The sequence below is a fragment of the Nuphar pumila genome, chromosome 1, assembly GCF_984573655.1.
Source record: "Nuphar pumila chromosome 1, dmNupPumi1.hap1.1, whole genome shotgun sequence".
Taxonomy (NCBI): Eukaryota; Viridiplantae; Streptophyta; class Magnoliopsida; order Nymphaeales; family Nymphaeaceae; genus Nuphar; species Nuphar pumila.
Window position 1 is genome coordinate 170743203 of NC_143249.1, and position 72089 is coordinate 170815291.

Below are 72089 nucleotides of genomic sequence, written 5' to 3' on the forward strand. Positions count from 1 at the left end.
AAAGAGAGACCCCAAGGGTCTTATTTATAGCTTGAAATGGGGGCATTTTGGGAAAAAATTATAAAAAATATCTCCTCTCATGTTGGCGCCAACCCCATGTGGGTATTTCTTCTTTTTGCAAATGGGCAAAAGAGTGATTTTGGCAAAAAATGTACATGTGGCACCCCTTTTGCAAGTGGGTGCCCATGTGGGCCTTTTCGAAGTTTTATAAATGGGTAGAAGGGGGATTTGAGGGGAATTTTTACACATGGCATCACTTGGCAAGTGATGCCCATGTGTGTTTTTAAAAGCAAAAAGGATTTTTAAAAGTGGATTTTGAAAACAACTTTGGTTTGTTTTTTAAAATGCCAAGTGGCGCCCCTTCTTTGAAAATATATTTTTTATTTTTTATTTTAAAATTAAGATGAAAAGTTAAATAAAATATGAGAAATAAAAAAGAGAATTTGGAAATAATTGGATTCAAAAATCCAATTTCGATTTTTGAAATCCAAATTGGGTTAAAATCGGATCCAGATTGAATTTTTTGCAAAAATATTGAATTTGGTTTGAAATTCAAAGATAATTTTTGAAATTGGGATAAAAATTGGATTTTGATTTTGAATTTGAAATCCCCAAATTGATTTTGAATAAAAATTGGATTTTGAATTTGAATTTGAATTTGAAATCCCCAAATTGATTTTGAATAATAATTGTATTTTTATTTTGAATTTAAAATCCCCAAATTGATTTTAAATAAAAATTGGAATTTGATTTTGAATTTGAAATCCCCAAATTGATTTTGAATAAAAATTGGATTTTAAAACTGAATTTGGATCCATTTTGATATTTCAAAATCCAAATTGAATTATGAATTGAATCTAGGGTATTTTTCAAAGGTTTTTTTGCAAAAATGATGGATTTGAATTTGAAATTAGAGAATTGATTTTGAAATTAGAATAAAAATTGAATTTTGATAAAGGATCTGGATCCGAGGTTTTGAAAAAGATTGGATCTGGATCTTGATTTGAAGAAAATTGGTTCAAAAATGGGAATCGAATCCTGAATATGGATTTCTGAAAGATTGAAAATGAAAAACCCCAAATTCACAATAAAAATTGGGATTTTGGATTTGGATCTTGGATCCAGCTTAGAGAATGGAATTGGATCTTGGATCAGAATCTAAGAAGTGAAATTAAATCTCAGATGTTAGATTAATCTGAGTTTAGAAATTGATTCAATTAACCTTCTGAATGGATCGGAAGGTGGATCTAGACTGAAATGGTTAATTGGATCCTAGATATTTTATGGGATATTCCAGATTGAATGAATAAACTAGACTCTGGATATGAATTATAGAATGAATCAGATAAAAAATCCAGGCCCGGGATGGAAATTGGACACCAGATCTAGCATTGGATCCACTATCTGAATTGAAATAGATTGGATCTTGGGTATTGGTGAAATATTAGATGAAGGAATTTATCTAAGTTTGAATTTGGGGCTTGTCCCAATTCAAAAATTGTTGGAAACGATGTTCTAAAGAAATTTTTATTTTTTGGTTTTTGCCCTGCAGAGGTAGAAACATGGTACTAGACTAATTTGAACTAATTTGAACTAGACAAATTTGGAATGAACTGAATCAGGAGCCAGTTATACTAAGGTGAACTAAATTCAGAGCTAGAACACTAGCTCAACCAGTTGGAGCTAGCTCAACTTGGACTGAATTGAGCTCAAATGAGCTAAAATGAAGGTTTGAGTATGAAACAGTGACTTTGAACTAAAACTGGATCATTCAAACTTTTGATAAACTCAGATTAGACTCCTAGAGATAGGATCTAATGGATTTGGCTGACTCAAGGACAGACTGGCTAAAATTCGAGCTAAAAATGAGCTTATTTCGTCTGAAATAAACTGAATTTAGCCAGAATGGACTGACATTGTTCATCATGAGTTTCAAGGAGCTAGAAATGTCAAACATTCTAACTTTTATAAACTTAAGCTAAGCTTGGCTAAGTCTGACAGATGAAGGGCTAAGGGTGACTCGAGGGCAAAATAGTAATTTTATTGACAAAATTGGATAGAACCGACCTTTAGACTGGGATGAACCTAAGGTTGGGACTCTACACTGTCTTGTCGGGGTTTGGTACATGGGGAAAATTACTTCGGTATCAGACGAAGCATCTAGGTATCTTTTATGCTATGTATTTTTGTGCCTCGATACCTAAATGACCCTGGCCATAGCAGGGCAAAAAAATTTGCCGAAAGAACCCATGTTAGGTTGTTCCCGATACATCCTGCTACTGTAATAGTTAGGGTCTATCGCCTAGGACAAAAGGATAGTTCGGTCTCCTAACCTCTGAGTGACGGAAGACCGTTGAACACTTTAATCCATAATAATATATGTCACTTGAGTGGTTCCACCATCATCTCCATGATAAGCGTAAGTTCTGAAGGGGTTCAACGACATAATTTTGATTATAGGAACGTCAAGTGCCTCATAGGAAACCAATGCATCACTCACGATGGGAAATATGAACCCAACGCATCACGCCCGATGGGAAATATGAACCCAAACCCACTCATTCAATTCTGAAGCACAAGCCTTATCTCGTGTGGATACCGACCCTCGTTATGTTTGTTTATATACATATAGACATCGCTCTTAGCACCTTTGATCTTCATGAGTGCTTCACCTATTCGGGTGGATAACCAACTCTGGCACAACGGTACTTGCAAGTATCATTCTTAAAATGATGGATCACAGAAGCATGCATATGATGCAGTCATCTTTGATCGACTGCTCAGGTGTTATTAGCCTTTACAAGCAGCAGCTTGAAGTGGCACAACAACCACTCTATTACAGTGGCGCTTATGAGTACTTCACCTAATTTAGGTGGATCCTACCTTGGCACAACTTCACTTACGAGTATTTTGCATGCTTGAGGCAGATTAACCATTTTGGCACTGCGGTGCTTATGAGTATCATGCCTATTTGAGGCAGATTAGATCAAGACTTCCAGAGCGGGGTCTCAAACATCATACATTTGTACGACACCATAGTTATGCCATCTTTTCTAGAGCATCCTTAGCTCGTGCAAGCACTTCACTGATTAAGGTGAAAAATTTGGCATCATAACACCTTAACAAAACGGAAATCCTTTTATTAGAGAGATGTGCACCATTTTTCTTACGTTGCATCTTCTATGGTTTATCGAAAACCTTGGCCTTAATTAAGCCCTGAACTGGTGACTTAGTGATTACATGAAAATTTAAAGCCCTTCAGTGGTTTGCGCAAATCCAAAACCCTTCACTTAGGGGTTTCTTTATCAAACATTATTTTGCATGCGATGAGGGTATTTGAAGTGCTTGAGCACTTTAGAATCAATCACCATACGTATATCTTATACATATATGCTATTATTGCACACTTATATTTAATAAGCAGAGCAGGTACGCTAACCGCATGTGCCAAATAAATGCGCATAGTAATATATATTATCTTTATGCATATAATGCAAAAGTATTACGTAAAAGCATGCAATGCACAAAAATGTGTACACACCCAAATAGATGCTCACATAATTGTAAAATACCATGGCAGTATAAGGTTAATGCTTACACGCCTAAATAAATGCACACGTAAATGTAAAATAAGCATGGTAATGTATGAAGATGCATACACACCAAAATAAATGCATAAATGCATGGCCTAGGTGTGGAACAATGCACCAGTCTAAATAAATTATGAATAAACATATATAATATATATGTATCATATATGTGGAGACGTAGTCTCAAGGATACATGAGTGGACACCAACGCAAGCACTCACAATGGCCTAGATAGCGTAAATCAAGCACTAAGACCTAAGTGAGCGTACGTGTGCACACGTGAAGTTAGAAAGGTGTACGAGAGAAACCACACCGTACACGAAACATAAATTTTAACAGATTAAGATTGGTGTCATCAGCTTACAAACCTACCATTTTATCCATAGACAAGCATAAGATCACTTTTGGGTCGTGGTCAGCATGTACTTTCGTCTGATATGGTCACGATAAGGCCGATTTGCATGAGAACAAGGATAGAAAAGGAAAGAGAGTGATGGAGGTGGCACTGTCTCACAACATATACCTTTACGCGCTTGGCTCATGAAAAGAGCGAGAAATGAGAGATATTTGCCAAGAACGGGATAGACCTAGCTTAGGTTAAAGTAGATTTGACCCACTAAGCTAAGCCTAGTACTAATTAGAGAGACCTGAACCTAGGTTCAGTCCGATCTAACTAGGTAAGAAAAAGAGAGAGAACTAACCTGCCAAGGTCAAGTGGTTTTGATCCAAGTAGTCTCGGTTTAGGTCAAGTGAGTTCGAGCTCATCCCAAGTGGGTTCGGTCTAGGTCAAGTGGGTTTGACCTAAGTAGGCTAGTCAAGAAGGAAAGAAGAAGCAAAGAAGAGAGCAAGTGGGCTTGACCCAAGTAGGCTCAATCTAGGCCAAGCAGGTTCAAGCTCACCTCAAGTGGGGTTGACCCAAGCAAGGAAGCAAGAGAGAGGAACCCAAAGGCAAATATTATTTTCCATAGGGGTTCATCTCTATTTATAGAAAAAAATATTGGTCTTGGATCTGGATATAGGTCAAATCCAATCCAGATTCGAATTTAAGAGCAACAGTGTTATTCCTTAAGGAAGAAGTAATAGAATGACATTTATGTTCCTATGAGACCCACCAGTTACTTTTATGGGATGTTTATGTGGGACCCACAAAATATTTTTCCTGCATATTTTAAGGGTCCTCCAAAATTGGTCACACACTTCATCTCGTCGAGACTAAGTAGTTTGGTTCGTTAAAAACTTCTTGTTTCATTTAAGGAACCTGGTATGGCTCTCTGATTTTTTTTGGTGAAAATTGTTAAGGAGATACCTATATGTACCCTATGCATAGTTGGCTCATAGAAATTTCTTTATTTCATATCCTTAGGTCAATACAATAAATATACATAAAATACCTCATATATTTAACTTAAAATATTATAAAAATTCATGAATCTTACACAGCGTGAACAACCACTCCACATGATTCATCTATCATTCCTCAATCAATTCCACCACCTACACACATGGTTGGGAGGTTCGGACACCCCTATGCACAATGGATGTCCCGTTAGAAGCACCAAACATGACCCTGCATCACCTAATCCTGCAAGTACATTTTTTATCTTAATGTGGAGAGTATGGTCACACCATGTACTCTTCTAGCAAAACATGAAAGGGCCACACACAATTGACATATGGACACCATGTTTTTGTACTTTTTATTTAATGCATAAGTCAGAGGATAATTAACTCATGATGTTTTGAACTGCAACTGTCATCCTGGTTATCCCCTTGTTCCAGATTGCAGTGTCATGCCATCATTTGTCCTTGATGTCAATGTCCTTGGCCATCCTGGTTGTCCTCTTATCCCAAATGGCAGTGTCCTATAGCATGTTGCCTGTCCTCCTTGTCTTAGATGACTATGTCATTAGTCATCCTGATTGTCCTCCTTGTCCCGTATAGCAATGCCCTTAGCCATCCCGATTGTCCTTGGCCTGGACGACAATGATCTTGGTTATCTCATTTATCCTCCTTGTACCAGATGACAACAACCTTGGTCATCATGTTTGTCCTTCTTGTCTTGGATTACAATGTCCTTGGCCATCCTGGTTGTCCTCTTTATCCCGAACGACAATGACGTTGGCCATCTTGTTTGTACTGGTTGTCTCATATGGCAAAAGTCCACCATCGCCCTTGTCCTGAATGACAAGTCCTTTATTGTCTCCTTATTCGTGTGTCCTAGATGACAATGTCCTTTGTCATCCCGGTTATCCTGGATGACAATATCTTTGTCGTACCAATCTTGTGGTAAGGCAAAAGTCGTTTTTCTTCTGTACAACAAAATGTTTTATTGTTCATCGGACTAGCTTTTCCATCCTCTTCGAGCTTTAAGAACTCGGTTTCATTTTCTATCTAGAATCTTAGCCACTTGTTGCTTTCATCACCAATCATCCAGTTTTTTTTTCAAACTGGCCTAACCTCTTTCGGCAAAACTCAAATGGTCTCGACAATCGAGTTGCCTCTTAATTGGCTCATCCTCGTTCGATGAGACCCAAACGGTCTTGGTAACCCAATTATTTTTAAAATTGGCCTGACCTCATTCAACAAGATACAAACGGTATCGGAAACCCAGTTGTGTTTAAATTGGCCTGACCTTGTTGGGTGAGACCCAAAATGGTCTTGTCAACCTAGTTGTTTTCAAAACTGACTCAACCTCATTTAGCGAGACCCAAACAATCTCACAAACTAAGTTGTTTCCAAAAACTGAACCAACCTCGTTCAGCGAGACCCAAATAGTCTCAGCAATCCAGTTTAGGTTTTCAAATTGGCCTGACCTTATTCGTTAAGACCCAAATGGTCTCAACAACCCAATTCATGTTTTCAAACTGGCCCGACCTTGTTCGGTGAGACTCAAATAGTCTCGACAACCCAATTTGTTTGGTCTGGTCTCATTTTGCAAGAACTGAGGGTGTTTATTTCTTTGCCACAAATCGGATCACATTCGATTAATGACAAAAATGGGCATCTATAAACACCTAATTTTTCATGATGCCCAAATGCTAACATCCTTGAAAAAATACTTTTCTAGGTTCTAAGGCAAAAAATTTCAAAACCTAGTCATTTAATACTCTAGTTTAGAAAAAATCCTAAAAAGTTAGGTATTATCTTTAAAAATCCACCAAAATGTCAAAAAATACCCAAAAATAAAACAAATTTTCTAATTTTTTAGGCTTTGCCATCTTGTAGAGGTTTGTCATCCAACAAAGATTATCGTCCAATGAAAGGTTGTCCAGTGTTTGGGGTGGCAAATTAGGTTTGTCATCTATTGTGGGGATGACAAACTTGGATTGTCGTCTAGTATTGGAATGACAAACTTGGATTGTTTAGTATTGGGATGACAATCAGCTTTGTTATCCAACTTGTTGAGGATAAAGATAAGCCTCAGAAGAGGCATATTATATCTTATCCCAATTATCCTAGACGTATTTTCCTAGTAGGACTCTTCATGAGCCTTATCTTACTTTTAGGATAAGCATAGATCTATTTGGATTGTATTTGAATCAAGAAAATCATCGATCTATATTCCATCCATGATTCTTATAAATAGGAGTTGGCCCTTAGAGACTGAAGGATCTGGAAATCCCTTGTCTAAGTGTTAGCCCTTGAGAGAATGCCTACCCTAGCCTTGCCTTCACTCTGACCCTCTTTCGGCTTGATTTCTAAATTGTCGTACTGTGAACACCACACGTACCCATGCGAAGGTGTTGCTGGACTGAAGATGAGCCAAAAAAACCAGCAAACCCCAAAGTCCAAAAAAAGTGAATTTTCAAGATCTTTTTGATATTTTTGTGCTTTTATTTTAGTTTTCATTTTTTCTGACATTATTTTTTGCATTAATACTCGTAGAGAATGAGTATTAATGCAAAAAACTAGATTTGAGTTGCGAAGATAAAAAACTAGATTATGCTTTACCTTCTCATAGAGAAGGACAATTAAAGCTTGAAATGGGTGTCCTGCATCTTTTAAATGAATTTGTAAAGATTTTTGCAAAATCTAGGGGAGTCCTATCTCTTTTACCATAAAACTTTTGTTGACACTACCTCACATCAAATGATCCTACCCATCATGCTCTTCTTGTTGGTCATCCTTCATAATCAAACCTTTGGCATATTCGTCTTGGACACCTATCCAAAGATCGACTCTCTCAGTTAACTAGTCTAGATTTCAATATTTTTGCTTGTTCTGAACAATTTTGTGATGTTTGTCATCAGTCCAAACAAACCCATCTTTCATTTCCTTTTAGTAGTAGTTAAAGTACATCTCCTTTTGCCTTGATCCATTGTGACATTTGGGGTGGATATGTTACACCATCACGCACTAGTGCATGATTTTTCTTCACCATTGTAGATGATTTTTCTAGGTGCACATGGACTTTCTTGATGAGGCATAAAACATATCATTTTTTACTAAATTTTATGTCTTAGTTCAAAAACAATATGATTGTCAGCAAAATGGCAGGGTGAAATTTAAGCATTGACACTTGCTTGGAGTGGCTTGAGCTTTATGTTTTCAAGCAAATTTGCCTATTGACTTCTAAGATGAATGCATTTTCACTGTGATATATCTCATAAATTGTTTGCCTACTCCGGTGTTAAAGCAAAACATCCTATAAAATGCTTTTAAAAAATAAACACAAGTTCATCTTAGAGTTATTATGTGTTTGGCTTATGATCACAACCCTGATGCCGTTTGGGATAAAAAAAAAAATCAAGAGCTAAACATTGTATATTAGTTGGTTACCCATTTGGTCAAGGGGGATTTAGGTTGTCTGATCTTGATAACAAGAAAATTTTTGTTAGTAGAGATGTTTTCTATGAAAACATGTCATTTCAAAATCCTACTCTCATTGAGTCGTGTAACCTATTCTTAATGAAACTCATGAACTTGGAAGCGAGCCCATAGATGGTCAGCCTGAATTCGACCTTCAAGCAAAACCTGCTCAACCCACTCTAGATCAACATGGGGCCGATCAGTGAACAACCTGAGCCTATTGAACCTAATTTGGACAATCACGTTCTTACTCCTGAACGAGCCTCAATGTGCTACTCGTCTTCATAATAGACCAACTTATCTCATTGATTACATTTGTTCATCTTCTTCTAGCATGCCCATGTGTCTTATCTAGCTCTACCAATTAGCCAATTCTAACCTCAGTTAAAATGTATCCCATTTGTTAATTAATGCCTACCCAAAAATTTTCTGCACCACATTTGGCCTTCCTTTCAACTGTATTATCTAATAAAGAACCTTGCAATTTTAGATAGGCAATAAAACATCTACATTGGTGTGACGCTATGACTACAAAAATTCATGCACTTTATGCTAACTGAACTTGGACCATTGTTCCTACATCACAGGATAAAAAAACCCATTGGGGTCTAAATTAAACACTACAAAGTGTGTCTTGCAGTGAAAGGATACACTCAAATTGAGGGTTACCATGACACATTTGCATTGGTCACTAAGTTAGTTACAGTGTGTTGTCTACTTTATCTTGGTTCTATTCATGGTTGGCATCTTCACCAAATAGACATTTATACGAGACTTACACCAAGATTTCACAGTAAGGGGGAGCAAGGACACATCTGCCACCTCAATAAGTCTTTACACAACTTAAAATAGTCATCCCATAATTGGTTTCATAAGTTGACTTTTGTTTTCAAAGATGTTGGCTTCAAGCAATCTTCTACATACTATACTGTAGAGGAATTAAGATAACAAAAATATGCGGAAGCAATATAGGATCTAACAAAGGCACAATCAAATCACAACACAAGGGTTTACGTGGTTCGGTCAACACGACTTACATCCACGGGGCATAGAGAGAATAATCCACTATAATGAAAGTAGAGAGTACAATGTAGAGAGTACAACGTCCAATAGCTTGCCAAAGCTAAAGATAATAACAATAAAGAAATCACAGGAAGAAATGAATACAAGATTACCTCTCGGGTGCACAACTCGAGTCAAAGCCCACACCACAACCAACACCTCTCTCTGAGGATCAATGCGTAGTGACGAACCTTCTTCCTTCATTTTCTTCTTTCTACTCTCTCTCTTACTTCTTCTCTCTCTGCACACTGCACACAGCCACTCTACCCTTTTTTCCACCTAGCACAGAGCCTCTACACCCCTATTTATAGATGGCATAGAGTCTTCTAGATATGAACCTCCTAGAAGTGAGCCTTCTAGACTCATTCCAGAAACCGAAGGAGTTTTAACCCTTCAACTTCCTGCATTAATGGGAGTTAGGTGGCTATTCTACTTCCCCACATCATTAAATGAGGGGATAGGGCTAACCCTTCAACTTCTTCTGCATTAATGACAAGTGGGTGGCTAATCCACTTCCCCATACCATTAATGAGGGATAGGGCTGGACCCAACAATCTCCCCCTCCAGCCCTAGGGGATACTTCAATTCAACTAATCAATTGAAGTTCATGTCGGCCAGTTGCCGACATGTATTTTGTTTCTCCATCGGTAAGGCCTTTGTCAGCATATCTGCACCATTATCATTTGTGGAGATCTTTGCAAGATGAAGCAAATTTTTCTCAAACACATCTCGGATCCAATGGTACCTGATATCTATATGCTTTGACTTTGAGTGAAAACTCGGATTCTTGGCGAGATGAATGACACTCTGACTGTCGCAGTACACCAAGTACTTGTCTTGCTCAAAACCCAAGTCTATCAAGAATCTTTTCATCCACAACATCTCTTTGCAAGCTTCCGTAAGAGCAATGTACTCTGCCTCAGTAGTAGACAAAGCAATACACCTTTGCAATTTTGACTGCCATGACACAGCTCCCCCTGCAAAAGTGAGTACAAAACCAGATGTGGACTTCCTCGTATCAATATCTCCAGCCATATCTGCATCTGTGTAACCTGTCAAGACAGGTGATCCACCACCAAAGCTTAAACAAACTTTGGAGCTTCCTTTGAGATATCTAAAGATCCACTTTACTGCTGCCCAATGCTTTTTTCCTGGATTTGCAAGGAATCTACTAGCAACACCTACTGCATATGTGATGTCTGGTCTCGTACATACCATCGCGTACATCAAGCTTCCGACTGCTGAAGTATACTGAACTTTCTTCATTTTCTCCTTCTCCTCATCACTTGATGGACTCTGCTTCGAGTTCAGCTTAAAGTGACTTGCAAAAGGAGAACCAACTGGCTTTGCATTGTTCATACTGAACCTGTCTAACACCTTTTCGATGTATTTCTCCTGTGATAACCATATCTTCTTGGTTTTTCTATCACGAGAGATCTGCATGCCCAATATTTCCTTTGTTGGCCCCATGTTTTTCATTGCAAAGGTCTTACTCAGTTCCTTCTTAAGCCTGTCAATTATAGACATATCTTTTCCAAGGATAAGCATATCATCAACATATAACAAGAGAATAATAAAATTCTCACCGAACCATTTTATGTAGACACAATGATCTGCAGTCGATCTATTGTATCCATTTTCAGCCATAAATGAATCAAATTTCTTGTACCACTGTCTTGGAGCTTGCTTCAGCCCATACAAGCTCTTTTTCAACCTGCATACAAGATTTTCTTTACCTTTGACTTTAAAGCCTTCTGGTTGCTCCATGTATATCTCCTCCTCCAAATCACCATGGAGGAAAGCAGTCTTCACATCTAGCTGCTCAATCTCCAAGTCCAGGCTAGCATCAATACCTAGAGCAACACGAATAGAAGACATTTTAACAACAGGAGAGAAAATCTCATCAAAGTCAATACCTTGCTTTTGACCAAAGCCTTTCACAACCAATCTAGCTTTGTACTTTGATTGAGAGCATTGTTCTTGAGTCTTCAACCTGAAAACCCACTTGTTCTTCAAGGCCTTTCTGCCTTCTGGTAGTTCCACCAAATCATAAGTGTGGTTCTTCTGCAATGCATCCATCTCATCGTGCATAGCTATTAGCCATTGCTCTTTCTGCTCACACTCTTGTGCTTCCTGGTAACTCTCTGGTTCACCTGTATCAGTAAGCATCACATACTCATGTGGAGAATACCTTCTTGAAGGTTGTGACTCTCTGGAAGATCTTCTCAATTGGGGTTCTGGAAGAGGTTGTTCTCTAACTTCTTCCTGCTCAATATGGTCTGCGGGTAAATCAACATCCGCCTATGCATCATCTTCCTGCACTGTTCTTCCTTCAACTTGTGCCACTGGAGGAGTAACTGGATCTAAGTGGATAGATCCACCTGCAGAAGTCTGAATTGACACCTCTTTCTTGATATCTTCAAGTGTCTGGTCTTCAAAGAATACCACGTCTTTGGATCTGAATATCTTCTGCTTCTCTGGATCCCATAGCCTGTAGCTGAATTCGGCATCACCATATCCCAGAAAAATGCATTGCCTCGTCTTATCATCAAGCTTGGACCTCTCCTCCTTGGGGATATGTGCAAATGCCCTGCATCCAAATACCCTCAGGTGCTTGTAAGACACATCCTTTTCTGACCATACCCTATCTGCAACATCATTTGCTAAGGCATGAGCAGGAGACAAGTTGATCACATCAACTGTTGTCCTTAAGGCCTCACCCCAGAATTTCTTTGGCAACTTGGATTGTGCAAGCATACACCTGATTCTTTTTGCAATTGTACGATTCATCCTTTCTGCAATTGCATTGTGTTGTGGGGTACCTGGAACTGTCAACTCATGGCGAATTCCATGAATTTTACAATATTCATGGAATGAACCTGTGTACTCGCCACCATTATCTGACCTGATGCATTTCAGTTGTTTTCCTGTTTCTCGCTCAACCATGGCATGGAATTGCTTGAATACATCAAGAACCTGATCCTTGGTTTTCAGAGGGTATGCCCAAACCTTCCTGGAGAAGTCATCTATAAAAGTAACAAAATAGAGTGCACCACTGAAAGTTTTCACATCAGTAAAACCATTAACAGTTTTTGTTCTCAGAGGACCACAAACATCAGTATAAACTTGCTCCAGAATGTGAGATTTTCTATGAAAGGCATTTCTAACAAAGGATACTCTATGTTGCTTATCAGCTAAGCAATGAACACACGGGTTTAGACGTGTACCTTTTAACTCTGAGAGTTGCTCCCTCTTAGCAAGAATCTGCAAGCCCTTCTCACTCATGTGGCCTAATCGACTATGCCACAAATCAATAGAAGAGTCCTCAGTTGTATTTAACTGTCCCTTGCATACCTTGCCTTGCATCTTGTAGAGAGTACAACATCTCTTTCCTCTGGCCTGAACCAATGACCCGCTGCTGAGTTTCCACTGTCATTGGCTAAAAACACTGTTTCTGCCATCTTCATCAAGCTTTCCTACTGAAAGCAAATTCAACCTCAAGTCTGGAACATGTCTGACATCCTTGAGCACCAACATGTACCCAAGACTGGTCTAGAGATGAATATCTCCAATACCTACAATTTCTGACGTTCCTGTGTTTCCCATTCGGCCAACACCAAAATTATCGGTCCTGTATGTACTAAAATATTCTCTCTGTGGTGTGGCATGGTATGAGGCTCCTGTGTCTATGACCCAATCTATATCCTGACATACACAGATACATGGATCATTAGTAGTAGACAAAATCACAAGCTCACCTTCAACTGTGGCTGTGGTATCTTCTTTGGTTTCTGATGATTCTGTCTCTTTCCCTTTTTTCTGATTTTTCTTTGGCTCTTTGCACTGATTCTGGAAGTGCCCTTTCTTTCCACAATTATAGCAAGTGATGTCCTTCCTTGACCTGGACTTGCTCTTATATCTGCGGTCATTTTTCCTGTCCTTTGATCGACCTCTGACTTTGGATGAACTCACCATCAATCCTTCATCAGAATCCTCATTCGGTGATGGTCTTCTCCTAATTTCATTGGAAATGAGCGTACCTGTGACCTCTTCCATATCCAATGTTTCTTTTCTATAAATTATGGTTGTCACAAGATGCTCATAAGATGGTGACAATGAGGTTAGTAACAACAAAGTTTTATCCTCATCTTCAAGTTTAACATCAAGACTAAACAAACCAGCAATAATCTTATTAAACACACTAAGATGGTCAAGAATGAGAGTACCTTCCTTCATACAAAGACTATAAAGTTGTTTCTTGAGGTGTAACTTTTTGGACAAGTTCTTGGTCATGTAGAGGCTCTCTAGCCGCAACCACAATCTCGTTGTTGTCCTCTCTTCCATCACGTTACACATGACTTCATCTAATAGACACAACTCAATCACACCAGCAGCCCTCAAGTCAAGATCATCCCATTCATCATCGGTCATGCTTTCTGGCTTATTCGCCTTCCCGACAAGAGCCTTGTGCAACCCTTGTTGTGCAAGTAGAGCTTTCACCCTTCTTTGCCATAAAGAAAAGTTTCCTTTGCCACCAAACCTCTCCACCTCAAACTTAGACCTAACTGACTTAGAAGACATGATTTTCCATGAACCAGCTCTGATACCACTTGTAGAGGAATTAAGATAACAAAAATATGCGGAAGCAATATAGGATCTAACAAAGGCATAATCAAATCACAACACAAGGGTTTACATGGTTCGGTCAACACGACCTACATCCACGGGGCACAGAGAGAATAATTCACTATAATAAAAGTAGAGAGTACAATGTAGAGAGTACAACGTCCAATAGCTTGCCTAAAGCTAAAGATAATAACAACAAAGAAATCACAGGAAGAAATGAATACAAGATTACCTCTCGGGTGCACAACCCAAGTCAAAGCCCACACCACAACCAACACCTCTCTCTGAGGATCAATGCGTAGTGACGAACCTTCTTCCTTCCTTTTCTTCTTTCTACTCTCTCTCTCTTCTTCTCTCTCTGTACACCCCTATTTATAGATGGCATAGAGTCTTCTAAATATGAACCTCCTAGAAGTGAGCCTTCTAGACTCATTCCAGAAACCGAAGGGGTTTTAACCCTTCAACTTCCTGCATTAATGGGAGTTAGGTGGCTATTCTACTTCCCCACATCATTAAATGAGGGGATAGGGCTAACCCTTCAACTTCTTCTGCATTAATGACAAGTGGGTGGCTAATCCACTTCCCAATACCATTAATGAGGGATAGGGCTGGACCCAACATATACACTCTTTACTCTCCAATTTGGAACAAAATTATAATCATTTTGGTTTATGTAGTGGTTTAAGTAGATGATATTATCCTTGCTAGAAATGATGCCAAAAATATTTTTTCCTTGAATAATTTTTTAAAACTCCAAATTCAATCTCAAGGATCTTGGATGGCAAAAGTATTTTTTAGGCATCGAGGTAGCTCGAGCTCCACCAAGCATATTTTTAAGAACACAATGTACCCTTGATATACTCTTCAATATTGATCTTACTGGAGCATGTCCAGTAGGTTTTTCCATAGATAAAAAAGTTTAGCTTACTGCAGATGAAGGAGATCCACTTGAAGTCCCTACTGATACAGGAGATTTATTGGTTGTCTCATTTACCTTGTCACTCGGTCTAATATTGTTTATTAGGTTCAAATTTTTAATCAATTTATGCAGCAACCCCGGCAACCACACTCTGAAGCAGGTCTTGGAGTGATCAAGTATCTTAAATCTTCTTCCCTGCAAAGAGATTTTGTTATCTGCCAATAGTGAACTTATAGCATATAGCGACTCTAATTGGAGAATATGTCCTGTGACACGTTACTTTGTTACCGGCTATATCACCATGATTGGGAGTAGCCCCTTATCGTGGAAATCCAAAAAATAGACCACAGTTTTTCGCAGTTCATGGCGAGTAACTTTTGGGATAATTTGGATAAGATCTCTTTTGTGAGATCTTGGAATACATCATAAACAACCTGTGACATCATTTAGCGATAATCAAGCAGCACCGTGGGTGGTCTTTGGTTGCATCGCCGGTCACCAGTGGCCTCGCCCGGCCTGCACAGGGGTGAGAGAGAGAGAGAGAGAGAGAGAGAGAGAGAGAGAGAGAGAGAGAGAGAGAGAGAAGAGAGAGAGAGAGAGAGAGAGAGAGAGAGAGAGAGAGAGAGAGAGGTTAGGGGTACACCCCTCTCCTGTGTTTTTTTTTTTTATCCAAAACCGCTGCCCCGTGTCCCTGTTCTCACCGTAAGAGGGGATGGAGCAAAAATTACACAGAAATTAGCACAAGGCGGACACGTTCTTCACGTCTGCCACATCCAATGTTTGATGGCATCAACGTCCTTAGGAACACGAGTACATGGTAAACTTTCCTTTTCCTTTTTTCTGTAAAATTTCCTTAGTGATGTAAGTTTTGCCTAGCAGCGGAGAGGGTGGTGTGTGTTCTCCCCCGAAGAGGCACTGAATGCCACAATATGTGTTCGGGGTCCGAATGAGCATCACGTATGTAAGCACATGGAGCTCGTATTTCCGTGTGTGTCGGCATCACTTAGCATCAGAGTCCGATGCGGTTGCAAAGACTTAAGTACCCTTTCTTGCTATTTTTGTCATGAAGCGATGGTTCGAGAAAATGACTAAAATGTCCTTCATTCAAAAAAAGGAAACAACGGTTAAAAATATCCTCCATCCAGAAAGTCGAGGATGATGTTGACTCTTCAAAGTCTAAACAACGAAACGAACCTGAAGCGCTCTCTCTTTCTTTTATGTTTGAACTTTTCGTCGTCATCTTCTTCTTCTTCCTTCTCCGTGAAACACTGTAAAACCCTCTCTCTCTCTCTAGAGAAGAAATTAAGGGAGGCAAAGAGTCGACGATCTGATGGTGACCGTCATTCTCTTTTTGCTAGCAGTGGTCGGAATGCTGCCCTCGGCCAGCGGGCAACCGACTTCGACGGCCCCTCCTCCGCCTTTGAGGGACACCTACAACGAAATTTTCCTCAAGTACACCTACAACAAAGTCTTTTAAAGTACAATATGTCTACCCCCTATGCCGGCAATACTTCCGATCAGGGCTATGCCTTCTAGACCACCCTGACATTGCTCAACACGGGCGTCGGGAATGGCATGTTCCTCTCCTGCTTCCTTATCACAGACCTCAAGACTGCCATCGGGACGACTGGCGACTACAACCTGATCACAACGAAGATCATGCTCAAGGGGGTGGTGTTCGACATCACGATTTACGAAAATCATGTAGCGCAAAACAATGGCAAATTGCAAAATCGAGTAGTGATTTATGAAAATCGCGTAGCGAAAAAAAAAATGACAAATCGCTATGCGATTTTCGTAAATTGCTATATCGAGTAGCAATTTATGAAAATTGCGTAGCAAAAAAAATGGCAAATCGCTAAATGGAGTAGTGATTTACGAAAATCACGTAGCGAAAAAAAATAAAAATTGCTAAATCGAGTAGAGATTTACAAAAATCGCGTAGCAAAAAAAAATAGAAAATCACGGAAAAGGGTGTTACAAAAACCTCGAGTAAGAAACAACCGAAGGAAACATATGAGCGCCACAATCAAACAAAACACTTTATTAATCTTTTTCGACAATTACAAGAGGGAAAGAAAAGAAAGAATTTATACAAGGCCCAAAAAAAATTTGTTCTGAATCAACGGGGGGAGCCCCCGAACCCCCTCCTGTAAGGGCAAAAAGTCTGAATCAGACTCCACAACTCATCAAGTTGAACCATGCTACAGTCTCTGCACAGGTCAGTCGGTGCTTGATAGAGCAGTGTAAGATCGCCTGCTGGATGTGCACAGAGGCAGAAAGAGAAGGGAGAGAGAGAGAGAGAGGGTTGATGAGTTAAAAGACACAACTTCTTGAACTCAACAAGTAAAAGACACAACTTCTTGAACTCAACAAGTAAAAGTTTGGAGTTCATAAACTTGGTCACATTTCATGTGATGCTTAAACTTGCCCCTGTTTTTTTGTTTTTTTTTAATGAAAGAGACATGGTGGTTGTGAGGCCCCACCCGAAGTTTGCCTCACTTAGATGAGGGTTCCTCGTCATAAAAAAAAAGAAAAGATTTGTTTGCTTAATGGCATTTTAATGTGTAAAACATTGGATAGGTGACAAACAATTACCCTTAAAGACAGAAAAAATGAAGGCTTAAGGCCAATGTTATGAAAAGTGTTGAGGCGTAGCGAGGTGTTCCACTAAAAACCGAGGCGAGGCATAAAGCATAAGCCTCAATTTTTTTTAAACTTTAAAAAAATTATAAACAAATATCTAAAAATACAAATAAACAAAGAAATGCTTTATTGATGAAATAACAACCAATAAGAAATAGAAAATCTCAAATAAATGCTAAAAAATATGAGATTAACATATAAAAGTAACTAAAAATTGATTACATAACTGAAAAATATATGAGATTAACAAAAAAAAGTTAACATATACTAAGAAACTGATTACACAACTAAAATAACTGAAAAATATATGAGGTTAACCTACACAAGTTAAAATATATGAGATTATTCTAAAAAATATGAGATTAACATATAAAAGTAACTAAAAAAATGATAACATAATTGGAAAATAATTAACCAACAAAAGATAAAATTTACTAAGAAACTGATTACATAACTGAAATAACTGAAAAATATATGAGATTAACCTACAAAAGTTAAAATATATGAGATTATTCTAAAAAATATGAGATTAACATATAAAAGTAACTAAAAAACTGATTATATAACTGAAAAATATATGAGATTAACCAACAAAAGTTAAAATATATGAGATTATTCTAACAAATATGAGATTAACATATAAAAGTAACAAAAAAACTGTTTACATAACTGAAAATTATATGAGATTAACCAACAAAAGTTAAAATATACTAAGAAATTGATTACATAACTGAAATAACTGAAAAATATATGAGATTAACCTACAAAAGTTAAAATATATGAGATTATTCTAAAAAATATGAGATTAACATATAAAAGTAACAAAAAAACTTATTATATAACTGAAAAATATATGAGATTAACCAACAAAAGTTAAAATATACTAAGAAACTGATTACATAACTGAAATAACTGAAAAATATATGAGAATAACCTACAAAAGTTAAAATATATGAGATTATTCTAAAAAATATGAGATTAACATATAAAAGTAATTAAAAATGATTATATAACTGGAAAATATATGAGATTAACCAACAAAAGATAAAATATACTAAGAAACTGATTACATAACTGAAATAACTGAAAAATATACGAGATTAACCAACAAAAGTTAAAATATAGTAATATACTAAGAAACTGATTACATAACTGAAATAACTAGAAAATATATGAGATTAACCTACAAAAATCTTGTTGATTATGTCCCAGCAATCTTGTTGTAAATTTTTTTCTTTTTGCGCCTCGTTTGTGCCTTGAGGCACAAAGGGCCGCGCCTCAAGGCGAGGCATGCCTTTTGCGCCTCAAGGTGCATTTTTGATAACACTGCTTAAGGCTAAATTCCTCATAAAAAGTCCATGCCTAACATCTCATTTTCTAGTTATAATTGTGTATTGGCATAGGAGGCATCTCTTATATTTTTTGGAATGTTTCCTGATATGTAATCAAGTTTCTTTTCAAGAAAAAGCTCGCAGGGACATGTTATATGCAAACTGTGTGACAACTAACTTGCCTTTGTCATTGTTCTTTTACTTCAATGTAATTTTTTTCTTAAATGAACACAAAAAGACTTAAAGGTCCTGAGCACATTCTATCAACATGGATGGTCTTTATTAAGGTGAACACTTAGTTGTGATATATTCACTTATTTTGTAGGATTGGATGTCGTGACCAGACTAGATCGTTGTTCTTACGTATAAGCTAGTCATGCAGATAGAACAATTGGGAGCCATCCACTTTAAACAATTTAATGGTTTTGCAAAGTTCCTTGGCGACAAAAGGGCATAGATTGCTTTAAACATTTGGAGCCATCCATTTGACAAAAGAGCATACTGGGGAGTTTAAAAAAAAAAAAAACTAGACATCACCGAACCTGCGATAGCACCTGGCACTCTTTTTATTGTACTCTAGAACCTATGTCACACAGACTCTTCTAATAGGGCACCGCACCCGTGTCTCACCCGCATCCAGGCGGGTGCGACACTTGGACACAACTTCTTTTGTGTTAGGTGAAGTCAACCATACAGAGGTTCATTTCTATGCAAAAGTAGATTTAGTTAATCTTAATCAAGTCCATTTTTATCTATATTATACATATATAAATACATAAATGCACACAAATACATGTAGTGTTAACTTAAAACTGTTAAAATTTATATATATATATATATATATATATATATATATATATATATATATATATATATATATATATATATATATATATATATATATATATATATATATATATATATATATATATATATATACTACCCGCACCCCACCCAAGTTTTTTTAAAGTGCCGGTACCCACACCTATGTGACAGTCCAAAACTAGAATTATGATGTTTAATTTTTTGTTAATGATATGTTGTTAAGTTGAGTAAGTTGTTGAATGAGTGCACATGTATATGAGGGCTTAACATGTCTACCAGAAAGAGGTAAATCATCCACTCCATCATTATAACTCCATAATCAAAACCATGAAGTGATACACTAAAAAGAATGAAATATGTACCTTTGAACCTTAAAACACAAAATATTGGCTGCAGAATCCCATCTTCTACTTACACGAACACAAAAAAACATATGTATGCAGATTGAAATATGATAAACAATAAAAAAATTCAATAATATTCCGGCACCAATATTTCCAACTAAGATAAGTTGATCCAAGCAAACAAAGGCAATGCCATTCTGCAAAAGAAAGTAGATGAAATCCTTTATAGTGTTAACAGCTTGACCAAAGGAGAAATGTTGAGAGAGTTAAATAAGTGGTGACTAACTTTCTCCTTTTATAAACAACCAAAAGATTCAACAAACCGGTGATGCAGCAGGCTATCACTCCTCTCCTTTATATGGTGAAAGAGAAACAGAAGCATTATCATGAATGAATTTTTAGAGGGTTACTGAGAAATGTGGTTGGGATTGGGGAAAAATAAGGGGGGATAGAGGGAATGGGGTTAGAGAGAGAGAGAGAGTTGATCGACTTTCCCTTCTCATTTTTTTTTGTTCATTTTGAATCTCACACAGTAACGAAGTAACGCCGTTCAGTTTTTTTAGGATAGGAACTGAGAGTTACGTGTTACAATCTTGGCATCAGGATTCAACGGCCAGGATCTCCAGATGAGAGTGGTACTCATTTGTCAAATGACCTGATCCTGCACCCCTCCGTCCTTTTTAAATCACCGACCGAAACCAAAAGATGCCATTGGGGAACAAAAAAGAGCCCGAATTGTGCGTGCGTGCGGGTGAAAAACAAAGAGAAGGGAAAGTAAAGGGTTGTCTTTGTCTCTCTCTGTGTGTGTGTGAAATGAGGATGGGTGAAAAAGAAGAGGAAAGTAACAGGCGTGTTAGAGCGAGGGTAACCATATCCTCCTCCTCCTTCCTTTAACTCCTATCCTCAAATGCCCCCAATTTCGTTACCACCACATATTACGTTTTACTCTCCTCCTCGTCCTTCCCTGATAAAATGGTGCCTGGGGAAGGGGCCACGGGCCAACCGATGACTGAGAAGGGGGGAAGGGGATGCCGGAGAACGCGCCGGAGTTCGATCTGCCGGAGGACATCATGGCGGTGCTCCCGGCCGACCCTTACGAGCAACTGGACGTCGCCCGCAAGATCACCTCCATAGCTCTGGCGACCCGCGTCTCCAAGTTGGAGGCTGAGGCAGCCGGGCTCAGGCAGAAGCTCGTGGAGAAGGACGACGCCATAGCCGAGCTCCAGGAGACGCTACAGATGCTCGAGTACTCGTTCGGTGAGGCTGAGGAGAAACTCTCCATCGCTACCCATGAGAAGGTTTGCTCCTTCCCCGAAAACCAACCTGAATCCCTCCTCCTCTTCCTCTTTGTTTCTCTAATTCTGATCCTGCTTTATTTTTCGCTTCTCTTTGTTGATTGCTATTGAAACAGGAAACCCTTTTGAATGAGAACGCCTCCCTCTCCAACACGGTCCAGAAGCTCAACCGAGATGTTGCCAAGGTAGGCTTGCCCACTTTCTCGGCTTTAAATTATATTCCATTTGTTTGGTTTTAGGAATTCCAATGTTAGATAATTGTAATTGCCATCACAATTCTCAAACCATATCATTTGCAACTGTCTTTCTGACTAAACTTTGCTTAAATGTGTGTTTCTTTTTCCTTTAATTCTTCATCCCGATTATCCAAATGAGTACGAAACCAATCCTATTCTTCGTAAAATGAGTATAGACATGGTAAATCAACTGATCACTGGATGCAAGTATTACTCGCAATTTTAGCACAATCCTTTGTCATGCCATTCTCTGCTCAAGTCAGCCTCCTAATGGGAGATACCAAGTTGGTTAGACTCGAGATGTCATAGCTTAATTGTGTGTTTCCATGGTTAAATTACCACAACAGCTGAATGCATCTCATGTGTTATCATTGCAAAATTTTACTTTTGCAAGTCAAACTGATATTTCAAAAAAGTTTTGAAAATAACTCGCCTTCGTTTTAAAATGCAGAAAAATTCTGATGACCCATTCTTGGCGTCGTAACCAGGGGTAATCGAATCAAGGATCAATCTAGTGCTTTGCTTTGCTCAACTTGTCTAAATCGTTATTCTATTTCCTAAGTGCACAAAGAATCAGGCATGTGCTATGAACTTTGGAAAATGCATATTGAAAACATGGTGTATGCTTCGAATATTTGAAATACTTGAAAAAAGAAAACACTTTGAAAATCGTGAATTACATTTGAAAAACATTTTCTGAAGAAAAGAAAACATGAAAAATCGAGAATTGAACTTAGAAAAACTTTCAAAGTTTCTTGAAAAACAAAGGGATTTTTGTGAAAATCGATTTTGAGAAAAAGGACTTACAGAAAATCGATTTTTCTGAGATTGAATATGAAAAATATCAAAAGGGATGGGCATGTGGCCCTGTGAAAAAAAAAACTATTCATGATGCAATCTAACCTAGATGATGCACGAATGCAGTTTGTGAAAATATTTTTCTGAAGGATTTATGGAAAATCATTGAAAAAAAAGATTTTTCGTTCCTTATAGAATTTAGATGAAATAGATTTGCCATATATTCTTCACTATGACCACGAATATGTATTGAATATAGTTCATTTGATTCTAAAAGGGGGAAATGCTTAGAAAACTTTTGATAATATGCAATGATTTCTAAAAATAGCTTAAGAGTGTAGGTCGTTTATAGCTTAAAAGAAGATGATAAATCTGAATATTGTTCGTATTCTGACTATGACCACAAATACGAACTCAATTGAGTTTATTAACTTCTTAAAAGTGAGTGCATGTGTCATTCGTGTAGACCATTGTGGATTTGAAATATGCATGAATGATCAAACAATAACAGTTATATCAGAATTAAACTATATGCAAATGCGTCCTAAGTTAAGCAGAAAAGTAAATTCTTATTCCAAATTTACAAATTGATTTACATCAGTAATTGAATTGAAATACAACAACAATAACAACTATGTCTTCATCCCAAAACAATTAGGGTTGGCGATATGAACCAAAAAAGAAAATCATTCTAGGTCTTCCACATGAATCCTTTTCCTCCAATCATTCCTATCAATGCCATGTCCTTGGTGAGGTTCAAAGCATTCATATCCTTTCCTATCATCTCCATCCAAGTCTTCCTAGGCCTACCCTGACCTCTTTTAACTAATATATTTTCTCATTTCTCCATCCTTCTAACTAGAGCATCATTAGGCCTTCGTCGAATATGTCCAAACCACCGTAAACGATTATCTCTCATCTTATTTTTAATGGGTGCAATACCTACCTTCTTACGTATCTCCTCGTTCTGAATCTTATCTTTTATTGTATTTCCACACATCCATCTAAGCATACGCATCTCAGCTACACTCATTTTTTGAATATGATGTCTCTTGGCAGCCCAACATTCTGTACCATATAGTAAAGCGGGCCTAATAGTTGTCCTATAAAACTTTTTCTTCAACCACAATGGCATTCTACGATCGCACAACACTCCAGTTGCAGTTTTCCATTTCATCCACCCAACCTTTATCCTATGATTTACATCTCCATCAATTTCTCCATACTTTTGAATGATAGATCCTAAATATTTGAAACAATCATCCACCGGTATTTCTTGCTCACCAAGCTTCACTACACTCCCATCACTACTTCGTTGCTTACTAAACCGACATTCCATATATCCTGTCTTACTCTTACTCAACTTAAAACCTCTTGCATCCAATGTCTGTCTTCATAATTCTAACTTAGCATTAACCCCAACTCTAGACTCATCAATCAAAGCAATATCATCAGCAAACAACATACACCACGACACATTTTCTTGAATTGATCTCGTAAGCTCATCCATCACTATAGCAAATAGGAAAGGGCTTAAAGCAAATCCTTGTTGTAACCCAACCGTTATAGGAAAATTGGTTGTCACCCCTCCACAAGTATGGACATTGGTTACTGCTCCTTCATATATATCCTTAATTATACTAATGTACTTGAGAGAAACACCTTTCTTCATCATTGTCCACCAGAGAACGTCCCTAGGTACTCTATCATATGCCTTCTCCAAATCAATAAAAACCATATGCAAATCTTTGTTCCTCTCTCTATATCTCTCAATAAGTTGTCTAATAAGATGTATAGCTTCCATAGTTGATCTTCCAGGCATAAAACCAAATTGATTCTCCGATATCATGACAACCTTCCTCAACCTATACTCAATCACCCTCTCCCAAAGTTTCATAGTATGACTCATGAGTTTTATATCACGATAGTTTGTGCAATCTTGTATATCACCCTTATTCTTATATAGAGGCACCAAAGTACTCTTCCTCCACTCATTAGGCATCTTATTTGTCCGCCAAATCTTGTTAAAATGATTTGTCAACCATTCTAAACCTTTCTCTCCCAAGCATTTTCAAGCCTCGATAGGTATACCATCTGGGCCAACTGCCTTTCTTGATTTTATTTTCTTCAAAGCCTCTGTAATTTCTTTCTTTTGAATCTTGCGCATGAAGTCACGATTCATCTCATGAAAAGGAATGGAGAAGTCTCCAAGATCTTGAGCATGACTTTCACGATTCATCTCATAATTCAATTGAAATAAAGAAAAGAAAATGAAGATCTAATCTTGATTGTCCCTGCAAAACTATCTAACTTGTTAGTGGACAAATGTCAGCTTTTCGGGATTTATTCCATAATATGTGAAATTAAGGGATTTATCCAAATATAAGCCTTTTCCCATACTTTTTTGAAATAAACATAATAAAGGATGATGCTGATTTGAATAAATAATAAAAATAAACAACTTTGAAATTTAGAATTTTGGGAAAAATAGCCAAAATACTCTTAAAAAATGACCTTTATTGCAAAACAGGTTTTTTCAGAAAATATTTTTGTAAAACGCTTAATCTGGGGATCAAACGAATTCAAAACAACACCAAATCGGGTGGAGGGCACCCTAATATGATTATGAACATGATCAAACCCTAAAAATATAAAATTTTTCATGAAAAAATTGAAATATCATAAAAAAATTAAATTTTGCCCGTGTTTCAGTTGAATCAGGACTCCACAGTCATCCTGTTTTTATGAAATAACTAAATAATGCATCAAATGAATTCCAAAATTCACAAAAATTGACATGGACACTTCTAATAACCCTAAAATTAAAATGCAATCGAAAAAATATGTTTTAGGTATTATTTAAATATGAAAATTAAATAAAGAAAGAAAAATATGCGATTTTGCCTGCGGTCACGTACCTGTCGCAGTGTCATACCCGAATAAGATATCAAACAACAATAAAAGTTTATGAATTTTTACAGGGAGAAAATAGACAGACGAAAAAAATAACCCTTTTTATAGATTGGAAAAAACATCTCCGGTTAAGGAGATATGATTCCGGCAATACGTACCTGATTTCGGCTTATGTATAACGATGTGAAACAGACAGATCTGGTTTCGGGTGTAGGGAAATATAGCAAACAGTCTTCAGAATTTATTAAATTTATAGAGATATACTGGAGATTCTGATGGAAACAACCCCTTTTACGAATCATCGATTGGATCTCTGGTTAGGGAGAAATCGTTCTGGCAAGTTGGTTTTAAATCTAAGTAACAATTGACAGTTGCAGAAATACAGATCTGATTCTTAACTGAAATAAAATAGCAACCCACCATAGAAATTTATAAAAATTTTACAGAATAAACTAGAGACTCAGACGGAAACAACCTTTTTTATGGATCATCGATCAGATCTCAGACGAGGGAGATATGACCTCAAAAAGGTACTCTTGAATTTTCATAGTGTTTTCCTGACTCAGAAAACAGGTTCTGACTTTGATTTTTGAACACAGGGTTACAAACCTCTAAAAATCCCAATTTTTTATTGAAAATCGTAGACACATGCATGATTTCACCATAAAAAAATTAGATTTTATTGAAAAATATAAACTGGCGAAATAAATACATTAACAGACAACCAAAATCGCAAATAACGAATCTAAAACCCTAGAATGAAATAACATGGATTATTCATGTTAAAAATATAAAAAAAAATGTGCAAATAATGCAATGAATCATGATTTGATGCTTGAACAATTAAAATAAACATAAATATGATGAAATAAACAAAAAAAATTAGGGAAGCACGGTTGGAAATTTGATTTAGGCATTAAAAGAGGGATTCGACCTATAAAAAAAGTTGAATCTCAATCTTTTTCGGGCATTTAAAAAAATAATCGTATTTCCAATGATTCTAATGGATCAAAAATGTAAAAAGAATCATGTATGATCAATGGATCATCATCTTGAATTGTGGAGCATGGGGCTTGAACGAAAAAAACGAAAAGAACTCAGGCATAGGGGGGCGACAATGGTGAAAATAATAAAAAAAATTAGAACAAAATAAAGAAGAAGAAGAAGCGCTTACCTTGCTTGCACCAATGGAGGAGGGTTGAGAGAGAGGAGAGAGAGGGAGCCACGAATTTGAGAGAGAGAGAGGATGAGAGAGCATGCTGGTCGACCCCCCTATGGCCTCTTTATATAGATTTTTTTAGAACTCCTAACTGAAAATTGGATTTACTTAAAAGAGTTCTAAAAAAATAAAACAAGGGGGGGGGGGGGGTTGCTTGGGGAGTTTCAATCTCACTAAAACACTAATTAGTCAACCCTAATTAGTCTAATTAATTAATACTCTTAGTTAGCTTAAAACAATCCCAAATGTGGTGCCACCTACTATGGGCCCACATTTGGTTTTTAAAGCCCTAATTTGAAGATTTAAAAATGAAGTTTTAAAATGTTAAAATAAAGGTTGAGTTTTAAAATCAATTTTGGTTTTTTCAAACTCTTAATCTAACTTGAACACTACTAAACCCTAAACTAACCTAAATACCCTCAAATGTGGCGCCACCTATTGTGGGCCCCATTTGATTTTTCAAAAACAATTTTAAAACTTGAAAATAAATGAGTTAAAAATGAGGTTTTCAAAAGAGTTTGGAACAGAAGGTAAAACTCAAAGTTCTAAATCAACTAGAGTCCTAAATGAATTAAAAATCCCTCTGATGTGGCGCTACCTATGTGGGCCCCACATTCGGGTTTTGAAAAGATCACAATAAAGATTAAAAAGGGTTTTTGAAACAAGGTTAAAATCACTGGATAAAAATTGAAAATTCAAACAGAGTCCTAAACTAACTAAAACTCCAGACTCGAGTCCTAAACAGAATGAAACTCTGTGACAGAATCCTAAAACTTTAAAATTTGATTTTTTGAAAAACAAATGATGAGGTTTTGAAACATTTTCTCAGAAATGAAGTCAGGTTAGAGTCCTAATCCAACTGAAACTCTGGAACAGAATCCTGATCCGACTAAAACTCTAAAATTTTGATTTCTTTTGAAGGATTTTAAAAGGTTTTCTTGAAAACAAATAAAAGTAAAAGATAGAGTACTAACCCGACTGAAACTCCGGGATAGAGTCCTAATCCGACTAAAACTCTAAAATTTTGGTCAAATGAAAGAAATGAGCAAGGGGTAAGGCCACCTTGATTTAAAACCAATAAAATAAAAGTTTGAAAATATTTAAAAGGTAAAAAGACAAAGTCTTAAATAAACTAAAATCTAAATGAAAGAAGTGATCCAGAAGTGACACCACCTAGATGGGTCTGATCCGAGGATTGAGATCAGTTAAAATGAATCCAAATTGCTTTCTAAAGAAAATATTTTGAAATAAAGAAATATAAAATCCTGGAGGTTGACAAATATCGATCAGGTATTTGAAATTAACTTTGAAATAAAGGTTTTAAAAATCGAATCTGGATTTGAGATTTTGAAAAACAAGAGTGTTGGATCTCGAGAATGACATGCAATGTGATGCGATGAAATGACATGAAATGATATGAAATGATATGAAATGGCATGAAATGATACAAAATGGTATGAAATGAGATGCAAAATGCAAACCCTGGATGAGGGATTTGAAGTCCCAGACCTCTGAGAGAAATAAAGAATTGAACATTCCTGTTTGGAGATGAAAATTGATAATTGAATATCAGATCCGACACTGAATCTGATCCAAATGTGAAATGGGTCTCGGATATATCTGAAATTTTCAGGAAAATAACTGATCTGAGCTCCAATTATTGATTGTATCAGTTGGGGGAATGATAAAAATGGAGTTTGGGACAAAATGACCGAGAAATGATTTTGCCCTGTAGGACATAGAGTGACATTGTTCTTGATTGGTTTAAATTGAATCCTAGGGTTTCTAAACACAGAGGGACTAAAATGACATTGACTCAAACAAACTCCCGATTGAATGATTGAGAAATAGTGCAATTCTTAGAGAAATGGTGAGAAATGCACACTGAAGTGAAATGGGTAACGAGACCACATTGGGTTTGAGCTGAAATAAAGATAAGTAATACTGAGATGAACTAATTCTGAAGCTCAAACACTAGCTCAACTGACCGGATTCAGCTCAATTTTAGCTGAAATGGACTCTTAGACTGCGAGAAATGGATTTGAACTGAATCTGGGCCACTTGAACTCTTGGTGAGCTCAGGCTAGACTCAGGGAAATAGGGTCGACTGGGATTAACTGAATCGGGGATAATCGACTAAAATTCGAGCTGAAATTGAGCTCATTTATGAGGAAATGAACCAATTTTAGCTGAAATGGTCAGAAATGAATAGGGTTCGCTCATCGTGAGCTTAAGTGAGCTAGAAATGACTGACATTCTAATTGTTCTGAGCTTTAAAATGTGCTTGGTCGACTCTGACTGACAGGAATCTAAGGTGACTTAGGAGAAAAATTGTAAATTTTTTGACAAAATGGGGAAATGACACCAAAATTGGACAGACTTAGGGTTAGACTCCTATACTGAACTACAGGGGTTGGCATCTGTGAGAGGAGGGGTGTCTGAGAATGGATGAGTAAAATTTGAAATGTTTACAGCATGCTACGCCGAAAGGTATTGGCAGATTTTGTTCATGCAACATGCTATGACATTCTCCCACCTACTTAAGACATTGACTATTTGTATGAAATTGAGCTAGGGCTGCCAATTGGACATGACCCCTGATTTAATTTGTCAGTGCTGTTTAGTATGATGACTTCATCTGGTTACCCTTGTGTGATACGGGATTCACAAGTTATTTGCAGCTAGAGTAGCTATTTGTGGATGCTTCCTCTTTTTCCAATAAACGTGCTGGGGGGGACAAGGCTCAATTTTTTTATAAGCTGAAATCAAGGATGACAAAGGGTTCAGATGTTACAAATCATTCAGGGGGGTTCATCTTCCAGGATGAGTGCTCCCCATCACAAGATGTGCAATCAAGTAAGAGACATAATAATAGACAAGGATTATACACTTTAAAGTAACACTGAGCTAACACAGTCAACAGCCTAAGGTAGATCAAAATCCATATGATCCCGTCCTGCTGTGGGATTCATCCATGGCATCCACCAACCTTCGTTGCAATGGATGGATACCTGATGAGAACCCAGATCCACGTAAGCCAAGATATTCTCCACAAGTCTGGTCTTCTTGCCAAGAATTTTGCACCATTTCGGACATTGACTGCCCATGTCTTCATGGTTTAGCCTAGACCATATCTTGATTTATGATCTGCTCTGGTAACACAAACATTTTTTAAGTTTTTAACATATAGAATCTGCTCTCTTTTTGGGTTTTTCTCAAGTTTTTCATTATAAGAGGCTCTTGCATTCTTATTTCCAATATTTTCCTTGAACATTTCAATGTCTTCACTTGTTACCTTACACTGATGTAGCTTTTCTTAGAGGCATACCAGTTGTAGTGATTTGAGTTTTAGCCAGCCTGTAAATTATTAGCTGCAATCATCTATGAACATGTGGTAGATCAAAGTGGTACTCATATTTTGCTCCTAAAAGTTTGTTTGAAGAGGGAAATTCATTTACTTGACTTTCTTGAATCTGCAAAAAAAAAAGGAAACTTGTGAGCTTGTGAGTACATTGATAATAGTTATGACTTGATCTCTAACCAAATACTCACCGTATGACTGAAAAGACTCTAATTAGTCATATTTGTGACACAAATAAAGGCTTGAAAGAACCAAAAACAGATTTTGACCAATAATTTTATTATCCTTTTTGTTGGGCCTTGGGTGCAACTTTAACTGCATCGGCTACAGGATAATTTAAAAAAAAATATGGAAGGTGATGCATATGTTTCAATAGAGTATTTTTGAGATATGTTTTCAGTAAAAATGTTGTGCAAAACATGCATCAAATCATAAAAATCGGTTTACACTAGTGGTGAAGTTCGGGTCGAACTTAGGGAACGGGATAAGTACTTTTATACTCCACACGAAACTACTTTTGTTGCCTTGAAAATAAAAATTAATTAACTAAGTAAAAGAATGAGTGCTGCCATCTGCGGAGGACTTACAAAGAATAATTAAATGGTTTTATTACATACCCAATGAATTAAATAAATAAGACCTAAGCTAAAAAGAAAGAAAAAGGTCTTCAGTACTCGGAGCTTCTAGTCCCTTTTTATCTTCTGCTTCCCTTCTTTGTTTCTTTATCATTGGTTTTTAGTCTTGAAGGGCTCCCTGAGGGGCCTGAAGGGGCTCTCTGAAGGGCTTGAAGGGCCTTTTGAGGGGACCTCAGAGGGCTCTTTGAGGATACTTTTGAGGGCTCACCGTACGTTTGAACACTTTCTTGCAAAACACAAACAAAACTCGAGCAGAACCACAAAAATAAACACTACTAAAATCTAATAATTTAATCAAGAAAAATCACGAAACTACTCTAACAAAATATAACAAACCACTAATATGTGAACCTAAGAACTAACATTTAATGAACTAAAGTACTAAATGACAAAATAGCAAAACAAACTAACTAACAAACAACTATGAATTAATTGAAAACAAACTACTTATAAAGAAACAAGAAAGACGTGAACTACATTAACTAACTAACTATGTTAACACAAGAAACTAAAAGAAAAACGTGAATTCCAACTACTAAAGATTGGCTTGGCTAATAAAAAAATTGAAATATAACTAGATCCAGTCTAACGAATCAATTGAATACACTAACTTTAACACCTAAACTACTACTAAAGAAAGAAAAGAAGATGCAACTACGGGAGGAAACAAACAACTGATTTACTAGCCTAGTTGAATTACTTGTAACAAAAAATAAGGCAATCTAAAACCAGACGTGAACTTTAAAGAGACGATTTTTCTTTTTTTTTAGCTGAACTACTAATCAATTGATGCACTAACAAAAGTTCTACAATGGTTAACAACCTAACTACTTTCTGATAATTCTAACATAAACCTAATCAATCTATTCATGCTAGACAAGAAACTATCAATTAATTAGTTGAAATATAAACAACTGCAGGCTGCAGACGTGCATGCAGATCCAAGATGTGATTTTGGAGATCCCAGTGAACCGAACAACCTGAATAATGATCACGCATGCATCTGGTCTGTGTTAGAATACAGTTTGCATATGCGTATGGATCTGGATCCAGATCCATACGCATATTATATGAAACACATGATAAATAGGCTCATTAATGGCATACTTGTAATATGTATACCTCTTTACTTTTATAAGGTTTAGGGTTTTGGAGGTCGAGCATCGTGTGCCGCCCCAGCCTTTGCGTATCTCTCTCTCTCTCTCAATCTCTCTCCCTGTTTCCTGTGAAGGCTGTACCAGAAATCAAATCTGATATGGTATCAAAGCTTAGGTTAATTGCGTGAAGAAGTTCTGAACAACGTGAACACCCCCTCAGCGTGACTCTTCAGCGTGGATCGTGATTCTCCAGCGTGAACCCCCCCCTCAGCGTGATTCTTCACCGTGGACTGTGATTCTTCAGCGTGAATAGCAAACCCAGATCGTGATTCTTCAGCGTGAACAACTCCCAGCGTGATTCTTCAGCGTGAACAACTCCCAGCGTAAACAGGTCTTCAGCGTGATTCTTCAGCGTGATCAGTTTCTCTTTATCTCAAATTTCATTCTTCTGAAATCTGAAATCTCATCTCTATTCTGAAAGGTGGTACCTTTTCCTTCTCTTTTCTTTCAGCGTGCTCATTTTTTTTTGTTACCCATTTTTTTATTATTCTTGTTCATTGGTATTAGTTTATCCTCTTCATTCCATCGTCTGTGTTGATTTCATCTTCTCTTCAACACCAACGACTGGTTTTCAGACCTGTGTTGGTTCCATCTGCACTCAACACAAATTGACTGCAGTTCCCTTTTTATTACAAACCAGTTTTCTCTGATTCCACAAGTTTTCTTTCCTTTATTGTTGTTTCAGTGTTCTTTGTGCAACACTTTTGGTAGTACAGACCTTATTCACTGCTATGAATTTCTCTTCGTCATCCGGTCCCTCCGCCAATTTCTTGAGTCAGCTCGTTACAGAAAAACTTTCTCATTCTAATTTTTTGACCTGGAAGAGGCAAATCCTTCCTTTTATACGGAGTCAGGATCTCGATGAACATTTGGATGGTTTAGTTTCTATACCACCGCGGCTTATTTTGCAGGAAACCAAGGATGAGAAGGGTGACACAATTACCATTTCCATTAAGAATCCAGAGTATACAGCTTGGAGGAAGCGGGATCAGTCTTTGGTTGCTTATATTACGTCAACACTCTCTCAAGAAGTGTTGGTTACTCTTTCCGATGATTGCACTGCGGCAGATCTGTGGAGTAAGCTGTCTCAGACATACTCTCAGATATCAGAAGCTCGAGTTATGTACTTAAAAAATGAATTTCAAAGTTTGAAGAAAGGCTCCATGACCGTCATGGAATACATAGGCCGCTTGAAGAGCATTACTGATCAATTGGCTGTTGTTGGAAATGCTATTGCAGATAAAGATAAAGTTCAGCAACTTCTCAATGGATTGGGTCCTGATTTTGACATGTTTACCACAACTTTATCATGCCTTCCTCACTTGCCCACTTTTGACGACCTCCAGGCGAAACTTCTCCAGCATGAGATGATTATGAAGCAAAGGACAGAAGGAAATGAGTCAGCTCGTCCTCATTCTGTTTTGGCCATGGACACTTCTGTAGGTTTTGGACGAGGGAATGAAGGGTATCAAGGAGGCAGAGGCCGCGTACGTTTCGGGCAGGGAGGACGTGGTATCTTACCTACACCTAATATTTCAGGAGCTTTTAATACAGGGAATCAGAGGAGAGTGCCCACTTGTTTCTTATGTAACAAAAGAGGACATGTGAAAGCTGATTGTTGGTTCAATCCACAGAATAGAGGAAAACTAAACAAAATTGAAAATAAATCAACTACTGCTGGGGACACAAAAGTGCCATCCACAGATGTGCAACAACTTTTGTTATCAACATTGTCACAGATGACGATCAAGCAAAATGAACAAAGCGAATGGTATGTTGATTCAGGTGCCGCCACACATGTTACGGGTAATGCGGGTAAGTTATCTCACTTATTGCCTTATTTTGAAAAAGGTAGTATAGTTACGGGAGATGGAACTTATAACTCCATAAGTCATACTGGCAATGCACATATCCCTATGTCAAAGTCCTCACTTCATTTGTCAAATGTCCTTCTTGCTCCTAATATTAAAAAGAACATTGTTTCTGTAGGTAAACTTGTTGACGATATGAATTCTTCCGTCGAATTTACTCCCTCTTCTGTTTATGTTAAGGATCTACGAACGAAGGAGACGTTCGCTAAGGGGGAGCGACAAGGAAACATGTACGTCTTCAAGGAGATTCCTCCAGTGTCTTCGCCCTCAGTCCCAGTCCTTCAGTTGAAGTCGTCCAAGCATTCTTCAGTGTCTTCGCCTTCAAAGTCTTTGTTTTTTCCTTCATTAGAAGTTTTTAATTCATCTCATTGTAATAAGCCAGATATTTGGCATAGTCGTTTAGGACATTGTAGTCGAGGTTTCGTTGAAAATCTTGTATCTGATGGTCTCCTTCCAGAGTCTAGTTTAAGTTCATTTTTTGATAATAATAATAAATGTTCTTCATGTGAACTCTGCAAAAGCCATGTTCTTCCCTTTCATATTATTAATAAAAGAGCTTCAAAGCCATTTGAGATTATTTGTTCCGATGTTTGGGGACCCGCACCTATTCTTTGTCTTTCTGGCAGTCGTTACTATGTTGTCTTTATTGATTCCTATTCCCGTTATACTTGGATATATTTCTTAAAACACAAGCATGAAGTTTTTCAAATATTTCGGGAATTTCATTCGATGGTCAAAACAAAGTTTGCTTGTGATATTGTGCATTTACAATGTGATGGTGGAGGAGAGTATTCGTCGAACGAGTTTATTGCCTTTCTTCGAGATAAAGGAATAAGCCGACAGGTTTCTTGCCCTCATACTCCTCAACAAAATGGGGTTGCGAAGAGGAAACACAAGCATATTGTCGAGAGTGCGATGAGCATGTTACATGATAGCAATGTGCCCGTTAATCTCTGGACAGAAGTTTTTCACACATCTGTTCATATCATCAATCGTCTTCCTATGGCACTCTTGGATCGGAAATCTCCCTATTATACTTTATTTGGGCAACATCCCTCTTACGATGAACTGCGTGTTTTTGGTTGTGTATGTTATGTACATATTGATTCATCTCTGCGAAATAAGTTTCAGGACAAGGCTCTCAAGTGCAGATTTGTTGGGTATGCAGATGAATACAAAGGTTATCGATGCTATGACCCTACTACAAAACGTGTTAGGACCTCCAGAAATGTTGTTTTTTATGAACAAAATTTTCAGGTCAATGACTCTGCAGTGTTGCCACCTCGAGAATTAGAAGTATATGATCCATGGATGAGCGCAGATCTTTTTGCTAATACAGGAGAAACATGTCACACAAATTGTCCTTCCTTCGGCTTGAGTAGGGAGTTGAATGACTCACAAATGCATGGTGAATTATCTCCAGTTGAGCCACCCCCAGTAGAACGTTTCTCTGGACATATATACACTAGACCGGACAAAAATACAGAGCCAAGGAATGTGGAGGAAAGCATCGCCAATGATTCGGCTCAAAGGCCATCACGCATTAAGCATCCTATTCAACGATGGGTGAGTTATGAGACCTTCTCCCTTGATTTCCAGTTGTTTATGTCTCAACTCACAAAACAGGATGAACCCACTTGTTTTAATCAAGCTCTTCAATCCTGTCATTGGACTGAAGCTATGAATGAAGAAATGGAAGCTCTCCATGAATGCCAGACTTGGGAAATAGTCCCTCGGCCAGAAGAAAAGAATGTAGTTGGCTCAAAATGGGTTTATAAAATAAAATATAAGCATGAAGGAAGTATTGACAGATATAAGGCACGACTTGTTGCTCGCGGATTCACACAACAATATGGTGAAGACTACGACGAAACTTTTAGTCCCGTAGTCAAAATGGGTACTATTCGTATAATCATATCCCTAGCAGTCGATCAAGGTTGGAGCCTTAGCCAGATGGATGTTAAAAATGCATTCTTGCATGCAACTTTAAAGGAAGAAGTGTATATGGAGCAACCACCTGGTTATGCCGAGAAGGATCCTATTGCCTGGGTGTGCAAACTAAGGAAATCTCTGTATGGGTTGAAACAGGCGTCCCGTTCCTGGTTTGAAAGTTTCTCTATGCAGATTCAAAGTTATGGTTTTAGAAAATGCTCTCTGGATCACTCACTCTTTATTTACCAAAAGGCGGACATTGTTATACTTCTTCTTATATATGTTGATGACATTGTGATCACTGGAAGCTCAGATAGTCATGTGCAAGACGTGAAACAGTTTTTAATGAAAACTTTCAAGATGAAAGATTTAGGGGAGTTGCGGTACTTTCTTGGTGTGGAAGTTGACAGACAACAAGACACATTGACACTCATGCAACAAAAATACACTCTTGACCTTCTTGAAAGAGCCGGGATGACGAATTGCAAACCAGTCAGCACTCCTAGTGTATTACATCAAAGGTTGAGCTCTGAAGATGGTCATCTTTGTGTCAACCCTACAATGTATAGAAGTCTCGTGGGGATGTTACAGTACTTGACCTTTACCAGACCTGATATAGTTTATGCTGTCAATCAGGTATCCCAGTTTATGCATGCTCCAACAAAGGGTCATATGGAAGCTGTGAAGCGCATTCTACGCTATTTAAAAGGAACTATAGGAGATGGACTTGTTTATCGCAAGAACGATAATTTGCATAGAGGCCATGCACTCATTACTTATACAGACGCAGATTGGGCAGAGGATCCAGATGAGAGACGATCTGTCTCTGGATATTGTGTTTATATTGGGCACAATTTAGTGTCCTGGAGCAGCAGAAAACAAAAGGCAGTGGCACGCTCGAGTACAGAGGCTGAATACAGATTGATGGCTGCAGACACGGCAGAAGCCACGTGGATTAGACACTTATTGAGTGATCTTGGGGAGACAATTATTCGATCATTTCTTTTATGTGACAATCAAAGCGCAATAAACATTGCATGTAATCCTATCCAGCATAGCAGAACGAAGCACATTGAGATTGATCAACATTTCATACGGCAGAAAGTCGAGATGAAGGAGATAGAACTACGTCATGTTCGTACAGAAGATCAAGTGGCAGACCTGTTTACCAAGGGATTGACAGGACGTCAATTTTGGCTATTAAAGAGCAAGTTGTACATGCTCCAAAATCACGTACAACTTGAGGGAGGGTGTTAGAATACAGTTTGCATATGCGTATGGATCTGGATCCAGATCCATACGCATATTATATGAAACACATGATAAATAGGCTCATTAATGGCATACTTGTAATATGTATACCTCTTTACTTTTATAAGGTTTAGGGTTTTGGAGGTCGAGCATCGTGTGCCGCCCCAGCCTTTGCGTATCTCTCTCTCTCTCTCAATCTCTCTCTCTTTCTCTCTCTCCCTGTTTCCTGTGAAGGCTGTACCAGATATCAAATCTGATAGTCTGGACTGATCACGACCATGATAAAAAAATGTTGTATAGCATGAGTATACAGATCGCAGGTCTTTCCAATCTCACTGTTCGGTTCAGCCAGCGTGTGCTGAGTTTCGATAGATCAGAAACGCACACGCTATGACTCACGCAAATTGCGTGAATGGCAGTTCACGTTGACCAGATTACAAAAAACAGATTAAAAACATAACTGATGTGACCAGGTCTGACTAAGGTTTGCGTGAAACCCCTAATTCACGTTTGATCTTGCTGGCTTCACAAACCCCCAAACCAAATTAAACAAGTATGCCTTGCTGCACGTTTTCTAAAAAAACAAAATATCTACCAAGGCAAAACTGACCTAATTGAGATGAACAATATATTGCAATCAGTTTAACCTACATGCAGAGAACAACGCAAGAATCAAATTATTCTAGATACAATGCCAATGAAGAAAATAGAATATGATGTATGCATGCAATGAAACAAATTAAATTTAATCTAATCTAAATGCCGATAAAGAGATGGGGGAGAAGAAGCAATCCGTAGGATTCGCTTTCGATGGAGGAGTTGAGAAGAAAAAGTGGCTTTTCCGTTGCGATCACACGAACCTTCAATCTCTCCGATGATGGGGGTAAAAAGAACCGGCGATGACAGGGTTTAGAAGCAAGAACGAGAAAGAAGAAGAAAGAAGAACGGGGAAGAAAATCGGCTTGAGAAGAGAACAAGAGGAAAAAGAAGATGCGAGAGAGAGGGGGGCGCAGAAGGCTAGAGGGAAAAAACACCCCTCTCTTATAAAAAACAACTATTTATAATCTTCTAATTAGGTTTTTAGAAATTCTTTCAAAAAGAGTCTGTAAAATTTTTAATATTTCAAGACCTCTCTTTCTAAAAATATTTTCTAAAAACATAATTAGTTTTTCCAAAATACTCAAAAGAGACTCAATTTGCTCAAATTACAATTTGATGAAAAACAATGAAACCCTTAGCAAACAAGCATTTTTAAACGATTATCGCACATGATCATGCATGAAAATGTATGAAATTATGCATGATCAGAAGGCCCACAGCTATGTAACACGGACTCTTCTAATAGTTGACTGCACCCACACCCATGTGGTTGTGACCCTTGGACACAATTTCCTTTGTATCAGGTGAAGTCAGCCACACTGAGGTCCATTTCTGTCCAAAAGCAGATTCAGTTAACCCTAACAAAGTCCAGTTTTGTCTATATTATATATATAAATACATAAATGCACACACATGTACGTATAGTATACATACGTTATATATATATATATATATATATATATATATATATATATATATATATATATATATATATATATATATATATATATATATATATATATATATATATATATATATATATATATATCCGCACCCCGGCACCACAGTTACCTTTTCTGCATCAACTGGTTGCAGTCATTAGGTATACATGGGGTTTTATCTATTTTATAATATAAGCTTCTGAATAAATCTATTGAATTGCAGTTGGAGGTATTCAGAAAGACCCTTATGCAGTCACTCCAGGACGAGGAGGATGCCCCTGTAAGTGATCTGATTTGAGAATTCTTAATACATTTCATATGTGGTTTGTTTGACTTAACTGATATGTCATGGATTGCCACTGATGGGCGAGTTACATTGTTTGTTCTCATGTAAATTTTGATGCTTGAAATTGAACTACTTTCCAGACATTCCATTGTGAAAATTAATAGTCACATTTGTTGCCTGTTTCCCTCAGCAGACAGGACATTCCCAGGTTGTTGCCAAGCAGACTCCACACACCAGTTACTCTTCCCAAACATTCATTGGAGGTGATTCTTCAAGGCTAATGATAGCTATTTGTTTATCCTATTGAAGGAGCATATAGGATGGTTGAACAGATTATTGGGATGATCCATGAATCCTTTTATAACTTTCTGTGCGCATCATTACAAAAAATTAAAGTAGCTGTCTAACTGTAGTATTTATATTAGGTGGTGTTTTACACATTTGAAAAATTGTGTTCAGTGCGGAATCAGTACTCGGATACCAACAATTATTTTCCTGAAGATGTCACTTTGAATGAGACAGATGGTATGTCTTCTGTTCATTCACTGTTTGGGATGCTGACTTTATCCTTCTCTACGATAAATCACTTTTATTCTTTGACAGTGTCAAGACAGAGTGTTTCCAGTGGCCTCCTGTTGGCATCTCATAGTAGCACTCCAAGGCTTACTCCTCCAGACTCACCCACAAGATTTTCTGCATCTGTCTCACCCACAATAAGTTCTAATCCAGTCTCTCCTCCACGACGCCATTCAATTTCATTTTCAAGTATGAGGCATGCATTGGATTCGTCTATATCCACAAGCCATCATTTGACAGCATCAAGCAGCTCGGACATGGGTAACCACATCAATTCACTTCTAGAAACCTTTTCATACTCTTATAAAATTTCTTTGCATGTCTATCCTCAGTCACGTTGGTAAGAGAAGATGTTGACTTGTCTTTATTCTGTTTTTGATAATAAATACTGGGATCATAGAATTATTGCTTCTATCTTGCTTGCAATTGTTCAGACTTTTAGGTCCTCAGTGGTGCCCTTCATGTTATGATATGTTATATAGGCAGAGACAAAGAAAGGTGCATGGACCATAATACAGGAATGGTCATGCTACATGGATGCTGATATGATATGTAAATTAGGTTTCGAGGAAACGCGTTGTTAAAGGTTTGAGTTGTACACACATACAAACAGACATGGACACACACACATGCATATGCACATGCGCACATGCACATATATAGTTACAATTTATCACTATTTTATCCAAATACAAAAGGCTCCAGAATATTGTGAGAATTGGAGAAAATTCAACTTGAAAATGTCATACTAATATTGTCATGTCATGGTATTTTTACTAGAAATCAATTCATTTTTTTATTTTTGATTATTTATTAAAAAAAATATCTCCAAGATTTTCCTGTGAAAACCCATCTATTTTCAAATTCCCTCGATAAAAAACCTTGCAGATATTGTTGCAAGACTGGTGTTGTTGATTACAATCCACATGCACGTGTATACATGCATAGGTGTACATTTTAAGAGTCAAAATCACTAAAAGATGGTCATGAAAATAAAAAAATTTATAGAAATAATTACCAAAAGCATAATTGTTGTCTCCAACATATGTCATGGTATGTAATGAATCTTGTCACATGTCATGCATGACACCTTGGGCACATCACCCAAAGCCATGTGTCAACCCTGAATTAAGGAACAATGGTATCACATTTGCTGAAACATATGCATGGCCTACTTATTGGGAAGGGTGAGTTGATCATCTTTTCAGTTTCCTAATAGATTTTGTTATGCACAAGATATGTGCATGCATGAGCTGGATACAGTCATACAGGAGAAGGGTGGGTTAGTCATTTTTTTCCAGTTTCCTTGTAGCTTTCTCATGTGCATGGTCTCTCCAAAGCAATCTCCCTAGCTCTAATTATGGGAAGATGCCATGTTGCATATTTCTTCATTGTTGTGGCAAAGTTAATAGTCGAAGAAGCGGGAGCGGGAAGCGATTCGGGAAGCGAGGCACTTCTGAAATTTTAGGAAGCAGGAAGCACATAATGACTTAGAAGCGAATCGAGAATCGTCTCGGAAGCGAACTGAAAGCGATTTAGGAATCAAACCGGAAGCGAACTAGGATTCAAAGGAAAAATGGAGAGGGAAGCGACCTGGGATTTGAGTGGAAAGCGAACAAGAAACAAAAATGTAGTTATATTTTTCTAATTTACCAAAATATAAGATTTATGTTATCATTGTCAAAATAAAATATAAGTAGATAACATTAAAGTTGATCTATTAATCTCAAAACTGAATCATATATGTAAGTGCAACCATTTAACAAATGCATCCTGTTGCATCAAGAAAAATTCACAATTCATATTCCATAATCCATACAACAAGAATTTAATAACTACTAAAATACTGAAAACATTATCACATCATTGGTAGTAAAAATATAAGCTATAGAAAATCGCTAAATTTTATTAAAAAGCGTATCTTTTTCAAGAAATGAATCAAATGACTTGTTATTTGTAGTTGTGAGAGATAGACAGAGCGAGAGAGATAGTCAGAGACAAAGAGAGTGAGAGATAGAGACAGCGAGAGACAATCATAGAGAGAGTGAGAGACAAAGAGAGTGAGCGACAGAGAGAGCAAGAGAAAGGGAGAGAGACAGTCAGATAGGCCTTGTGGCAAAGGATGTGCACCCCCGCATGTCAAACTCTCAACCTCCAACTTTAAAGCCTTAAAGTCGACCCACCTAGCCAGGTGTGTGTAGCCCTTGTGGGCTGGATTTGTCACTTCTATCATTAGTGAATATATTTTTTGAATTTATGGATCTTGTGCATCTACATGTTATTGATATAGGTAGAAGAATACAATAGGTTCTTGAGTCGACAGCCATTCCATTTGATGTTATTGCACTAAATTCTAATACAGTATATACTTTTTTGCTTGTACCTGTATTTTTTAGTTTGTGATGATTGTTTTCCTGATTCATGTTCAGTAGTCTACACTTCTTAAATTTTCTCAAATGATTGGTAGGATAAGCACCCTGCACCGTCCTCTTTTTTCCCCTTGAACAATCACAAGTCACAAGTTGGGCTAACAACTTTGGTTTCATGGCTGAACTTTTACTCTATATTATGAATATGGTATCTGCTTAGATTGCAATTTTTTTCGTTAAGGCACAATGAAGGAAAAAGGGTTTAGAACTCTCTCTCTCTCTCTCTCTCTCCAATGTTAGATTTTATATTTCATGTTGTAGACCACTGTTGTTGACCAACATCAATCCTTCATTTGCTTCAGGGCGTGGGCGAGTTGATGGCAAGGAATTCTTTCGTCAAGTCAGGTATTCAAGGCATCCTGAGAGCTTTTTCTCCTCTCTTTTATTTGTTGTGTGTGTGTGTGTCGGGGGGGGGGGCATTGTTTCATATTCATGTCAGCCAAATTTGAAGTTAATTCATTGTTATTGTTCCTTGTAAGTACCACTCATAGTGACCGGGAGCTTCTTGCTACATGGGAAACTCACTTTGGAAGCGGGAAACTCCTCGCTTCCTCAAAAGGAGGGGAAGCTTTGGTAAACCCACTTCCAAAATATGGGAAACTTGATTCCCTTTAGTGGGATGCCATGCCCACTGCTTCCTCTTTGTTTCCCAAATCGATTCCCTTTGTTTCCTTAAAGTTTGCCTCTGGCTTTTGTCACTTCCCACTCACTTTCCTCTGGCTTCCTACATTTTTCTTGTCAGAAAATTATAATTTTTTATAACAAACTTTCATGTTGGTTTTATATCATATCGTATTTGTGTTCATGTCATTTTTTGTTTGCTTCCACCTGCACTTCATATTGCTTTCTGTGTTTCCTTTTCATTTTTGATGCACTTGCAAAATCGCTTCATATCCGTGTCCCGCTTCCTGCTTCATACTGCTTTTTAGCACTCGCTTCCCCACTTCCGCTTCACACATTCTTGTATCCATTTCGTTTCCTGGTAACTATGGCACCACTATCATGAAATGTGCAGAACCATTAGTTAAGTGATTGATCTTTCTGAAGCATATTAATTATGAGTAGTTCATTGTTGCTGAGATGTTTATTTTCTATAGGGGCCGTCTGTCTTATGAACAATTTGGTGCATTCCTCGCTAGCGTTAAGGAACTGAACTCACATAAGCAAACAAGAGAGGTAACAGCTTTAGCTATTTCCTTTTCAGTCTTAGTCATTGTCAAAACTAGAGTTTGAAACAAGGTCAGAGAGCTCGAGAACTTGCTCTCATATGGGCAGCCCAGTTAACTTGGATCAGGTTGATCAGTGACTAAGCCAGTTTCACAAGAATTAGAGACTCATACATCTACATGCTTCAGGAAACACTGCGGAAGGCAGATGAGATTTTTGGAACAGACAACAGGGATCTTTATGCTATATTTGAGGGCTTGATCAGTCGAAGCATACATTAGAATCCAATGTAGCCCCAGTAAGGAAGCTGAAAAAATAATAGAAGCATTAACCTTGATCCTGTTGGTGGTGACTTGTGTCAGAACTCAGAAGCATGTCTTTCCATGAAACGGAATGTTGATGATGGCTTAGTTAACAGAGTTCATGTAAGCTGGTAATAAAAGTCTTGGTTTCACTATTCCCTGTAAATTCCAGTGAAAGTCCTTTTGTTTTCGCCACCTGCTGTTTCTATACATGGCTGCTGCTTTGTCCATTTGTTCTTCCTTTATGAATCGACCAGTGAGTTCATAAATGTGGAAAAGCAAATGCTTTTGAACTTTGATTCGTTTTGTCAACTCTTTTCTGGTTTTCGTGACTTTGTTTGCTGTAATGTGGGCAGAAAGACCTTCCTTTAAGCTTTTCACTGTGTGTGACGCTATGGTGATCACTGTACTCACTGAGATCTGTTAGTTTTTTTATGGGGAACAGCAAGGATGGCAGTGACAGAAACCAAACAGTAGCTAGACTCGTGAGTGATGTCTGACACCTTTTTCAAGGGCTTGGATGCGTATGCCAATGCTTTGTTAAAGATTAAAGAAGGAATATCTCGAAGGAGGCCAACTTTCCCGTTATATTAACTTGTTTCCCTTGTGACCCTTTCTTGCGAAAGCATTTTAGGGGAAGGTCATGCGGCTCGTTGTTCTGAGGCTTTAAGACGGGTACGGCTCTGGGAGCCTTGCATTGCATATCCTCGTGTACAAAAAGCTAACATAACTGAATCACCTCCCCAAGGGGTCACACTTTTGCCACTATGGGGTGTGCGACAGTACCATAATCGTGTCTAATTTTGGATGTACCATCCAGGTATAGTCTATAGAAAAGCCATCATGGCACTATCATAGGCGTATTGCAACCCCTTTTTTTTCTGGTTTCAGTACAGTACGTGTTGTATGAGTACTATTCATGCTGCCTAGGACTGAACCAAATGCAAAGAGCCAATATGGTCGAATGGGGACGAGGTGGTTCAACGAATTGGATGCTCCTATAAGGGTAGGCAGGCAGCAGCCCAACCCTAAACTCCAGTCTACCTTTAGGCCCTGTATGCCTTCTGAGTCGTACAGCACGAGTCTTACTTGGGTCTGTCTATATGAGTAGCCCCCACTATTTGGTCAAAGAGAACCATGTAAGTTGATCTCATGTGAAACCAATCACCATGTAGGATCCAAACCCGATTGGAGATGGGCTAGGCCAGAACTGAACTGACCTGACCTACGGACAGCCCAGGGAAGTGGGCCATTGGTGCAGACAGATTCCAAGTGGCAGGTCTTCTTTGGCTCTGCTAGCTAAAGGCAGCCTTGACCAAGAATTAGGTCTCTCTCTCTCTCTCTCTCTCTCTCTCTCTCTCTCTCTCTCTCTCTCTGACCACACACAGAACCACCAAACTGTAGCTCGATTAGACGTTCCGAGATATCTTTCTCGACTGCATTACGTCTGCTGCTTCATAAAAAGATTTGGGTAATTTACTGATACAGACCCACCTTTTACCTGAATTTTAGGTCAGTCACCACATTTTTTGAATTTTCTGATAATGATCACTGACAATGGCCAAATAAAGACCTGAGGTTAACCTCCTTCACACACGCAACAGTGGGACCCTTTAAAAGTACTTTAAAATTTCTGTTTTATCCTTGATCTCTTTGCGCTTCCCGAACTTGTATTGTATTCCTTGAACGGTTAAAAGCAATATTACCAGTATCGGTGAGCATCTGCATCGATACCCATCGTATCGGCAGAAATTCAATAAGCTGCAGGCTTGAATCGACTATTTTTTAATAATTGTAAACAAATATTACAAATATTTTTAATAATAAGTTAAATTTATTTTAATGGTTTTTACACGTGTTGCATTGTGATTGACACATAATAAAAAAAAAATTTACTTTTTGGGCCTTTGTATCCATTGAACTTTTAAAATTATTTTAAAATTCTTATTTTACCCATATTTTCAGTTTTGGGTAACTTCTCCATTTGGGCCATACCAAAGATATATGTATTTTGGATCTTGGTTGGAACCAAATGACCATTATAGCCGATTTCAATCAAAATCAGGCAAGCCGAATCCTTTTTCACATGAAAATTGATAAGTGTAACTCTATTTTCCTTAAAATAGAGCCCAATCAGATTCAAAGCTTTATTACGAGACCTGAGTTGGATATAGGTCCAAGGCTAGAGTCAATCATCAAAAATCGAATTTCAAACTGGATCTGACCCATATTTTGTAGTGGATAGCATATATATGAATTTGGGTTCTTTAACAAATATATTTGCGCTTATTCAAAACAAGGTTATAACCGAAAATACATTAAAATTGTATTTAAGTCAAAATTTAGTCTAATGATTCCCATTTTGCTAATTGAAGTTAATAGGCTTATCATGAGATCTGAGCCTGTATCATATCTAAAACTAAAACCAAAATTCAGAATCAGATATAACCCATATTTTTGTAATGGACACAAGCATGAGTCAGATCCATATAAATATACGATCAATGAGAAAGAAAAATGTACAAGGATATATTTCAAATTTCAACATTTGCAACTTAGGTTAACTAGGTAAAGATAGTGGTAGGTTAGACTAGATTATTATTTAGCTATTGTCAAGAAAACATGTCTATATCAGAAATTTCAGAAAAGGTGGGGACTGGCGTAGAATTTTAAGCAAAAGTAGGTCTATATCAGAAGATTATCCAAAAAGATTTATGCAGTTAAAGATTTGGATTCACCAAGTTCAAGAAGTGTACACCGAGTTGGAATTGCCACCCATCATCAACTCATGGATTAGCCAAGGCCTCTCTCTCTCTCTCTCTCTCTGAGAATGGAGGCGTTGTCGTTTTCCGTCAGCAATCGCTTATACATGAAGAAAGCTTGGTTGGTCTCTTCCACCACCAATATTTCAGCAAATCTCTCTCTCTCTTCCTTGGAGAATGGAGGCCTTGTCTTTTTCTGTCAGCAATTGCTTATATAAGGAGAAAGCCGGTTGGTCTCTTTCACCACGAATATTTCAGCAACTCTCTCCCTCTTTCTTTGTTAGAGAATGTATAGCAACTCACGGATGGAGAAACTCTGCTATGATGGCGATGACACAACGAGCCTTCCCTATTTAACGCTCGGAATCTCATGCAGCGGCACCACTTCCTTGCTTGGAAGCCAAAGCAGGAAGGTGGGGCCGGAGATGGGCTCGTCTGAGAAACGCTTGCATGAAGCGCCGGCCGTTACCCCGTGGATAGCCGCAGGAGGAATCGGGCTTTCCTCCGAGGCGCTGGAGAGCCGGGGGATGGAGAAGCCAAGCGTCAAGTACAGGGGGGTGAGGCAGCGGCCGTGGGGGAAGTTCGCGGCGGAGATAAGGGACTCGGCTCGCCACGGCGCGAGGGTGTGGCTGGGCACGTTCGACAGCGCGGTGGACGCTGCGCTCGCCTACGACCGGGCAGCCTTCGCCATGCGGGGCTCCAGGGCCCAACTCAATTTCCCTATGCTCTTTCATGGCGAGACTCCGCCTCACGAACCGGCGGCGCTACCTCCTCCTCCTTCGCCGGTAGCGATGGTGGAAAGGAAGCGTAGGATGATGATGATGATGATGACGACGATGAGCGGCACAGGGAGCGAGAACAAGAAAGAGACGGTGGTGCAACATCCTGCTTTTGTGGCGCAGGCGTGCGTTGATGACCCAAGAGGAGGAGGTGGAGGTGCAGGGTCTTACTCGCAATGCTGCAAGGCCAGAAGGAACGGTGTGGCTCTTACTGACGTAGACCACAGCCTTCATCGGGACTTCTTCTCTGAGTGAGGGGATAGAATAGGGTTCTTGTGCACTAACCCTTGAATGAGGAGTCCATGCCTTTTGGTTATCTTTTTTTTCTCTCTCTCTTGAGTTCATGGTATGAATCTTTTTCTCTTCTTCCTCTACCTTCGTCCAAGGCCAATCCGGGGCTTATCTTTTCAGAATGCAGAAGGAACTTTACGTAATAAAAAGAAAGACATAACCCATAGTCATACACGACGAAAATCGATTTAATAACCAATCTAGACACTAAAACGTCAGCAGCATGGCACCTCCCACGTCTAATCTGTGTTGTCCGAATACTACTACACCATCTCCTATTATTGAAAAAACAGAAACCCGCATTCCATGATTGAGTTGCTAAACCAACTAACCACGTTGCTTCCAAAAGTGAATTTGGAAAGCCTCCAATGAAGAGAATTGTTTTGGAAAGATAAAACCACATAAACAAGCATCCCAACTTCACCAAATTGGGCCCATGCATACCATAACACAATCTAGTTATCATAACGCTGCACCGTGGGAACACATGCAGCCCCCCCTAACGCAAAAAGCTTTACCACCGCACCCAAATCGGACGGCCAGCAATGAGCCAAGGAATTTTCTGCACAAGCATGCCAAATGGACCTCACAAATCTATCTTTTGAATACACTTCATCTTGATGTACAATAGCATTCCTAATCTTCCACAGCTGCCAAAGCACAATATTGCAGAGTTTCCCTACTTCGTTGGAGCCATACTTGCAGAAATTTAATAGAAAGCCACCATGCTAGCTCTCCGGTAAGTGACGAGTGCAGGATTCTGCCTCCTTCCAAACCAGCCACAAACAAAAGTCCAAACCGACTGTACAATATGACATGAGAGAAACAAGTGAATATGATTCTCCTCTTCTTTACCACATAAATAACATCGATTAGGCAAAGGTAACCCAAATGTTTTCTAGCTTATCTTGTCTAAACAATCTTTGAAAGCATGCTAAATACACAACCCAAGAAGCTCTGGGGATAACTCCCTTCGCCCAAACAATTAGTCGAGAACTCATGCAGATGATCCCAGATAACATCCAAAGCGGGAAATGGGGGATTAACACACGTCCCAAAAATGTACATCCCTTTAGAGACAGTCATGCTTCTAATGAGAGTCGTCTTCTTTCACCCTCGATAATCAAGGATAGGAGGGAAGCCCCCAACCATGTACCAATCCAAAACTTAGTTTTAGATCCATGAAATAAACACTTAAATAGCTTGTCGACCTTAAAAAATACCCTTCCACATGCCTGACCTTTACAAACTTTAGGCAAACCTCAAACTTTTTCGAGAAATATTTAGCTCTCATAAAGCCTGCCCAAGTAGATTCTTTGGAGTAAATATCAATGGTCAATTTTGCAAGAAAATCCCTATTCACTTCCTCCACTCTCTGAATACCAACTCCATCCTCTAACTTAGGTTTACATAAATTTGATGGATCAAATGAAGGTAATGGAGCAGAGGAAGATGATGTGCAAAAACAAATCGCACGCTGCACTTGCAAAAACTTGCTTCACTCTCTTGTTTTCACTATTGATCAACATGAGATTTTAAAGATGAAAAAACAAAAACCGAAAAATAACCCACGATCCCATGTAAGGGAGTGGTTCCAAAAAAAACAAAGAAACTACCACCACTAATTTTTTTTAACTTGCTAACAAAGTTAGCTTCCCACGCACACTTCCTGGAGTTAACTCCCTCCTAAGATGATGCAAAACACTTTGCACTACATGTGCAGTTAGGAACATGAACTTAAAGGAGAAAACTGACTCCTATTTTATTGCGCACGATCTTAACCAACAATCACCCCCTAAGCTCGTGCGTGTGCCTGATCTCGATCATCCCAATCCTATCTCGTAGTTCCAAAAATTTGGCTCGACCAAGTGCTTTGGTCAGGATGTCTGATAGTTGGTTTTCTGTTGCCACGAACTCCACTGCTATCTTGCCATCCTCAATACATTCACGTATGAAGTGATACCTTGTATCAATATGCTTACTCCTATCATGAAATACCGGGTTCTTGCACAAAGCAATCGCGGACTTGTTGTCAATTTTAAGCGTGACTGCCTCAGGTTCCTTTCCGACCAAATTGCCGAGTAAACGAGACAACCACACCCTCTGACATGCCGCTGATGTAGCTGCAATATACTCTGCCTCACAAGATGAAAGAGCTACCACTCTCTGTTTCTGACTTTGCCAAGTGACAGGAGCACTACCATAGAAGAACAACACCCCCGTAGTGCTTTTCCGGTCTTCAAAATCTCCAGCCATATCACTGTCACTAAACCCGGTTAAAACAACTTGGCTTTCTTCCTTCTTTCTCCCATAAAAACATCCAAGAAAACACGTCCCCGCAATGTAACGGAGAATTCATTTCACTGCAACAAAATGTTCCTCGTGAGGTTCCTGCATGAATCGGCTCACATAACCGACAGAGAAAGCCAAGTCAGGGCGAGTGTGAGTTAAGTACCGAAGGCACCCAACTATACTCCGGTACTTAGTGGCATCTACTAGTGGTGTAGCACTGATCTTGGACAACTTGAGACGATTTTCCATGGGTACATGACATGGATTGCACCCTGCCATACCACTTTTTTCTAGTAATTTTTTCGCATAAGCAGATTGCCTTAAACCAATGCCGTCCGCACCTTGAACTACCTCAATGCCGAGGTAATAAGATAGACGTCCCAGATCACTCATGCAAAACAAACTCTTCATCTCAAGCTTGAACTTTTCAATCCCATCCTTGTCCGCTCCCGTGATAATGAGATCGTCGACATAGACTCCCACCAACAACATTCTTTCGCCAGACCCACGCGTATATAAGCCATATTCCACTGTACTCCTTCTGAAACCCAGGGACACCAAACTCGCATCCAACTTGGTGTTCCATGCTCTTGGAGCCTGCCGCAACCCATACAACGCCTTCCGTAACAGAAGTACCTTGTGTTCCTGTCCAGCGATAATGAACCTGGGAGGTTGCGCCACATAGACTTCTTCTTTTAGTTCGCCATTGAGGAAGGCGGACTTCACGTCCATGTGATGTAAAACCCACCCCTCATGTGCTGCCATCGCAACCAAGAGTCGTATGGACTCAAGACGGGCCACAGGCGCAAAAACCTCTTCAAAATCAATGCCTTGTTTTTTAACATATCCTTTTGCGACCAACCGTGCCTTGTGCTTGACAATCGTACCCTGCTCATCTCGCTTCACCTTAAAAACCCACTTGAGACCAATTGGGCGATGTCCCGCCGGTAAATCCACCATCTCCCATGTGTTGTTTTTGATGATGGAATCCATCTCCTCCAACATCGCCTTGTTCCACCACTCTTCTTGTCTTGCTTCCGCGAAATTTGATGGTTCTTCAGCAGACGTGAGAAGTAGCTCCTCAAGATTTTCAGATTCCATTGGTGTTGTTGAATCATAGATATCACTAAGGCTGCGATATCTTTGTGGTTGGCCTGGATCAATGGTGGCATCAAGTTGAGCACCTGGAGATTCAAGCGTGGGAGCCCCCAAGCCATGAACTGGAGTCGTGGCTTCGGTCGAGTCAGATTCGGATGAATCTGAAGATACCGCTTCCTGCTGAAGTGTTGTATTCCAGCTGCCAACAGTCACAGGCGCTGCCGAATCAAAACCAGCAGCCTCTAACGCTCCACGCGGCTCCATCTCCCCTTTCTTCATGGAACTCGACCGACTCCCATAGACTTGTGCCATCATCCCATTGCCATTTCATGTTTTCTTCAAACAGCACATCGCGGCTAATAATTATTTTGCCTCGGCGAGGATCGAGTAGGCGATACGCTTTGCATCCATCTTCAACGCCGAGATAAACCAATTGTTGGCTCCTATCGTCGAGCTTTGTCAAATGTGAAGTCGCCACTTTCGCATGTGCTAGACAGCCGAACACTCGCAAGTGTCCCAAGTGTGGTTTCTTCCCGGTCCATGCTTTAAATGGGGTTCTCTCCCCCATCGCCTTTGTTGGTAAACGGTTTAGGAGATAAACCGCATGCCTGACTGCTTCTCCCCAAAGTTTGCCGGGAACATTCATGCTCTTTAACATGGATCGTGCCATCCCAACCACGGTCCTGTTTTTGCGCTCCACAACGCCGTTTTGTTGTGGCGTGTAGGGCGCTGTGAGTTGTCGCCGTATACCCGCTTCCTCGCACACCTCTGCAAATGCTTTACTTAGGAACTCGCCGCCGCGATCAGACCGCAGTGTTTTGATACGTTGTCCACAACGTGTTTCAACCAAAGCTTTGAATTTTACAAACTTCGCACATGCTTGGTCCTTGTTTTTCATAAAACACACTTGCGTCCATCTTGAATAATCATCAATGAGTAACATAAAGTACTTATTTCCTCCACTTGTGGGTGGAGTGATTGGCCCACATAGATCGACATGAACTAGCTCCAGCCACTCCTTGGCTCGGTGTAGCGTCTTTTGCAGGAATGCTCCTTGCGTTTGCTTTCCCACCAAGCATCCGTGGCATAGTTGATTCAGATGCTTGATCGGTGGGACTCCTACTACCATGTTTTTGTCAAACAGAAATTTCAAGGCATTGAAATTGACATGACTGAGGCGACCATGCCATAGCCATGCTGGATCTTCCATCTTTGTGAGCAAGCAAACTGGACTTGCTTTTGTCAATTCAATATGGTATAGTCGATTTGAGGATCGAAGCACTCTCATGAGCAACTGCCCCGTTGCTTTTTCTAACATCTCCAGTTTGCCTTCGTCCAAGACTACTTGGTACCCTATCTCGGTCATTTGTCCAAGGCTTATGAGATTGCTGCACAACCTTGGAATATAGTAGACGTCGTTGAGAGCCCACTGTGCTCCATTCTTACATTCAAACAAGATTGAGCCCTTTCCCATAATCTGCACAGTGGACCCGTCACCGAATTTTACTTTGCCGGTGATTGTTTCATCCATCTCTTGGAATTTCTCACGATCGCCAGACATATGGTTGCTTGCCCCATTGTCAAGATACCATGTGCTCTTGGAGATCATGGTTTTTTTCGCCGGGTATAGTTTAGGAAAAACGTTTTCCTCTACTAGCAACAAGGTCTCCTTCTCTTCCCTCTCCTCGAGCGACGTCAGCTCCTCTGACATCACGAGCAGAAGTGGCTGCTCTAGAGTATCCGTGCGGGCATGGTGTGCTTCTTCTTCCTTCCTCGGCTCTTTGCACTTGTTGGCGAAGTGTCCAAAGTTACGGCAATTAAAGCATTGAATGTTGCTGTAATCTCGTAAGCCACCTCCTATGGCTTCCTTCCCCGTTGCATTCCAACGGCTGCCTGAGCGCCCCCCGCGCCCTCGACCCGTGCTACGCCCACGGCCACGGCCACGACCTCTTCCTCGCGAGGCCGCTTTTGGTAGTTTCCCCTTACCAGAGCTATCACCACCTGACTTCTTCGGGCGTGCCTCCCACTCCACCTGAGTGTAGAGAACTTGCCCATGTCCGGTTGCCCCAATTGTGGAACGACGCGTTCGTTCCTCGAAGGCCTTGAGTCGGCCCACTGCTTCCTCAAAGACAAGAGTGGAAAGGTCATAGAACTGTTCGATGCCTGCGATGACGGTAATGAACCGTTCAGGGACAGTATCGAAGAGTTTCCTTACAAGTGCGGCGTCATCTAGAGACCCGCCCAAGCTACTGAATTTTACTGCCATGGAAGACAGTTTACCGGCGTATTGATCCACGGATTTGTCCTCCTTCATGCGCAGACCATTGAATTCACTCTTCAACGTCTGTAATCGTGCATCTCTAACACGATCGGCGCCAATGAACCTTGTCTTGAGGCAGTTCCACATCTCTTTTGCCGTGGCTTTATTTGCCACCTGCAGCAAAAGATCTTCCGGTAAGCACTGAATAAGGTGCAATTTAGCCCTCTTGTCTTTCTTGACATCAACGGTCGCCCCGGCAGCAGGCTCGATTGCCTCCCAGACTTCTTGATCCTCCATCATTGCTTGAACACGGATTTTCCAGGAGGTATAGTTCGTCAAAGTAAGCTGCGGATATACATACCGGATTGTATTCCGGTCGCTGCTGTCAAGAGAGCCTTCTCCTCCGGTGACTGTCGTCATTAGATTGAATCGGGGGTACTTGGGCATTCAGCAACCTGGCTCTGATACCAATTGATGGATCAAATGAAGGTAATGGAGCAGAGGAAGATGATGTGCAAAAACAAATCGCACGCTGCACTTGCAAAAACTTGCTTCACTCTCTTGTTTTCACTATTGATCAACATGAGATTTTAAAGATGAAAAAACAAAAACCGAAAAATAACCCACGATCCCATGTAAGGGAGTGGTTCCAAAAAAAACAAAGAAACTACCACCACTAATTTTTTTTAACTTGCTAACAAAGTTAGCTTCCCACGCACACTTCGTGGAGTTAACTCCCTCCTAAGATGCTGCAAAACACTTTGCACTACATGTGCAGTTAGGAACATGAACTTAAAGGAGAAAACTGACTCCTATTTTATTGCGCACGATCTTAACCAACAAAATTGTCCCACGCTATCAAGTGAGGCCTCTTTCCCGCAAACCCATCTTGCCGTAAGAAATTCTTAAACAATGTTTCCAACATACGAATAATTTTCTTAGGAATTCTTATTGCTACTCAAAGTGTTCTGAATAAGGAGAATTCTAACAGCATAGGACAACAATTTGGAATTATAATACTTGATTCTTTTCTGCACATTTGTCACCACCTGCAGGCACATATCAGCCTCCAACTTTCCAACAAAGAGTGAGACACCCAGATACTTCATAGGCAGCTTGTCAAACAGCTAAACCAATATTTCTGAGATCTACCAACGGGGGGCTCCGCTTGTCTGGCAGGAGCAGTTAGTTCACGTCACCTTGTGTTGGGACGTTGCAAGTTTGAACCCCAAATGGTATGGTTGTATAACTGGTAGGGGTCTGCCTAACCCCAGCTTTATCTGTTGAAAAAAAAATACTTCTGTCTGCCCAAACCTAATTTGATGAACATTTAAGGGCACCACCACAGATTTGGAGTCATTTACTTTCATGCATGCTAAAATTTCAAACTCCTTTAGAATCTTCTTGAGGTATGAAAGTACCTGAGAGCAGGCTTAGCAAACAATAACACGTCATGTGCAAAAAAATATGCGAAATGGATTGATCATAAGAAGAAAAATCTAAAGCTCCAATCTGTATCTCCAAGACGCCCAAGGCCAATGGCTAGAAAAACGTTCCATGACAACAAAAAAAATTGGATCACCCTGCTTATACCTCTAGTGCTCATAAATTTATTCTCTGGATTGCCATTAACCGCCACACGAAAAGAAGGCATAGAAACACAAACCATAATCAGTTGGACCCATGTGGGGTGCAACCCAAGCTGAATGAGAGCTCTAGAAAAATCTCCAATTAACCGTCATAGGAATTAGAAAGATCCAACTTGATACATAAGCCGAAATATGTTGTCTCATAATACAATCAACGACTTCATGGGCTAGTAGTATGTTGTCCAATATCTTTACTCTTCAAGAAAGCACCTTGGTTGGATAAAATCCTAAAAAAATCCAACTTGATACATAAAGCCGAAATATGTTATCTCATAATACAATCAACGACTTCATGGGCTAGTAGTATGTTGTCCAATATCTTTACTCTTCAAGAAAGCACCTTGGTTGGATAAAATCCTGAAAATAAGTAAAAGCCTAGGCAAGAGGCGACAACTCAATTTTCTCAGAATGAAATTAAAATCTCCAATAATCATCCAAGTCTCTTTGAAACAATCCATGACAATTAAGAGGGAACTAACCTGCTGAATATGAAATCCTTAATGATTCTAAGATATACTCCAGCCATCATAAAATTTTTGTTCTTAATCAAATCATGCACCTAAAGCCAAACATAACCATCGTTAACATGGATACGAGAACAAGACACTGAATCCAGTTTCCAAAAGCACATAATATTCATACGCTCTTTAAATCCCATGCATCATGCACAAAATGAAAACATTTATACTTGTAATGAAAAGATTCAAATCTCTTGGGAGAGATTATAAGCTCTAAAATAAATATCATATCCAGTCTATATGAACGTATAGCATTATGCAATTCAACATGAGCCAAATTTCGAACAAAACCTCTAATATTCCAACTCAAATCTTCATTTTAAATATTACCTAATCTTCTGCTGGGTTCTTTAGCCCCCTTACAGCAAAGATTCATCGCTCCTCCACCACCACCAACTGGTTGGTCACACACAACTGTCTTTGGACATCCGACCTTCTTCCCCTCCCCTCTGATTCTAAGACCACTTTACCAACTGAATCAACCTCCATGGTGGGTTGTTCAGAAGGTTCATAAGGATCTGAACCACTCTCTCCTTGGCTAGCATCAAGCTAAATAACCAGCTGTGCATCCCTACCAGCCTCAACCTGAACCCCACCCAAAGAGGTGGAGTCTCTCGTGTCCTTGGTCTGAAACAATCACTCGCATATTATCCGCAGAATACAAGTGAGCATGTGGCCTAGTCTCCTCAAATATACTATGCTCCACCTCAGTCGAAGGAATCGGTTCCAAAACAGGAGCCACAATAATCTCCTCCTCAATCACTAAACATGTTGGTTTCCCATCACTACTATCAATCGGTGTCTCCATGCACTCATGCACCCCTCACCTTTGCACTGTGTTGGAATAAAGCAAAGATATACGCAGCAACAATATAAAATATTAACTTATAACAATGGAGTAAAATGTTGAAAATCTTTAACACAGGGTAAAAGCAAAAGATGAGAGATTACACATCTCGTACAACCTCCAAGACTTTCTATTTATAGCTAAAAAGGTAAACCTATAACTGTCAATTCCTCATTAATAGCCACTACTCATGACCCATTTATAACCCATGAATTACATAACTTACTCCTTAAGTTTAGGAACCACAACACAATCGTGGATTTCAAAACATCTCTAAAGCATACTCACTAACCCATGACTTACCAATTCACGTAACCCCCTTTTGCATCATATTCTATCACTCCCCCTTGATGCAAAACTCGATACACCTAAAGTGGATCTGAATTTCACAAACTTTGAATAGCTAAGTGCTTTTGTAAATCCATCTGCAATTTGGTCATTTGTAGAGCAATATTTCATTGCTACAGCTCCATCGGCAACAACTTGTTTGATAAAATGATGATGCAACTCAATATGCTTGGTTCGTCCATGGAACACAGGATTCTTTGTCATGGCAATGGTTGCTTGATTGTCACAATAGAGTTTTGTTGCATTCGTTTGTTCTTGATGCAAGTCCGCCAAAATTATTCTTATCCAAATAGCTTGACAGTTGCATTTGCAGCAACATACTCTACTTCTGAAGATGAAAGTGCCATTGTTGCTTGCTTCTTTGACATCCATGACATGGCTCCTGATCCAAGATTAAAGATGAATCCACTTGTGCTTTTTCTATCATCTACAAAATCAGCCCAATCATTGTCAGTAAAGCCAGTTAATTTAAACTCAGAATTTGATTGGTACCAAATCCCATAATTAGTGGTTGCTCAAATATAATGAAAGATCTGTTTTGTTACTCCAAGATGATGTATCATTGGACACTGCATAAACCTTGAAATTAGGCCAACAAGAAACACGATATCTGGACGAGTATGTGTAAGATACATTAGCCTTCCAACTAAACATCTATACAACCGTTCATCAAGCTTCATAGTACCATCATGTACTGATAATTTCTTATTAGCATTCATGGGAGTGAAACATGGCTTGCACGACACCATTTTAAATTTCTCAAGTAAGTCTAAAGCATATTTTTCTTGAGAAATAAAAATACCATCAACACTTTGTTGAACTTGAAGTCCAAGAAAATAGTGTAACAACCCTAGATCTGACATTTCAAATTCATGCATCATGTCCTTTTTAAATTCTTCAAAAAGTGTACTCGATGAGCCTGTATAAATTATGTCATCTACATAAACACAGATAATAAGAAAGTCAGTACCTGATCCTTTTACATACAAAGTGTGCTCACTCTCACTTCTGTGAAATCCTCTTTGCATTAGGTATGAGTCCAATCTCCCATACCAGGCTCATGGTGCCTGTTTAAGGCCATAAAGCGCCTTTTTCAATATGTACACCTTTTCTTCCTTCCCTTTAACAACAAATCCCTGAGGCTGACAAATATAGACCTCTTCTTCTAAGAACCCATTCAAAAATGCAGATTTTACATCAAATTGAAAAACTGACCATTTCATATGAGTTGCTGATGCCAAAATAATTCTAACAGTTTCAAAACGTGCAACAGGAGAAAAAGTTTCTCAAGAATCTACTCTGAATTCTTGAGCATACCCCTTAACGACTAACCTTGCTTTATATTTTTACACGCTCCTATCTGCATTATATTTAACCTTGTAAACCCATTTCACACAAATAGCATTTTGACCTGTGGGTAAATCAACAAGTTCCCAGGTATCATTTTTCTGAATGGCTATCATTTCTTCTTCCATGGATCTTACCCATTCTTGTTTCTCACTAGCATCCTCGTAGCACATAGGTTCTTCAACCAACAAGGCAAAAGTACACGATTCATAAATCTCTTTATGGATCTTACCTTTTTAGGTGGTGAGTCTGTGTCCTCATTATCACCATTATTTTGAAACATACTTGTTAAAGCTTCCAATGTCTTATCAGATGCAAGGGGAACGACCTCCATTTTTTACTTATCTTCATCTTGATTCCAAGTCCAAGAGCTTAATTCATCAAAAATAACATCACAACGAATGATTAAACTCTTAGATGTTGGATTATATAATCGATACCCCTTTGTTGTGTCACTATAACCAACAAAAATGTATTTTTCACTTTTCTTATTCATCTTGCTACAATCACTATAATCAATCAAGGAATAAGCAACACAAAAAAAAATCTCAAATTACTTACATTTGGCTTTCGCTACCACCATGCCTCACATGGAGTCATGTTACACACAACTTTTGTTGGAGATATATTGAGTAAGTATATTGTTGTGTTTAAGGCTTCAGCCCAAAATTCATTAGGGAGTCATTTTTCAATCAACATGCTCCTTGCCATTTCCACGACTATAAAGTTTTTTCGCTCAGCTACACCGTTTTGCTCTGGTGTTTTTCTTACTGTTAGCTGTCTGCGAATTCTATTTTTTTGCAAAACTCTTCAAAATCATTAGACAGAAATTTTCCCCCTCTATTTGTACGTAGACACTTTATGACATGCTCACTATACTTTTCTGCAAAAGCCTTAAATTCTTGAAAATTTTTAAATGCTTCTGATTTTTTAGAGAGAAAAAACACCCAACTCATGCGAGTAAAGTCATCAGTAAGCAATAAAAAATATCTACTATTATTTAAGGATGGAGTGTTCATGGGACCACAAAGATCTGCATGAACTAACTCAAAAGGCTTTCTTGCTCTCCACGCCTTTCCGATGGAAAATGATAAACGATGTTGCTTCCCATATATGCATCCTTCACAAATTCCATCATTACATGTTATACTAGGCAACCCCAAAACCATGTTTTTGGTTCTTAGTATTTTCAGCCCATTATAATGTAAATGGCCATACCGTAAATGCCAAAGATGTGACGACCCATCCTCTTTGCCAATTAAAGCAACATCATTCACGTGTGTAAATTCAAGAGAAAACATTCTATTAGGTGTTATCTTGACTCTTATAAGAGGTTCACTATCCATTTTTCTTTTTCTAATTTCACATATTCCATCATAAAAGTTAAGTGCATACCCATTCTCAATTAATTGTCCAACACTCAATAAATTGTATGATAAACCAGGTATATAATAAACATCATGAATCATTCTTTTATTACCTGATTTAACATCAACTTCAATAGTTCCCTTGCCTTCACTTTGTACTTCTTTGTTTTTTCTAAGTCGAACATTCATTCTCATGGACTCATCAATATTGTGAAAAAGCCTTTTTTCACCTGTCATGTGGTTACTACACCCACTATCTAGAAACCACATATTATTAATCTTGGTTTCAAATTGTGCAAGGAAAAGATTACCTTGTTCTTGTTCTTCAGCGACATTGACCTGCTTTTTTTATTTCTCCCAACACCTTGCTTCCGCGTGTATGTACTTCTTGCAATAATAGCATTGCTTGTCTTTATAACTCGACTTTTGATTACTTCTATTGTGCCGACTCATTTCAAATCTTCCACGACCACGACCACGGCCACGATATCCTCCTTTACCTCTTCCTCTTTCTGGATATTTATTCTCTAAGGTACCTTCGTCACTCATTTGCTTGTTGGAAATTTCTACCTTGGCCTGAAATGCATGTTCAATGCTCTTTTTGGTTGACCTGTTCAATCTAGCCTCATGTGCCAAAAGAGATCTCATTACTCGTTAATCGAATAATTACTCATGTCCTTAGATTCCTCTATAGCTGTGACGACATGATCAAACTTTGGTAGCATGCTTCGTAGGATTTTTTCTACTACCTTTTTATCATCAATCATTTCTCCGAATGTTCTCATTTGATTTATAGTAGTAGACATTCTATAAAAGAAATCTTGCACGGGCTCATTTTCTTTCATTAGCAGGGTGTTAAAATCTCTACAAAGTGTTTGGAGTTTTACAATAGTTACCTTACTATCTCCATGATAGGCTTCCTTTAAAATAGTTCATGCTTCATTCGACTTGGTGGCTGCCGCAATTTGAGGAAAAATACTTTCAGTCACGGCTTGCTGCAAAACGAGAAGGGCTTTGACATCTCTCTTATGCAACTCCTTTATTTCACTTGTTGCCTTTTCTGTTGCTTTTGAGCTTTGTGTCTCTACAAAACTATTTTCAACTAGATCACAAAGATCTTGAGAGATGAAAAACGTTTTCATCTTAATACTCCATAATTCATAATTTTCTCCATTAAAAATGGGTACCAAGGCATGTAAGAGATTTATAGAGTTCAGACTTGTACTGTTAGACATCGTGAATTACACCACGTAATTACCAACCAACTTGAAGATATGGCTTCGGCAACGATCTTCACAATGCTCAAACACGCCCAGCTCAATCGAACATGATGCTCTGATACCAAACTTATTGGAATAAAGCAAAGATATACGCAACAACAATATAAAATATTAACTTAACAATGGAATAAAATATTGAAAATCTTTAACACAGGGTAAAAGCAAAAGGTGAGAGATTACACATCTCGTACAACCTCCAAGACTCTCTATTTATAGCTAAAAAGGTAAACTTATAACTGTCACTTCCTCATTAATAGCCACTACTCATGACCCATTTATAACCCATGAATTACATAACTTACTCCTTAAGTTTTGGAACCACAACACAATCGTGGATTCCAAAATGTCTCTAACACATACCCACTAACCCATGACTTATGGTTACCCATTCACGTAACCCCCTTTTGCATCATATTCTATCATACCGTTGGTCATTGCCATCCTCCATCGAATTGCCTTCCAACCCGTTAGGGGCCTAAATTGCATTCGCCCTTTTCGAAGAGGCTTTAGGTACCCAAACCTGGGCTACCTTTATTTCCGAGACCTACTGCCCACCATCTTACTTTTTGGTTAGCATTATTGGCAGACTTCGGCTTCTTGCGAGGGCAATTAGATGTGTCATGCGTTCAAATTTTACATACCTTGCATGTTTGAGTGCCTGACTCAAACTCAAACTGCAAAACTCCTAAAAAAGAATCTCTCAACGTAATAGGATCAACATTTAGTGGGACAACATTAATTGGTGTTTCCACCAAAATATGAGCAAGGTGGAAACTTAAGAGGCAGTCTTCTCATCCACCGCAATCAGTTTACCACCCAAAGCCTCAACAATTACTATTGAAATTATAAGCTAGACTCTTCATTCTCCTCCCTCATTTTGGGAATTCATTTTACACTAACGCTATTTGTAGTTTTTCTATGCAAACTCTTTGGGTTCCTCTCTTATTTAATTTTTCTCCTTGAAAATAAAATAGTCTTTTAGTTTTTCTATGATAGGAATTTACTATGTAATTAAATTCTGGTTGGGCTTGAATGTTATATATATAGCAGCCATGTATCATCATTTTGACAAGTCATTGTAATGTATTGAAGCCTTTTGTAGCCTTCTCCTTATTTAGCACCATTTTTGCGTGTTTGTTTCATATTAGAGAACAATCTTCTTCTCTAGTTTGTTGTTTTATTTCCAACATAGTGGCATCAGAGCTAGGATGACTTCCAACAATATAGTGCAACCACAAGTTCCTTGCTTTGCTGGGAAAAATTATAACAAGTGGATTATTCAAATGAAGGTGTTCTTTGGCTCTCAAGATCTATGGGACATTGTTGGAAGTGGCTTCGATGTGATGGACAATGTGGAAGACATCACTTCACGACAATAAACTGAGTTGAAAGAAAATCAGAAGAAAATAATAATGCATTGTTCTATATTTATCAAATTGTTGATGAAGGCATTTTCAAAATAATATCTTCGACGAAATCGACAAAGAAAGCATGAGACACTCTCTATACAACATATAAAGGAGAAGACAAAGTAAAAATGATGAGACTCCAAACTCTTAGAAGTGAATTTGATTCTTTAAAAATGAAAGAATCTGAAACTATTGAAGCATTTTTCAATCGAGTCTTCTCCATTATTAATCAAATGCGAGTAAATGGTGAAAAACTTGAAGATCAAGGAGTTGTTGAAAAAATATTGAGAAGCTTAACTCACAAGTTTGAACATATTGTTGTTGCTATAGAAGAATCTAAAGACTTATCCACCTTGTCCATTGATAGTTTAATGAGATCACTTAAATTCCATGAACTTCGTATAAAGCAATTTGATTCTCCTCCAATCGAGCAAGCTTTTCAGACACAACTCTCTATTAGTGGTGGTGCTCGAGGACGAAGAGGAAGAGGATATGGAGGTGATAGAAATCAAGAGACGAAAGAAGATGATTGTGATTCATCTTATTCTATGCGAGGAAGAGGTCGAGGTCGTGGTCGCTCCCTCTCACAAGTTCAATGCTTTCATTGTCAAAAGTATGGTCACACCATAAAGTTCTGTAGAAAGAGATTGACAGAAGAAAACCAAAAGGAGGTAACTTTCATGCATGAGAAAAATGAAATTCTTGATGATGATATTTTCTTTCTTGCTTATGATACCAAAGAAGAAACACATGATGAAGCATGGTATATTGATAGTGGTTGTAGTAACCACATGACTAAAAACAAAAAATTATTTGTGGACTTAAATGAAATAGTCTAAACTAAAGTTAAAACAGGTGATGATAATAGACTTGCGGTCAAGGGACATGGTGATATTCTTGTTAAAACTAACGTTGGCAACAAGCATGTCACCAATGTTTTCTATGTTCCAGGCCTCAAACACAATCTCTTGAGTGTTGGGCAACTTATTGTAAAAAGATATGATCTTCATTTCAAAGGAGAAATATGTGAAATCAAGGATAAGAAGAATACTCTCATAGCTGAGGTGAAAATGACTCAAAACAAAATATTTTCATTTATATTTCAAAGTGCAGTTCTTCCTTGCTTTAATACTATTAGTAAAGATCCATCACGATTATGGCATCTTCGATATGGGCATTTGAATTTCAGTTCTTTATCTCTCATGTGCAAAAAACATATGGTCAAAGGCATGCCTAACATTCATCAACAAGACAAAATTTGTAAAGGTTGTGTTCTTGAGAAACATCACAAAGACTCTTTTCCTAATGGAAAATCTTGGCGAGCATCAAAACCACTTGAGTTGGTTCATTCTGATCTATGCGGCCCTATGCACACCACATCTATTGGAGGTAATCATTATTTTTTAACATTCATTGATGACTTCAGTCGGAAGACATGGGTTTATTTTCTAAAAGAAAAATCTGAGGTGTTCAAATATTTTAAGCAATTTATGACATTTGTTGAAAAGAAAAGTGATCTCTCTGTTAAAACCTTGTGTACTGATCGTGGGGCTGAATATATGTCCAATGAGTTCGAGAAATTCTTGAAAGAGAAGGGCATCTGTCATCAGCTGACTACTCGGTACACACCTCAACAAAACGGCGTTGCGGAAAGGAAGAATCGCACGATCATGGAGATGACAAGAAGTATGTTGAAATCTAAAGGTATACCTAACATATTTTGGGCTGAATCAGTGGCATGTGTTATCTATCTTCTTAATCGTGCCCCCACTAAAAGTGTTCAAGACCTAACTCCTCAAGAAGCTTGGAGTGGGCAAAAACCATGTGTTGCTCATTTGAAAGTATTTGGCAGCATATGTTATTCTCATATTCTCGATGAACAAAGGATTAAGTTTGGAGATAAATCTGAAAAATATGTCCTTGTTGGGTATAGTGAATGCTCAAAGGCTTATAAGCTTTACAATCTAATCACCAAGAAAATTATCATAAGCAGAGATGTAAAATTTAATGAAGAAGAATCTTGGAATTGGGATGGCGAGAATGAAAATAAAAATTTGCATTTCATCAATAAAGAGGAGAGTCATGAACCTAATAGTGATGGTGGCGAAGGAGATACTTCACTCTCCACTCCATCTGTGCATTTATCATCGTCTTCCTCATCCTCAAGAAGTTCTGAATCTCCTCCTATGAAGACAAGAAGTCTTCAAGAAATTTATGAAACAACAAGAAGAAATATTGAGGAAGATTTGGTGAATTTTGCTTTATTTGCGGACACCGATCCAATTACTTATGAAGAAGCATCTCAAGAAGAGAAGTGGAGAAGTGCTATGAATCAAGAAATGAACTCCATCAAAAGAAATCATACTTGGGAGTTGACTGAGTTCCCAAGTGGACATAAATCTATTGGCGTCAAGTGGGTATATAAAACAAAATTCAACTCAAATGGAGAGGTTGAAAAATGTAAAGCTCGGCTGGTGGTAAAAGGTTACAAGCAAAGGTATTGCTTCGATTTTAATGAAGTTTTTGCTCTTGTGGCTCGCCTTGAAACAATTTGCATTGGATGCTCAAAGAAAATGAAAGGTCTATCAAATAGACGTTAAATCAGCTTTCTTGAATGGTCTCCTTGAAGAAGAAGGGTATATTGATCAACCTTCGGGTTATGTGAAGAAGGATGAAGAAAACAAAGTGTGCCGATTGAAGAAGGCTTTATATGGGATGAAACAAGCGCCAAGAGCTTGGTATAGTCGCATTGATGGATATTTCTTGAAGAATGGTTTCAAACGGTGTCCTTTCAAGCATACTCTCTTTATCAAAGAAGGCATTCAAGGGGAGTTCTTAGTCATATGCTTATTTGTTGATGATTTAATAATTACCGGCACTAGTGTAAGCATGTGTGAAAATTTCAAGAAGGATATGATGCACGAATTCGAAATGACTGACATGGGGCTTCTCCATTTTTTTCTGGGCATTGAGGTAAAGCAAACTGAAGATGGAATATTCATATCTCAAAAAAGGTATGCGAAAAATATATTAAAGAAGTTCAGAATGGAGGGTGCTACACCTCTTAATACTCCCATCGAAGTTGGATTGAAACTTAGCAAAAATGATGGTGAAAGAAAGATCGATGCAACTCTCTATAGAAGCCTTGTTGGTAGTCTTATGTACTTGACTGCTACAAGACCTGATCTTATGTTTGTTGTCAGCATGATTAGCAGGTTCATGGAATCTCCTTCTAATACTCATTGGGACATAGGCAAAAGAATTTTAAGGTATGTGTGTGGCACTATCGATTATGGAATTCATTATAAAAGTGTCGAAGATTCAAGATTGGTAGGATTTTGTTATAGTGATTGGGGTGGAAACAAAGATGATAGTAAAAGCACCTCAGGATTTGTTTTTCACATTGGCTCAGGTGCAATCTCGTGAGCATCGAAGAAGCAAGTTGTTATGGCTCTCTCCACAACCAAAGCTGAGTATATTTCATTGGCTCTTTCTAGTTGTCAAGCTCTCTAGCTAAGGTGGATTCTCTATGAGCTGAAGCATCCTCAATGTGAAAACACTTCTCTATTTTGTGACAATAGTTCATCCATAGCACTCACCAAAAATCCAGTTTTTCATGGCAAAAGCAAGCATATTCGAATCAAGTATCATTTCATTAGAGACTTGGTCAATGATGGAGATGTCAATGTCAAGTTTTGTAAGACCCATGACCAAGTGGCTAATATCTTTAAAAAAGCATTGAAGAATGAAACTTTCAATAAATTGAGAGAGAAATTAGGTGTCGTTATAGTCTAGCTTAAGAGGGGCTATTGAAATTATAAGCTAGACTCTTCGTCCTCCTCCCTCATTTTGGGAACTCGTTTTACATTAAGGCTATTTGTAGTTTTTCTATGCAAACTCTTTGGGTTCCTCTCTCATTTAGTTTTTCTCCTTAAAAATGAAATAGTCTTTTAGTTTTTCTATGGTATGAATTTACTATGTAATTAAATTCTGGTTGGGCTTGGATGTTATATATATAGCAGCCATGTATCATCATTTTGACAAGTCATTAGAATGTATTGAAGCCTTTTGTAGTCTTCTCCTTCTCTAGCACCATTTCTGCGTATTTTTTTCATTTTAGAGAACAATCTTCTTCTCTAGTTTGTTGTTTTATTTCTAACAATTACACAGAACACATCATTGCACCATGCCAAAGGTGGAAGACCAAAAATCTGCACCCAAACCGGGATAGATCTCAACCTATGGAACTTAGGGATATCAGACCCATCCCACAACTCCATTAATAGCATTCTACCAACACTACAAGGAAATTGGTCAATAGCTGCAACTTAGTAATGAGGATGCCACAAAAAGTTGCTGCTATTTCTCAAGTTGAATTGTCACAATAACGATGACTTTATACATCGTCGTTATAGATATATCTATAACGACGACTTTATATATTGCCTTTAAAAATGTCTCTAACAATGGTTAATAAATATTGCTGTTATAGATTGTTTTTAACGGTGACATATGTGGTAGTTAAATCTTACCATTAAAATATTTTTGACAGTAATATTTAATAGCCATTAAATGTTGTGTTATCGATGTATCATTAACGACATGTATGGATGTTAAATATACAAGGATTAGGGTTTTACTCAATAATGGTGACAAAAATATGTCATTGTTATTGAGTTCATAATTAGGTCCCAACGGACCCTCTCAATATTTTTTTTGGCTCTCTCTCTCTCTTTCTCTCAGACCTCTGTCCTCCCTGCTCAAGTGATGTTGCCGGACCCCGGCCTCCCTCCTCCCTACTCAGCTGACGCTGTCAAACATAGGCTTCCCGGCTAACATCGTCTAACCCTAGCTCCCCTCTCAAAGGCCTCTTTCTCTTCATCTTCTCTTTCTTCTTCTCCCCTCGTTGCTGGCCCTGTCGAACCCAATGTGAGCTAGGCCCCTATCACTCATGTGTCACTCATGCATAGGTCTTTATTTAGATTGGCGGAAACTATAAATTGGAATGTGGGAACTAAAGGTTATTTAGATTGGCAGGGTCATGGGTGTACATACAATTTCAAAAATATATTCAACTTTTTTCTTTACCCATTGTGCAGATCTTTATGATGGCACTGATGGATAATTCTGAGTGTCCAGAAAAAAACATCAGAGAAATGTTTGGTGGTGCTTCATTATTATGTGAAGCTATTTGGAAGTATCTGCTTCCTTCTCAGTGATGTTTGTTGTCATTCAATGCTTCAGTTACTATTATTCTTCTAGTTAATTTGTTTATCCCTACTGAAGAAAGACCAACAATGATAACCACCATGCTTTGCTTAGGGCGGATCTGCGTTCAAATAAGAAAGCTGGGGAGCCAATTTTGATTCATAAAAAAGAGACCAAGGTGGTAGGGCTTCAATGAAATCCTTTCCAACGAGAACTTTTTGTAAGTTGTGGTAATGATCACTTTGTGAGTAGCTCGAGCAACCACTCTAAATTTATTTCCTGTTAATGGTGAAATATGCAAAATTTTAGTTGGTAGTATATTACCTGTATCTTTTTCTCAGTTTGTTATCCATGATATCTTTGTAGCATCCGAACTATTTAATTTTTACCATATAGCAATAAATTGTGCTTGAGCCGTTGGTTAGCATACATCCAATCATTAAAGCTAAAATGGAAATGTTTGGTTTTTGACTGGTTTTATGTATCACAAATGAGTGCAATATCACTAACTGAGCTATTCTTTAACCATGTCTATCTATTCTAATATGGACTAAGATTTTTCACTCCAATTAAAGAATGAACGTTGCATCTTATTGTGATTTGTACTGGAATGGAAAAACGTTCATTCTCTAATTGTACGTGATAGAAAGATGCAAAAAGGTAAATCTAAACCTTTTTCCACCGTAACCTTGCCCACCTCCCCTGCTTCATCTGTTCTACGTGACAACTGATTAGTATTTGGTGCTCCATAGGTGGCCATGTTTCCTTGGCTTCTATTGCAAGGCTTCCATGGGGATCAAAATCATTAGTGTCAAGCAACTTGAACCAACAGGAAGCTAGAATAAGCCAGGAAAAACCTCTTAAAAATTTGCAGCTCTTTGAATTTGGTATGAATCTTCTGTACCCCTATATCAGTATTTAAGCATTGTGTTCCATGTTTTAGTCTTTGAAAATTTAGCATGTCACTATTATATTATGTGCATGTACAATTATGCAGGGATAAATAATATATAGTCTCTAAATTTAACATATCACTATTATATTATTTGCACACATCACTTAGTTGTAGATATTTAAGGCTATTATGGTTGCTTATATTGATTAAATAAAAAAATGTGTGCACGCCATTTAGTTGTGGATATCTAAGGTTGTTATGGTTGCATATTTATATATAAACTATGGAGGTAGGAGTGGAGATAAGAAGTGTACTCTTAAGCATGGACCACTAAGTCTTGTGTTGTACTGTGTGAACATAATAATATGAATGTTGTGTTGCATGTATGCTTTAACTATGCTCTGTTGTGTTGCATGCAGCTTTAACTATAATCATGCTTTAGCTTGGTGCATTTCATGTTATTTTTAATGCTTAATAAAATGTTATTTTCAATTTTGTATATTTTTCAAATTACTAATTAGAGGTATTTTTTTTCTTTTAAAATAATGCATTTATGCCCACCCTAGTTAAGATTTCTGGCTTCGCTACTGTTTAAAGATTCTCTTGTTGAATATAGTGAGTGCGATGTCTATGAATATAAATTAATTTTAGATACAAATTCATGATAGAAGTTTTAAACCTTATACATCTAGAATTAAATGATTCCTAGAAGCGGCACGTGCTCATGTTGATGGAGCTGGTAGGATGCTATGTCTATGTCAGGAATGCAAGAATAGAAAATATAGACATATACATCACATCAAAACTCACTTGATTGCACATGGTTCTACCATGGATATATTCAATCCCATGAGAGTGTAGCCCAAACCCATGCAGATGTTATGCAGTACATGTGCATGCAAGTGAGGGTGAAGATACAACAAAGGACCATGATCGGGTCGATGAATTGCTAGATGATGTTATTATGGGGACGACGTTGGATACAATTGCAGATGATAATAGCGAACACAGGCCCCTTCAAGACTTAATGGGTGATGGTTAAAGCAATTTATTAAAAAGATGTCACGATTGGGTTTGGATCTCAGGATCCAGACCCAATCTGTTTACTCTTATTTTCACACATGCTCATTAACTTGTTAATGGCATGTGTTATAATTTACATACTTTATGTAATACCCTAAATACATTGTACATGTATATATTGAATGAAAGGAAACGCAGACCCCAATTTTGGGTTTTCTCTGCAGCCCTCAGAGCTTCTCTCTCCTCGTTCGTTGCTTTCTTTCATGGTATCAGAGCATGGATGACATTTGAAAGAGCAAGAGAAGAGTTAGACATAGGAATTACAGAATTTTCAATATGCAAAATATGGTGGTGAGACCTATCTCCAGTGACTATACTATTTCTACCAACATAAGGAACAAGATTTAGGAGCTTACCAGCATTACCAGTGACATGAGTGGTTGCACCAGAATCAACATACCAAGTGCCTTGATTATTCTGTTTGATATTTAATTCAGCCAAAACAGACAATAACAGTTCTTTGACTTCTCCTTTATTTTTCAATATATATGTTCCCTTTCTTGTCTCCAGTTGCTTTCCTCTATTTTGCGGGTTAAACCAACAATTTTCCTTTATGTGTCCCCCTTTGTTGCAGAGAAAACATGTAGGTATTGTCCTTTGCCTTTGCAGATTAGGAGGCATACTGAGAGTAGGTAATATTCCATGAGCTCCTTGTCCATTCCTCTCTTGACTTCCTCTTTCAAGTCTGCACCTTCTCTATTTTGTATTTTCTTGTCCCCCTCACGCTGTTTGACGTGATTCCATATGGTCACGCAAGAGCAAATTCTTGTGTGACTTCATAAATTGTTCCTCGTCTTCTTCAGAATAGTAAGAATAGATTCTGATCTGAATAAAATATCATATTTCTTCTATTTACACTTTAGAATATTGTTTCATCTAAAAATCAGATTCAGCCCTTTGCATCTTTCAAAGGAAAAACATGTTATATCCAAATAACGTGTTTCTGTTTTGCTTCTCATTAACTGATCTTTATTTAGACTAGTTTACTGCATAATCTCATTTTCTGTCTCGGGTCTGCTGTAAAAAAAAAAAAAGACAACCGACTTCTGAGTTTTCTGAAATTACGTATTGGTTCTGACCTTTATTTCTGACTATTTTTTGTTCTACTCTAACATTGTTTTCCTTCCACCTTCAATTACCTATGGATTCTTTTTTTTCTTCTCAATTTGTACTTTCTTCCAACTTCCTTAGCGAACTTGTGTCAGAAAAATTAAACAACTCCAATTTTCTTACCTGAAAAAAACAAATCATCCCATTCATAAGAAGTCAGGATCTTTCTGGGCATCTAGATGGCTCTGTTTTTGTTCCTCGATAGTTCATATCACAAGATGGCAAGATAGGGAGGGTGACACTTTCATTACTTTTGTCAGAAATTCAGAATATATATCCTGGATGAAGCAAGATCAGGCTTTGGTTGCCTACATCACTTCCACACTATCATAAGAGGTGCTTGTGGCAATCCCCGATGACTGCTCAGACGTATTCTCAAGTTTCTCAGGCAAGAGTTTTATTTTTAAATAAAGAATTTCAAATGCTGAGAAAGGACTTCATGACTGTCATGAAGTACTTAAACAAAATGAAAACCATCACAGATCAGTTGGCTATAGTGGGATGCACGGTTAACGACAAAGATATGGTGCAACAAACCTTGAGCGGGCTGGGACCTGATTATCATATGATGGTTACTTCCTTGTTGTGTTTGTCAAACTTACCTACATTTGAAGATCTTTGTGCTAAGCTCTTACAATATGAGATGACTTTGAAAGGATCTTCTAAAGGTAATCACAACCCCATCGGATCCCACAACGTTCTTGTCACAAGAGTCACCTATGGTCGAGGATGTGGCAGGTATGAATCTAGAGAAAGAGGAATTCAAGAGAGGAATGGACAAGGAGCTCGTGGAATATTACCTACTCTCAGTATGCCTCCTAATCTGCAAAGGCAAAGGACAATACCTACATGTTTTCTCTGCAACAAAAGGGAACACATAAAGGCAAATTGTTGGTTTAACCCGCAAAATAGAGGAAAGCAATTGGAGACAAGAAAGAGAACAAATACATTGAAAAATAGTGAAGTCAAAGAATTGTTATTGTCTGCTTTGGCTGAATTAAATATCAAACAGAATGATCAAGGCACTTGGTATGTTGATTCTGGTGCAGCCACTCATGTCACTGGTGATGTTGGTAAGCTCCTAAATCTTGTTCCTTATGTTTGTAGAAATAGCATAATCAATGGAGATGGGTCTCACCACCATATTTCACACATTCAAAATTTTGTAATTCCTATGTTCAACTCTTCTCTTGCTCTTTCAAATGTCATACATGCTCCTAATATCAAGAAAAATATTGTTTCTGTCTCTAAGCTTGTAGATGACATTAATGCTTCAGTTGAGTTTACTCCTTTCTCTGTTTGTGTTAAGGACCTTCACACGAGGAAAACGTTCGCTGAAGAAAAATGACAAGGGAATATGTATGTGTTCCAAGAGAATCCTTCATCTGGTATTCAGTCTGTTGATTCCACCTTGAAGGTCATGCCATCATCTTCAGTTCCTCTTGACAGTGTTTTTAATCTTTCTGAATGTATTGATCCAAATCTTTGGCATGGTCCTCTGGGTCATTGTAGTAGTCATTTTATTGATAAGCTTGTTTCAAGTAGTCTTATTCCCAAGTTAAGTCTAAGTTTAAGTGTCGACAATAAAAAATGTTCTAGTTGTCTTTAGTGTAAGAGTCATGTTCTTCCTTTTCATTCCATTAATAAAAGAGCTTCAAGACCATTCGAGATTATATATTCAGATGTTTGGGGCCCGACTCCAGTTTCTTCCATGTCTGTCACTAAATATTATCTCATCTTTGTTGATAGCTATTCTCAATACACATAGATTTTCTTTATGAAAAATAAATCTGAAACCTTTAAGTTATTTCAGAACTTTCATTCATTTGTTCAGAATCAATTCTCTGAGAATATCATTTGTTTCCAGTGTGATGAAGGGGGTGAATTCTCTTCAAATGACTTTATTGGTTTCCTCCAGACAAATGGGATAAGTAGGCAAGTGTTTTGCCCTCATACACCTCAACAGAATGAGATTGCTGAATGGAAGCATCGCCATATTATTGAGAGTGCAATGAGCATGATGCATGATAGTAATCTTTCAGTTACCTTTTGGACAGAAGCCTTTCATACAACAGTCTATGTCATAAATCGATTGCCCATGAACATCTTGAAAAACAAATCACACTATTTCTCTTTGCATAGTGTGCATCCAAATTATCATGATTTGTGTGTATTCGAGTGTGTATGTTATGTTCATGTTGATAGTTCAATGCAACATAAGTTTCAGGATAAGGCCTTAAAGTGCAGATTTGTTGGGTACGCTAATTATTACAAAGGCTACATATGTTATGATCCTGTAAGCAAGCGCATCAAAATATCCAGAAATGTTGTGTTTGACGAATCAAATTTTGGTCATAATGCTATCACTCCTCCTGAAATTGAAGTTTGTCATCCTTGGTTAAACTCAGATCTCTTTTCTAGTATT

General features: G+C 38.3%; 1 protein-coding gene across 2 annotated transcripts; it reads left to right on the forward strand.

The window, feature by feature from the left end:
- The first annotated feature begins 21088 nt into the window (after positions 1-21088).
- LOC149851261 (uncharacterized protein At4g15545-like) lies at positions 21089-43563 on the forward strand. 2 transcript variants are annotated; one of them, XM_089999573.1, is made up of 9 exons: positions 21089-21450; positions 21564-21632; positions 38585-38641; positions 38841-38910; positions 39107-39172; positions 39251-39484; positions 41955-41997; positions 42750-42828; positions 43008-43563. In XM_089999573.1, the coding sequence occupies exons 1-9, from the start codon at positions 21181-21183 to the stop codon at positions 43098-43100; spliced, it is 981 nt and encodes a 326-aa protein (XP_089855699.1). In that variant the 5' UTR covers positions 21089-21180; the 3' UTR covers positions 43101-43563. The 2 variants fall into 2 exon arrangements, with proteins under 2 accessions (XP_089855699.1, XP_089855691.1); XM_089999565.1 differs by having other exon boundaries at positions 21090-21450; positions 38838-38910.
- Positions 43564-72089: the final 28526 nt, after the last annotated feature.

Excerpts from the sequence above, each read along its gene's own strand:
- LOC149851261 (XM_089999565.1), top strand. The coding sequence starts at position 21,181 with ATGCCGGAGAACGCGCCGGAGTTCGATCTGCCGGAGGACATCATGGCG. Across the intron at positions 21,633-38,584 it reads TCAACCGAGATGTTGCCAAG|TTGGAGGTATTCAGAAAGAC; the intron begins GTAGGCTTGCCC and ends ATTGAATTGCAG. Across the intron at positions 41,998-42,749 it reads GAATTCTTTCGTCAAGTCAG|GGGCCGTCTGTCTTATGAAC; the intron begins GTATTCAAGGCA and ends TATTTTCTATAG.